Genomic DNA, 72,089 nt, shown 5'->3' with positions numbered 1-72,089 from the left:
ATTTCACACACAGGCATTAAACGCGGTACACGGAGAAACATACATCTTGGTAAAATATACTACGATGGTAACAAGGCTAATACATATATTGCAGTTTTCTTCATATCATTTCATCTTGTTAGACATTACGAACGTTTACAATTAAGTAAGCTTCGTAAAGTAAAATCATTTCCTTGTGATATTAATCTATGAGAGCTAAAACAAGGAGAATTAAAAAGACAGTGGAATCCATTTGCAATAGATGGAGTGTAGCATTGAGGACGTGTTCTGCCGCCACGGGGCATACCACGCCATCTGCCTTTCTCTATCGGAAGGTTATGATTAGGGGATTGAAGTAAATGCATTGACATCCTGTGAGGAAGTAACAACTATATTTTGATTGAAGGGGAATCAATCGATGCAGTAATGTAGAATGTAGTAATCCCTTGGAAAAATGACTGTAGTATACTCTGAACAAAAAGAAAAGAGAAAGCTTAAAAATGTAAAATATCGGACTGGGTTTAGCTGATATTAAAATGTGATTTCCTAATCTATGCATGGGGGTTACTTCTGTGGATAGAATAAAGTACGTCCAAAACAATATAATAAAAGGGGGTGGGGGAGTAGGGTGAAACACAAAAACGCAACTTAGTAGGCGCGTGGCAGCCAAAGACACCAACATGAAATGAATATGCAACGTGAATTGTTGAGCTTCATAAGCAATGGATTTTCATGTTTTCATTATCACAATTGTACAGCAAGTGAAAAGAAAAACATGCTACGACTGACAGAAGCTCTAAGCAACAATGCCATCTGCTGACTGTAGGACAGGCGCCTCGCCAAGCACGAACAAACAAACGGACTCCGTTTGATGAAATAGTGTAAGTAAGATAAGTGAGTTTGTTTATGGAGAAATGAACCGTTGCCGACGTATTAAATTTGAATGAGGAACTGCAATATTTTGGAACACTCGGCAACGATAATACTTCGAGCATGTGCATTAAGAAGATCTTTATATGGGTTCATAGTCTGAAGATGTCTCTGTGTAAATGAGTTTTTTTCCTGGCATACCTATGCACCTGATGGCCCTGTTTATCTGGGTTGGTAGCCAGAGTTGTACTTGTCTGTGTGCGTAGGCTTGCAGTAAACAGAGGCTCTTAGTCCAGTTTCTGTGGATTGGAGGGACACGACTAGAAAGGGAAGGTACTGGCTTATTTATGTCTCCTTGGTGAACTGGATGCTCTGGTGATGGGCATTTAGGTATTTAAGTAGTTCTGTGGGGTCGTCCTTTGGGGCTATGGTGGTGAATGTGTCGTCTACTTTGCGTTACCAACATAGAGGTTTTATTGGTGCTGTGGCGAGGGCTGACTCCTAAATCATAGACATTTCAGTGATGAGTGGAGACAGATGGGACAACTTTATCAAGATCAGATCACTTTATTCAGAATTGAAGGCAATGTGACCAAGAGTACAACAGGTAATACCACATTGTCATGGTGTGTAGAGTTGAAATAAAGTTGATAATACAAATATGTTAACGTAGGTTTTGCTTCAGGAATATATCTATTCCTTTGAGAACAGTGACATTTTGTATCTGCATAAGGGCTTGAAATTTGACAATCGAAGGTGGGCTGTAGAAATAGGCTGGAATCCATTGGGATCTGCATCGATTATAAAATGGACATATTAGCAACATGTGATATTCGTCTTCAAGGACGTTTAAAGTACATTTGTTACAAACTACTTTTTATATGGGACAATTATCTTTGAAAAACATTGTTTTTGTATATTCAAGTTATGTAGGTGGACCAAAGGCAGCCTGCGTACAATGTATTTGCTTGTAGATCTTGTGGAAGGTGAAGTATGAGCTGTCCCTTATCGTTATCTCATCACTGTTCTTGTTTCACATGTACTTACATAGCTAACCGTTTCCTAGTTTGTCATTCGCCTGATGAGAAGTAAGAATATACTCTGAAACATCATGTTCCTCAAAATAAAGACGTTGACATCCATAAATTCTCGCCTTCACGTGTACCACTTCAAAATGCCGTTTAAAGCCTCGAAACTGACAATAATGAGACATGTGTAAGACATACATTAATCACTGATCATTCACTTGCTAAGTCCCCCTGACACTCTTCCAGTCTACCAGTTAGAAAGGAAAACTTTGACCGTTGTCAGACAAACCAGTCTGTGTCTCTGTCTGGCTATCCGAAATCAGGCTAAACATCACTAACAGTTCCTTCAGTCATCTTGTGTTGACAGCTGAGATGCGGGCGTGGGGCAGTGGAGCCGACAATACTTTCGATGGGGATGGTGAGTGGAAAAGTGTTCTCCTCATCGATGAGTCATGTTGAACATATCTTATATATTATTTCATTTTTTTATCATTCCTTGTTTTCTTCTTCTTTTCATTTCATGTTAGATTTGTGGTTAAAGAACTAACAAAATTAAGTCTTCCATTTTATATCTGAATTTGTTGATAACTTCAGTTTATATATTTTATTTATGTTTTTGGTTTTACTTAAGTCCCAAAACATTCGAGGTAAATATAGTTAGAGCAAACTTTTAATGATAGTACATGTATATTTGTTGTGTTAAATCATGGCTAATGGTGCAATCGCCAGCGGCTGAAGGGATGGTGTAAACCCAGCTAGGGTCCATGCAGGTAGTAAAAGTACTGTAAGTCCCCATGGACCCTAGTATGGTGATCTACCTTCAGTTGTTGGCGATCTAAGGTCTGTTTTTATATTTTATATTGTCCACATAATGCTATTAGTTTTAACTTTACATGCTAGTTAATAATTCTAACAGTGAAAGTCTAGTTGTTTTACTGTCCCTTGACGACAGGTTTATTAAATCCATTCATATTCTTTATAAACGTCACGATATGGCTGAAATATTGCCGATGTGACGTTAGATATTCACTCACTCACTCACCCACCCACAGACCCACCCACTCACTATGGTTTTGGTTAATCAATGACATGTTTACAGGCGTTTGCATGTTAGCGTTTGTTTGGTATTTTTTAGTCTTTTCCAGATTTTGTTTTTTCACCAAGTAATACATTAACTGTTTTCTTTGGCACATGTGCGAGAAGGGCTTGCGCTAACGCTAGATGTGCACGTGCAACACCTATCGCCACATGCAACTATTTGCCATCTGTTTTCTATACATACATCTTCTTCGTCTTCCTGATATTGCCGAGGTGACGTTAAATTTTAACTCACTCATTCCTCGTCTTCCTAAACGGATTCGGAAACTGGGCCAAATGTTTAATTTTCTCTCCATGATTGATTCTTCAGAATCGGCTATATCTGGTAATACGCAAGTGCCAGTTCCATGACAGAGCGAAAGGGTTTTTAATGTAGACAGAGCAAAACTACTGACATCAAAATATGAATTATTGCATTTCCAAACGTTTGAATTATTCACAGTGAATATAGTGTGGTAAGTGTCATATCATAATCACTTATACTCTTATTCTGATGGGTTGTTTTGCCAATATGTTTGTCTTCCCCTTTTGCCTATCCAAACGTGTTACTTCTGCAAGTATCTTGATTTTTTTCCACCCCGTAAATATAAATTGTTACGGTTAATAATTTGCTGTGACAAAAGGTTTAAGAGTCCCCTTTGAACCAGCAAAATAGAACACAGACAATCCTAAAATATTCAATAATATATTGAACAAACAATGAGCAAACTGCAATGAATGACAATACAGATTTCTAGTATTGTTTTGTGTAGAAATCTAAAGAAACTCGATGAAAATGCTTTCAATGAGGATCAGTTGAATAGAAAAGCACGGTCGGTCTTACTTTACGATGGCAGACAGATGTGTATAAATCCAGTCATGTGAAAAGATCCGGTGTCGCACAACTCATCAATCAGCCTTTATATAGCTCTTACACAGTTCTCGAGCATTCTAGCAAAGCTAGGCAGCATCATTACCCACTCATAATGTTATCGAAATCTGTGGAAAACTCCACGGCATGACGAGTCAATAAGTTGCCAAGGGAGGCAACTCTGAGGCGCTAACAAAAAGGCGTGTCACTAAGAATATTATTGCCATTGAACATATATGATGCGACATGCGAGCCACAACCCCAACTCAAAACATTGTGACCCATAATAACTATCACTTAATCAATGTGGCATTACAAATGACAAAAAAATACACACTCTCGTAACAAAATTACTGAAACATAATCTTGGTCTTATTCAGTATTAATTTCTTCCACATTGACATCGAATTCACATGTTTATGACGTGTGTAATAGTGAAGATATGTACTCTTTTTATCATTAAAATCTTGAAGTAAACATTGCGTTTAAACATCAAAATAGCATTTGAATTACAAATGTCTCAAAGTAATTGCATAAAATATTCTCAGTGATAGCATGTGGTATATCAACGTTCATACACATACTGGCTCAGAAGTTTTGTTTTTATTACAGGTGGCAGTAAGCTGTCGATAGGCAAGCCGAGGATCCTCAGCAATATTGAGGAGCGTCATTTGGCTAAGTTGCGTGATCACGGACACAATATTCCAGGCCAACAGTACAGCGTTTATGGAGCACAGGTGGAGTCAAATTCAGTAATTTGACTTTATATCATAACTTCAAGCATTTTGTGCTGATGAACAATTTACTTGCGTTTGCGTGCAACTTATGACGGGTCGGCGGTGATGCGCTCACCTTTTCGCGAACATGTTCACGTCATTTTACTATTGATCAAGATGCAAATATTGTTTAAATTAGCAAAAACGTGGTTAGTTTGACATGGTGGCGAGAAGTTTTTGAAAGTTCCGTCGCAAGACAAAGTGTTGACAAAGGCTGAGGGTGGATACCAAGAGGCTTACATTCTTTCTTTGGACCATTACAAAGGACAGCAGCCTTTGGGATGGATCCATTCATGTATGTATCTACCAGAATGAATGCTGGGTGGGCATATCAGAAAAAAAGAACAACTGTTGACTTCTATCATCCTCTTGGGAAGGGTCAAATTAAAAAGTCAGGATCAATAATCACTAATAGAGACAACAGGAAATACTTATTCGTTCTGTTGGTATCCAGTAGACTTCAGTGTTTCTTTACGGCAGACACCTTGTTGAGCTAGTCACCAAAGCACAATCCTTCCAGAATGCAGGATCACCAACTGAATCATCCGGCTTGTCTCCCAGACTCTCATTTAATAGGATCTCTAACCAATCTTTGACTTGGTTGACATCACAGATTTTACTTGTGAAGATCCGGCTTAGAGGGAATATTGTTGAATTGGTCTTCAGACGTATCTCTGGAAAAGGTAAAACTGTTATATCCAGATCGTAAGAGGCGACTAACGGGATCGAGTGGTCAGGCTCGCTGACTTGGTTGACACAAGCCATCTTATCCCAATTGCGTAGATCGATGCTCATGATGTTGATCACTGCATTGTCTGGTCCAGACTCGATTATTTACAGACCGGCGTCAGATAGAGGGAATATTGTTGAGTGCGGCGTTAAACAACAACCAGACCAAGTCAAAGATTTGACGTTTCTCTGTAAAAGGTAGGAAACTGTTATATCCAGATTTTGTTTTAATACCATAAGGACAGATGTTTTAGGTTTTGGAGGAACACCACGAAACGCCTTTAGAAATTGTACCTATGTGAAAACTTGAAACAGGATGTCACATGTGTCTATAGAACACTTCCACCGTCTGGCTACCAATTCCGTCTAATTGTGTTCAACGTTTGTTTACCATTATCGATGAAATGTCGTCGTTCAATAAGCACTCATGTACATGCACATGACGTCAACATCTAACGGATGATTACGTTCCGGATGTACCTACTATTGACATCAGTAAGCAAACTACTTTGTGATGACACTGTTCTTTAACTTGTGCGTTGCAGGATGGAAATAGGTTGTACCGTCATTAGACAATGTGAAGGTTCGTCAATTCATCGCCTACGGGGAATGGTACCAGAAGCAGAACCATGCCACTGGAACAGGTCGCAAGAGACGTGCTACGCTCTGTATAGAAGATGAATTAATAGCACTCACATACCTTTACACTTCAGTGGTAGTTTGTAATAAGACTGGACTCGACCGACGCCACGTTGAAAAAAGCTCGTATCTTTCAATTTTCTCAACATCATATGTTTTCTGTCATGTTAAGAGAAAAGGAAGAAGAAATAGGTATGTCCACCACTACTGTCTCCATATTACATAGCTAAACAACACATATATACACTTCATGAAGACGTTTTCAACGTGAAATTCAAACATTGTAAACTATTTTCATCGAAAGTGAAAATGACATTAATACGCATATCCTCGAAAAGGTTTGACGTTCTCCCGCTTTTTACGATACTAGAAATGTCAGAGTATTTCTTCATTCTAATCCTCAGATAATAATCTGGTCTAGATAAATACAAATCAAAGCTATTTTGACATGTATATATATCCTTTGTAGACCTTGCATTTAAGAATTCATATTACTATTCCATTAAAATGAAACAAGATACACAAAATAATTTTAAATATGTACATCCATGAACACTTTCAATTTTTGCATCTGAACAACCATTCTGTTCCTTTACATATCCGGAAATAGTGAGTGAGTGACTTTCGTTTTACGCCGCATTCAGCAATATTCCAGCGATATGGCGGCGGTCTGTAAATAATCGAGTCTGGACCACACAATCCAGTGATCAACAGCATGATCATCAATCTACGCAGCTGGGATACGACTACATGTGTAAACCAAGTCCACCCGATCCCGTTAGTCACCTCTTACGACACGCATGGATTACTGAAAATCGGATCATATCCGGAAATATACCTATATGCTTCTACAAGTGACATTGAATCCCATGCTACTGAATTATATCCGAACTGGCACTGTGACATTACAAGCTTTGAAATCTGTAATGAAATGTTGATAAGACCGATTGTTATGTGTTGATTCCCTGGATAAAACTACACAGTTAACTGGGAATCAGTCCGCAAAAGACCTAGGTGTGAAACCAAGAAACAACAAAGAAATGTGCTGAAATTACATTGTATTCTAAATTCTAAAACCAACGAAGTTCACAAATCAATGTCAATCAAAACAAAGGTATCATTATCTCAGTACAAAATTATGCGGAAGTGCACATTCAGATAATATAATACAAAAATATAATACAAGAGCAGTGATTATGATAATAAAGACAATGATGATAATATTTACCTCTCAGCAACACTTATCCGACTTTTAACTGTAGCCCTAGACAGATTATATGATCATATCATACACAATGCTGGACTTCTGGTAACTTGAGATGTAATGTGAAATGAGAGATAATAGCTAGCTCTGCTTATATCCACATAAATACGTGGTTAGAAAAATTCGTGAATATTCTGTGGGTCAGAATACGGTGGAAGCCTCTAGAACACTAAAAATAGAACAACGTTGCCCTTTCTGAATCCACAGGTACAATGTACAACATTTAAAACACTGTTGCACAACGTATAACACTGCCTCATAACACAATGTAGTGTTCTAGTTTATGTACCCTGCATAGAACATTCTTCCTCCTTTATAAACTGGGTCGGCGCCCCTTCCAAAACGCATGTAGACAGTGTAGTCTTTATTTCTCATGATTCAATCATCTATTTCCGATATATCAGCGACTGCTTGAAGTAATATTGATATATGTAATAGCCTGACAGAAAAATAGGAAGTGTGGCGCCGGCTGACACGAGCAGTCACTTTCTGAATTATCATCATCAAAATAGTTAATCTGGAATAAAGTACAAATGAGACCTAATTTCACCTGTCTTCTTCGACCAGAATGTGTTGTGTATTTATGCACAGAAAAAGCCAATTTACGACAATTATGCGCCAGGAAGCTAGATCTATAACACCATCAATTTAGTGTCTAATACTTGAGGTGCATGGGCATGCAACTGTCTAATCATATAAGTAAAGCTACTTAATGTAAGTAAATAGGTTCAAGTATGTATATCTTACATGAAGAAAGGTTTGCTCGCGTGTACATTGGTTCTGATTAGCCAGAGTATATTTACAAATAAGGACATTAGGTTTTGATAATTTGTTGCATATATTAGAGTGTCAGCTTCAAGTTATATATTGTTTCAACTAACTGTTATATTTAAAAACGTCACTGCTTCTATACTTCAGTGACATTTAATAACCGTAGTAGACTTTTCAACCACTTGTAAATCTTGTCTACCAAAGAAAAGCTGAAGCATTAGTTCAGAGCTGAACGCCCGCAACAAAGTCAGATTCAGGTTACTGACACGAAGAATCTTGTCAGACAGTCGTCCCATGACCTTCGTTCTTCCCACTGTCGCTCACATATTTACAAGTCAATATTGGAAGGCGTGGCGTGGAGGCACATGCACTTTTGAACACATTTACTTGCCCAATGATCCTCTTGGGAAACATGTCAAAACGTTAACAAGGATTTAAGATAAACTGTCGCTGTTTTGTTGATGGGTCTGTACTACTGTCTGTACGGTACAAAAAATGTCAACTAAGCGAAGTCCCCTATCATATCAGGACGGGTATAAATCAAAATGATGACTTAATAATTCTTTGGAGTAGGCCAGTATACAGCATAGACGTAACCAAGCCAACATTCTTACTTTGTTCTTTGTGATAATTCGAAAAAATCATCTGTATCATTGCATTTTCTGTCCTCTTGCAATTAGCAGGATGCAAGGGGACAAATCGCAGATACGAAATATCACATTTGCATCCCCAGTACCAAGTTGCCCAACTCCGTACATAAGTAATGGTATTGACTGATAATGGTAGTGTACCCTGGTATACTGCCATGACCATACCAATTCTGACGCAGGGGGATGCAGAAGACTGCAGCACTGTGAAGCCTTCACATTCTCAGAAAATCTCTGGTTGGGTTCTACTAGGCAGCGCGTCCTATTGACAAAGTCTCATTCGCTGTCTGGGCTAAAGGTAGTAGGGATCTGAGATAATGAAGAACGTACCCAACCTGACTAGGAATGTCACCGCTTTGCTGCATTGATATATAGCGACAAGTATGTGACCCAAGCATTGATCATTTTCTTGATAAAGGCACTTTCTCATTTTCGTCGAAATCGCATTGAAAGAACAAGGATCTTGCAATCCTTAGTTCAGAATGAATCTGTGCTTTGGCAATGTGGTTCCTCCAAAAACCTTATATCTCTAACTACCCTCTTAAACCTTTTGCTCCCAGTTTCTCAAAACGTTTCCATTATTCCCCAATTATTTTAGTGTTTGTACGATTTCCAGTTGTAGAGATATATGTTTGACCTGTGTTCCACTTTCATTTGTTTTGTTTTCGCTTCCTCGAGATATTCTGGGCGTTTGATTCCTCGGGATCCTTGAAAACATTTAAGATTTATCCAAGACTCCTAATATCTACCGAATTGCCTTGCTGCAAACTTGAACAGCGTAGAGAACGACTTTTCCATGACGTTTTCAATTTGGTCAACTGTGTATGGAAATACATGTAGAAGGCCTCGTGGAATTACTATGAGTATTGCTATAACCCGTGTATATCCGGGTTAGAATTCGTCTTCAGTGAAAAAGGCTTGTAAGAGGCGACTAACGGGATCTGGTGGTTTGGCTCCCTGATTTGGTTGACAACATGGCATCGTATCCCAATTGCGTAGATCGATGCACATGATGTTGATCACTGGATTGTTTGGTTGAGACTCGATTATTTACAGACTGCCGCCATATAGCTTGAATATTGCTTAGTGCGACGTTAAACCGACGTTATTGCTATAACTACTCTCTTATATCAAATAGGCGCTCTGTTTGTACTGCCATTGTACTGGCGTTTGTACTGATCTGAAAAGATTTGTAAATTAGATAATAAATACAATTTTTGATTATATCACAATTGCTGTTGCTTTGTTTTCTTTCACACCAAGTTCGTTCAAGAACAGATTTCTAGATTAAGCTTCAGTTGGAAAATCTACAGGTTAGACACTTCTGAGTGAGTATGTGAGTGATATTCAAAGCTTTTAAGCCGTGTAGTCTCGGGAACAAAGTCTTCATTATATCATGACTGGAATTTGCGAAAAGTATAAAGTGCTTCGAATGTTGGCAATATTATATCCTGTTCTAATCAATCAAGTGAAATTCCTATAATAACGATAAAGCTAAACATATATTACCTGTAGTGAGCTTGACCTCCAATAGATAGTAAACAAGTTCAAGGTTGTTGCATAAGGGGAAGTCAGGACTTTTTAGTAATGTCGTTGAACTTGTATTTAGATCTAATATTTTGAATGACTTTTGATGACTTTTAAAGTCGTACAAATTTTGTTCTTAACTAAATACATCTCACTCAATAATTTGGTGGTAATAGTGGAAGGGTATGTACTTGTAGTTATGTTTCTCAAGCAATGATACCCAAGTAATCAGGAACTTAACCGTTTTTTCACACTTTTCGACTAGTGTTTTATTTTATAGATTTAATATAATTTTCTACCTTTCAATAATGCACATGATTGAATGTTTTAACAAATCCACAAATGTCTTCCCTCCGCTCAGGAAATGCTAGTTTTGCGAATTATGATCGCGGATTCAGCAATACTAGAATTGTCAAATGTGACATTTCAATTCTAAAGATCATGGCAATTTGGACATACTCCTGTTCCTTTTCACATCAACAGTAATTTTATCGCACAGTAGCCGGACGTCAGGCGTGGTATAGATGGGTAAGAAATATATAGAATTTCATCTGTCATTCAAGCTAAAGCTCCTATCCCCACGGAAAGACAGTAAACCCATCAACGTTCCTCGAGATGATCAAGATTTATTCTGTATCATCTATCATCACCGTCCAGCCTCGTAATGTTATCATTAGGTAGATTAATTCCATATTGATCTCCACTGCAATGCTATTTATATCACCATTATAAGTGATGACCTGTACATATTTCGCAGTCCATTTATACTGGCTTGCATCGGATATATATATTAATCGGATTCATTAGTGTCAACTCTGATTTCAATGGTTTGTATCATGTATGCAAGTAAGTCGCTGCCTGGTATGGATGCAATGATGCCATTAAGCGCTGCCACAATACATTGCCTATTTTCAAACAATTAAATTTAAATGCATGACTATTAGATACAGCACCTGTATTATTATCTCTTCCGATTATATTACTTTAAAAAAAACAAGCAAAAATAAAAATAAATAAAAATACAAAACCCCAAAAACATTCACTTTTGCATGATCCATATACTAGTGTCGGTGTTTTGTTAGATGGAATTTGACAAATAGGGATATCGATTATAGAAGGAGATTTTGTTGGACAATACATTCCGCAGAGCACCACGTTATTGAATAACATGTAATATACGTAAGTTATTTTACAAAGACAATTTCCTGATCAAGCTGCTATCACATTTGCTATTTCAGAAGAAATTCAGTAGAGCCAATACATTCCAATAAACGAGAATGATTGCCTTCATACCTCATCACCAACAATGGATACATATTGGTGTATAGCAAGCCGACAGGGCATATACCGTATTTCCTCTAATAAGCGCTCTCGGCGCTTATTTTTTCAACTGACCTCCAGACCCGGCGCTTATTAGAGGCCCTTCGCTTATTAAAATACCCTGTATTTTTAAAAGCGGGGATGAGTACATGAAGTTATGATTTAAGTGACCATTCCTTAATATATTTATTTTTAGACCAAGGGAGAATACACTTGCGAAAAAATGCAAAGGTCCATACCCGCCGCTTATTAGAGGCCCGGCACTTATTTCTTAAAGCACTGCTTTATCCCCGGCGGTTATTAGAGGCCCGGCTCTTAATAGATACCCGGCGCTTAATAGAGGAAATACGGTATAATAACAGACGTTGGTGATTTCCAATGGTGTCCGCCTCTACGATGCAACTTCATGAAACTTCTGGTTCACAAACTATTTGCTCAGATTCCTTGTCCTGCACTAATTAAACATAAAATTAGATGTTGCGTGATAAATGTAAGATGTTACAGTTCTTAGACCTTTAACATTTTAGTGAAATCTAAGAAATGCCTAAAATAAAGTAAAAGTAATTATATCACAGCAAAAAGTGAGTGAGTGAGGTTAGTTTTATGCCGCACTTAGCAGTATTCCATCTCTATGGCGGCGGTTTATAATAGAGTCTGGACTAGACAATCCAGTATTTACAAATAAAGACATTAGGTTTTAATTTGTTTGCATATATTTGTGTGTCAACTTCAAGTTATATACTGTTTCAGTGAGTGAGTGAATTTAGTTTTACGCCCCACTCAACAATATTCCAGCTATATGGCGGTGGTCTGTAAATAATCGAGTCTGGACTAGACAATCCAATAATCAACAGCGCGATCATCGATCTACACAATTGGGATACGATACCATGTGTCTACCAAGTCAGCGAGCCTGGCCAACCGATCCCGTTAGTCGCCTCTTACGACAAGCATGGTTTACTGAAGATAAAAAAGTAAAATCTTCCAGATTAATGTGCATTTCACAAACGTCAAGTTGCTAAAGAAACTGAAGTGAAATATTGTATGTTTTGTGAGTGAGTGAGTGAGTTTAGTTTTACGCCGCACTCAGCAATATTCCAGCTATATGGCGGCGGGTATGTTTTGTTTTGAGACAAAGCCTTAAGGTTGTTTGATATACATAACATATACACGCACTGATTTAGAAATGGTCAATTGTCTTTTGTTGCCGCAACATACACGAAAAAGAGCCATTGACAGAGCTACTACAGTACATCCATACTATGTGTTCAACCTGCAATGTATAACTTGTCAGCTACAATAGAACACGGGCGGTGAGTAGCCTAATTGTGAAAATGTCCGCTAGTCACGCTGAAGACCCGGGTTCGATTCCCCACATGGGTACAATGTGTAAAGCCCATTTCTGCTGTCCCCCGCCATGATATTTCTGGAATATTGCTAAAAGCGGCGTAAAACCATACTCATTCACTCACTCACTACAACATAACACGAAACCCGAACTGCTAAAACATATTCCTCTATCCCTGTATCTACATATTATAAAAGGTGTTTCTCTTAGTTGAACGTCATATAGATATTTTGCCGAAACGGGTTGAAATCTGTCAAGGTGTTGCTGAGATCAGTTCTCGCTGTACTATTTTATCTGATGTTGCGGAAGTCATTGTCATGGTTAGCACTGTCACAGTCTGTGTGGTGATACTAGTGAGTGAGTGAGTTAGAATTTAACGTCACCTCGGCAATATTTCAGCCATATAGTGACGAGAAATGTTTTACATAAACAATAAATTAAAGTTGCTAAATAATCAGTCATTGAAGGACTGTAAAATAACTATAGTATCACAGATAGAGATGTGGTGATACTAAATGTCAGGCAGTAGCTAGTGCTGTCACATGGAATCATGTGTATCGTGTTTATGTTGTTTTGCGCTGGTGACAATTTTTAAATTCAAATAGACAGCACTATAAAGTTATCAGTTTTGTTTATATGCCTAAACAGATTCCATTGTTTGAAAATAAACAGTAGTGATGCACATAATGTAAATTATGCAACACTCTGGGCAGACAATCCAGGAAAAACGTGATGTACGTGGCATTCAACACGTGATACAATTATGTGGCATATTGTCTTTCTTATTATTATTACTATAGGATATTTATATAGCGCACATATCCACACAACTAGTGCATGCTCAAGGCGCTGGTATTTTTTCCCTCCATCATTGTATGTCAATCTCAACAGCACATCGTATTATAAATCTCAACTCCCTGGGGAATATACAACTCTTGCAGCAACAAGGCGCGCCGAGTTATTGTGGCTTTTCTCATCCTCACGAGGTATTCATGTGGCCACCATCTGGTCACATACCAACGGATTCGTGGGTTCTTTTAAATGCAGAGGGTTGAGTACTGTACACTAGGGGTTGTGACATCACGGAAAGAGTCTGCACACAAAGTTGACTCCAAGGTTTTTACTCTCGGTCACAGGTGGGCTCGATCCCGACACCTCAACCTCGCTGGATCACTAGCCTGGCGCCTTAGCCAGCTCGCCAACCGCGCCCCTTTTGCCATGCTTGCTTTCTGGTTACTTCAATTTGAGACCCCTGAGGCATTTACCGTGAGTATTTTCAAACTGACTGACACTTGTTTATCAGCCTGATAAATAATGTAGAGGCAGTTGAATATAAATCTCCGAACAATAAGTGAAAAACAAATTTTTCATGTTATCTCACATTATGATATGTCAAGTTTGAATACGCCTTTTAGTTAGGTTATTGTTGTAATACTTGAATAAATGATTTGAAAACATCTTTGGTCAGGATCCTTTAATTTTCACATGAAGACAAAGAATGTAGTCCTGCTGTCAACTCGGAAAATATACTTCTCCTGAAAACAAATATTGTAAGCCAAAATCAAAACGTGTACCGTGTTGATATCCAAATGTTGAAGTGGTTTGTACAACTGTGTTGATATCCAAATGTTGAAGTGGTTTGTACAACTGTGTTAGTATCCAAATGTTGAAGTGGTTTGTACAACTGTGTTAGTATCCAAATGTTGAAGTGGTTTGTACAACTGTGTTGATATCCAAATGTTGAAGTGGTTTCTACAACTGTGTTTTTGATTGAAGTATAAACACCATCGTCTTTGTTCTGGATTATTAATGAATGTCGGAAGTAAGCAACATCATAATTAAATATATTTTATATTCAGCTGAACTCGTATATATGTTTATCAATGACATGATCGCAGTGAAGATAACTGAAAAAAATAGAGTTCCTTTGAACAAAGATGTTAGCATTATAAAAGATAAATATCTTTGAATACCACACACGACATTAATATTTGTAGTCACACTTTTAGAATAAGACATAATCGTTTTATAAAACAAAATCTTAGCGTTTGATTCTATTTCCATCTCAAAACCAATATATTTGGAAGCACGGCTGCAAACGTCAAGCTGACGCCCGCCCAGGTTCGTACATCAAGAGACATGACATACAATTGATGACAGGTGATACCTTTAATCCAGTGTCGTCTCCCATTATATGATTTAGCTGTAGCCATCACACCAGTTGAAAACCAACCCCGTGTCTATAATTATAAATTTTCACAGTGTAGTAAAATCGACACCCAGATAAAATCACACGTATTATGGAAAATGTTTTATTATCCCCCGCCACGAAGTGAGAGAGGGTATTTGTTTTTTATTTACCATTTTTTTTACTTGTTTATAGGTACAGTACATGTGGTCAACGTATGACATTGATAGGTACAATTGTGCTGATATACAAGATTACAAAAGCAATCAATGATATTTCTATAAAAAAAGTCTGCAAATGGCATCAGATAGGGGGTATTGGTTTGAGCTCCGTCCGTCCGAGATGATGGGGACAGATTTTCTCAAAAACCATTGCAGTTAGGGAAACCAAATTTGGTATGTGTTTTCAGGACATAAATGACTTGATGGAGTTCTATAAAGGAAACCACGTTACTATTTGGTACAGAGTTATGGCCCGTGTCATGCGTTTCTTGACGTAGTGCACGGTATCCCCAATGGGGACAGAGTTTCTCAAAAAAACCGTCATAGACAGGAAAACCAAATCTGATGTGTGTTTTCAGGACATCAATGTCGTGGAGGAGGTAAACAACAGGAGCCAAATAGGAACAGAACAATGTGGCGGGGGCTATTGATGACCATGTCTTCTGCTTGTTCTAGTAATAGACATATTCGTATGTTTTAGAATAACTTATGCAATACAGAGCAATAGTGCGGCACAGACATAGCTCCCACATTACTTATATTTATATGAACTACCCCCAGCCACATGTAACAAGTGTGGTGATCTAATCTACCTGACACTGCTACGTTGGAAACTGAGGCCGCTGCCAATCACTCTCTTGTCCGCTGGACCACCAGACGATGGCGATCTGATGGCGTTAGTCGTTACCTGACTTCCAAATGTGATTTCCAAACGTAACACAAAGGTTAAAGCAGAAACGCAAATGGTGTTGTCGCTTTCATGCATTTTAAAATAGTTTGGGGTTTCCAATAAAAAGATATCACAAAAATGGCAGCAGCAACTAGTACAGTACTGTAAGTGTACTCATGAATGTGCAGATATTTTTTCTTTCTCGATTGTCATCAGAGACAAAAACAGTAATGATGAATGGTGACAGGAATTAGGTGCTATCAAAAAGATCTCATGAAACAATTCGGACATATCAAAGAGATAACTCTGTTGTAAAACTTGTGTTGTCCCCAGAAATAATCAGAATGACTGTCGTAAGAGCCTCCATGTACATGTAAATGTAACCGAAGAACAGATAGTTATACTTGGAGCCATCATGAATACAGTGCTTAGGATTATAGCCAGGTCTTTCAGAATTGATAATGTCTCTTACATTTAATGATGCTTCTTTGCCTGCGGATTCAGCAATATCCTCATCAATGTCTGCAGTGTAAAACCACATTCTACCCGCCTTCCTCAGTGAACTCCCATCGATGCACAAAATCTGAGATGTCAGGAAAAATGTCTCGTCAGAGTGCAAACTTGTACTTTCAGGTAAAGATAATTCCTGTTCGTTGCAGCCTCTCTGTGAAACTCGCGATTTCGTTATTCGAATCTCATCCAAAGACATTCTGTCTCAACATTGTTACAGTTGAACACGCAGAACACACCACCGATAACTTTTGACAAGTTACTGGCCTTTGAACCTTTTGCTGTTAATGGCGATTACAACAGATGCATTCACAACAGTCATCCCGATTACCACGTCAAGACAAAAATAACCCAAACTATCTCACAATCATGCACCATGTCTATAAAAAGTATGAGATAAGAACACTTTTATTTTTTTCTGGCGCCATGTGTTTGATGCTTTTATACTGGAAACATAAAACTGTTTCAAAATAGATATAAGCGACAAAACATTTCCATAATAACATGAAATGAGCCCAATGTACGTTTCCGACTACATTAAAAGCATCACGATTTAGTTATCTACTTACGGTTTCTGAGATAACCTTTGTGTTTAGTTTGGAAATGACATTTGGAAGTCACTCAGCGACTACGGGTCAGATCGCCATCGTCTGTTAGGAACGGAGGACTGCCAAGAGAATGACTGGCAACGGCCTTAGTTTCCAACATCACCATCTGTGTCTGATCACCGGACGTGGTAAATATTCTCAATCGTGTAACAATGTCAGAAAGATTTGGTTTCATATCAATATAGCAGTTAAATGTCATAACGGTGATTGGAGGTAATGAAATGACAATCCGTTTGTCCATGTGCATTGAAAAATATGGTAGCGATCTATCGACAGCTGGATTGCTAGTTTGGTGCTTTTGTGTGTAGTTATGGTGGCTTTCAGTAATGTGGAAGTACTGAGACATATCGGATGATATCAGCAAATAGTAGTATGATGTCTATGTCAAAATTCAATCTGGTTCCTGTTGGAGCTTTCGTAGTGATTGGGAACTGACAAAAGTCTGGCGTTTCCAGATTAGGAAAACGTGTATTGACAGTGTTTGTGGCCATGGCAAGAACTAAACATTTGCTGTTTGACGACTACATCTTGTCGCAGCTTCTCGAGTACGTGCATCAAAATATACTCCGTTTATTGCCCGAACGTTTGAACGTCGGCCATTCACCATGACCCTATGCGTACCAGAACAGCGAGTTCATATTCTTTCCAGGTGACAGTCTTTGGTTTCGTTGGTGTTGGAAATGTAACGGTTTCATATTTGTGATTGTTGTTTTCACGTTGTTCATCATAACATCGGGGACTGTCTGGATCATTTCAGCGTACGTGACAGGCTTTTGAGGAATTGTGGCGTCTTCAAGACATTCCATATCAGTCTTGAACTCTTGAACATATATATCGTTATGAGCGGTTTTGGGGAGAAAGGGTCATTGTCTATATGTACTTGACCACTTAAGTTCGTCATGTTTGGCCGTAATTCATTGGTCACATACTTCAGCTTATTTCAGAACTTTTCTTTGAAACAAATCTGAGAGGAACACGTGATCATCGATGAATACGTTCATTTTATGTCAACAAGAGATTGAGACTCAGAACAAAATATTCAACCCCATTTAAGTTCGTGTAACAATTAGAAACAAAGGAACTATTAATATGTCAAATGTGTTTGGATATAATGTGAAGGTCTTCATTTTCATGTCCAAAAGTGATGAGCACTTAGGTCCTAGTTTAATGGGTACTTATGTCATGTTAAAGATAATTGCACTTACTCTGCAAGGTGCAAATGCGTGTGTGGGTGGCTGTTTTTTACTAGTCCCACTAAATGCCAGTTTTATAAAGCTTTCCCACTGAGATACCATACTTCAGTTTACCAATTGCGCAGATCGATCCACATACTGTTGATCACTGGATTGTCTGGTCCAGACTCGATTATTTACAGACCGTCGCCATATCGCTGGAATATTGCTGAGTGCGGCGTAAAACTAAACTCACTCACTCACTTTAGTGTAACGGGGATACTCCACTCAGGTACCTTATTATGACTTCGAGCTGTCCATTCGTAACTACTCGTCCCTTTCCGTAACCTGAAAGTAGACTTGTACCCCTCTCGTAGCCATGTATATTCAAGTATATTCTAATTATTGCATAGTCCTTCCAGGTTTCCTGAATTTTTATAACCAGGATATATTATCATTATTTCGTAGGAAAGTATTTAAGCATGATAGACATACCCTTTGAGGTAATTTCCTTGGCGTGGATGCCATGTGCGTTTTCCAAGTAAACCAGAGTTGCATGCCCCCGAAAACAGTTTGGCGACTGGATTATTTCTTTCTATCTGCACTTTTGCGTTCAGACAGAGCCACGTTCAATAAAATGGCTACGAGGGGGGTACGAGTCTACTTCCACATGACGGAAAGGGACGAGTAGTAACGAATGCGAGTTGTCCAGTCCTTCTTTTGGCCAGATAATGGTGAATCCCAAATATTGTAACATGCTGCCGTATCATCTTTAAAGTCTTTTGGTGTGACACAGCGGATTTCAGGGCAGTCTCAAAATCCGCTTGATCATGGATGCGGTCTGTTGTGACCAACGTTTGCCAACGTTAATTCAGTAAACCATTGATTTGATGTCTTGCTGTAAATGACCATCCGACATGATGAGTGTTTGGAGTTGCAATTATTTAAACGAGCCGTCTACCATGACCGTCAGATTATGTCATCAGTGACAAACTGACATTTTGATAGTATGCAGTTCGAACACGAGTAGGTAATATGGCGACATGTTTATGCATAATGCATCGTAAACTCCTGAACAGACATGTAGATTGTGAACCTGCTGACACAAAATGTCACACAACTTGATAGGTTTTCAGAAAATATTAGATACAAGTTTTCTGTGCATTTGAAGATCCTTAAATTCAGAACGATCTGGTAAGCTGAACACCACAATTGACAACAATTTGTTTGGGTATGCCCAGAATGCCTAGTGGTGACAAGTTGTCAAATGTCAAGGGCACTGTCAAATGTCAGTTGAAGTTAAGCAAGATATTGATTATTGTATCTCAACTCCATTACGTGTATTTAAGTCGTAAAGAATTATGTGGTAGCTTGAAATGGGATAAGAGGTTTTGGTAAATAACGTTGGTGCATCCAAGCAGCAGAGTTAGTGTAGATCAATCATCAACAGAAGAATTCTTGGAGAAGAACTAGCACAAAAAAGATTACTTCACTTAAGGCATTGGCATTGCAGGGAGATGCTTTAGATGATATTAACCCCTAATTCCTAAACCTTAATGCCTTTATTAGGATAAACTTGCTAAATCAACAGTACACGTGAATGATATTTTTACCATTTAAAGATTATTTTTTAAGGCATGAATGCAGCAAAATGTGACTTCTCTTGCGACGCGCCGCCCAGTCGAAACCCCCAAACCAGTTCCAGAGCATTTGAGACTCTCCAGCACGGCAGCTGCCCGCATGCCCCGGAGTGTCAGAAGAGCTGCGATCTAAACCACAGACATGGCGAAACCGCCAGTAGAGTAAGATAAAGTGCAGCAGGGAGGCGTTGACGTACCATCAGTTCACGTTCCCTTGCTCCGTATAGATGCAAACTCAGACAGCAAATGGGACTTCAGCTCAATTACCATTCCCGGTGACCAGGCAGAAATGCTGGAAACTGGGACCGCTGTCAGTAACTCTCTGGCAGTTTAGTTCGCTTGTTTGTTTCTGTTAATCTTGGTATTTCAGTTTGGAAATCAGATTTGGAAGTCACTTAGCGACTAACGTGTCCCATCACAATCGTCTGGTGTGAGGGGAGGACTGCCAAGAAAGTGAATGGCAACGACAACAGTTTCCAACATCACCACCTGTGCCTGATCACTGAGGATGGTTAAATGACTCAGTTGTGTAACAATGTCAGAAACATTAGATTCAATATCACCACATTCGTTGTATGTGATAACGGCGATCTTTGGTAATTCATATAAATATATGGTATGTCTTTGCCCATACATGCCGCGCTGTTGCCCTTTTTTTTATAAGGAAAACACACGAATATGACTATTATTAGCACAATAGAGCATTTTCTAGAATAATTATGATTTTATTTTGGTTTCGGTTTTATTGCACCGTGGAAAATTACAGATAAAGATGTGGTTTTCAACTGATGTGAGGTCTACAACTAAACATACAATTGGAAATGAAACTGAATTAAGAATACCGCTCTAAACATCAGAATTTAGATGGAAATAGAATCAAACTCTCACATTTGCTTCTAAAGTGATTTATGTCTTAACCTTAATTGAAACAGTTATTGACGTATGTGGTATTTACAAAACGTATGTTGTTGTATAATACTAACATCCTTATTCAAAGGAACTGTAATAATTTCAGTTATCTTCATTGCAAACATGACAGTGATACACAAGTATCCGCGTTAAAGCCATTAAGCCATAAATAAATATACAATATATCATTAAATATATGTTTTTATGATGAACATTTACTGAAAATAAAGAACAAACATGATAATGGTTTGAGTCATCAACCAAAGAACACAGTTCGACAAATCACCTCAACATTTGGATGTCAACCTCTTTAAATTTTCTTTTTTGGCTTACGACAATTTATTTTTCATGTATTGGATATTTTCCGAGATGACAACAGGAATAAATTCTTTGTCTCTATTAGAATGTTAAAGGACGCCCACCAAAGAAGTTTTAAAATCATTTATTCTATTACAACAGTACTGGATTTCTGACAATGACACCAGAATTAAGATGAAAGAATATGAGATATTTGTTGTTCACTTTTTGTGCAGGGATTTAGATTCAACTGCCTCTACATTATTCATTAGGTTGACAAACAAGTGACAGTTTGCAAATACCAACAATAATGGCCCCAGGGTCTTAAAATGAAATAACAAAACATGACATGATAAGAGACATTGTGCCAGATAATTGATTCACTCTTTAAATGTATCTTCAATTTAGATTTATGCCACGTGTAAACATATTGTTACGGGATTGTCTGAGTGAGCGAGTTAAAATTTAACGTAACCTCTGCAATATTTCTGCCATATATCTGGCTTATCTGACCCAGAGTCCACTGCCGCCATTGTAAGGTAGGATGGAGGCGTTAGCTAACAAATAGAAGCGTCAAAGCCCTTTGCGCATCCATAAGAAATCTCTGCTAAAAGCAGAGTCGATTGTAGATTTGTGACAAAGATTGTAGATTTGTAAACACATCTAATTCTATGTTTATTTAGTGGAAGACAAGGCACCTAAGCAAATTGTTCGCGGACCAGGATTTTCAGGAAGTTGCATCATCAAGGCGAGCAACAAAGAAAATCACCAACGTGTGTGTTATAATATACGTCCAGTCGGCTTGCTATACAGCAATATGAATCCATTGAGGTTTGGAGAAAATCATTCTCGGTTATTGGAATGTATTGGCTCTAGTAAATTTCCTCTGAAATGACAAATGTGATAGCAACTTGATCAGTGAATTGTCTTTGTAAAACACAATACGTACGTACTTCATCTCATTTATTTTCAATAACGTGGTGCCCTGGGGAATGTATCATCCAACAAAGTATCCATGGCTAATCAATATCCCTATTTGTCAATATCCATGTAACCAACACTGACACAAGTTTATTGATCAAGGAGGAGTAAAAAGTTTTTGATTTTGAACTCATATAATTATATAACTCAGAAGAGGCAATAAGAAAGGCGTTGTATTTCATAGTTATGCATTTGAAAAAATGTTTGTCAGATTTCAGTTTAACTGTTTGAGAAGTGAGAATGTCTTCATGTGCGATGATAGCTCTTGATAGCATCAATCTAATGCAAGGCAGACATTTACAGGCATAAATGATACTTGTAAACTATTAAAACAAGAGTTGTCACTTATGAAACCGACTGATGTATATATTCAAAGCAAACCAGAATATATCAACTGTAAAAAATCAACAGGTCATCACTTTATGTCATCCATTAAGGGTGATAATAATTTATTTCAGTAAAGATCAATATGGAATTAATCTACCTAATTTTACCATTACGAGGCTGACAATAGTTGGCGCAGAATATAACCTTTGACATCTCGTGGAACGTGGATATGGTAATGGCAGATGACATTCTTAATATTTCAATGAATTTCCATTTCTGAGTACAACTTCGAAAATTCTACTTTTTTATAGAACAGAACACGTTTGGAGATATTGTTTTTGACTATGTTCTTGTGAATGTTCTCATGTGAATTAACGACATATTGGAGGTTTCTTCTACAATGAAGTTATTCTGTCCGTATTCAATGTCCGTGTGCCTGTCTCATATTGCTTCTTGCAAGTGCCACAGGCATGACATCCTTGGTCAGCATGTTCGTTTACTGCCTAATACTAAAATGAAATCAAATGTTTAACCTATTCAGTGTTTCCTTTGAAGATTATCCTCAAGTTGGCATCATCCTCACTTAATATTTCAAGAGGTTCCGTCAAAAATGACAATATTTGATCATTAATTCCAAGAAATCTGTATAAAGACTGTCGCCATATGATATCAAGAGAAACTCATTGCTTTGATACGCTTAGAGTATTCACTGAGGATTGAGGATTATGTAAATTTAATCTTTGTTTTTTCCCCAAAATGTTTTCTTTACAGTTAACTATGACAAGGCATTATGCACCACCTTTGAAGCTGGCTTCCTCTCTTCATCTGTTTAAAAAGATTTTGTGTTGTCTTCGACAGGTTTGGTTTGGTTGTTTAATATTCCAGCTGTATGGCGGTGGTCTGTAAGTAATCGAGTCACGATCAGACAATCCAGTGATCAACGGCATGAGCATCGATGTACTCAAATGCCGTTTGTCGCCTGATACAACAAGCATGGGTTGCTGAAGACCAATTCTACTCCGGATCTTCACAGGTTGTCTTGGGCAGAAACTGACAACAGTTCTTCATACTTTATCCGTACATTGACAACAAATTGTTCTTGAAATATAGGTGTAATGGTTGCAATTAAATAAATGAACCTTGCGACAGGTATTATACATGTATATCCATATGTTATTTCTGCAAAGATAAATAGCTTTAAACATGATGCCTCAACGGGGCAGAATTCCAGTAGATTAATTCAGTATCATAAACAGTACAAAGTCAAATAACATAGCAACAGCTTAATGTTTGCATCGTGGTTCGGGTGATCCTGGCACAGTCACGCTGGTTAAGCTCCTCATCAGCGCATGACCCTTGCGGGCTTCACACGCAGCCCTTCTAGGAGGCGCTTCCAAGTCGAACTCACCAAGAACTTGCGGACAATATGTAGACTGCCCAACACTCAGCCTTTGATTTGAGTTTATTTCGCTGAATGGCCTCATGGCCCAGAGTACAAAAATACATATTTGTTTGTTTGTGCGCATACAATACATATACATATACATATATATAATGCATTAATATATAGCAGTCAGACAGGTAGGTTTCTCTTATGATAGATTGCTAGGCTTTTAATAACATTCATATTTTGTGTGCATAACAACTGCTTAAACTTAAATACAGATGGATTTATATGATAATACCCAGGAATAAGCTGCATCCTACTTGTATGGTAGTAAGGGCATACTAATAGAAAGTGGTATTCATCTTCTACGACATCTAAATGACACTTGTTACATATTGCTATAGTATCGTCTACATTGTCGTTATTGAAACGCAACTGTTGGATACAAAATTTGTGCGATAAGCAACGAGATTTACATAAAATGCGCCTCAAGTCTCTATTAGTGCACAACTGACTTGTACGATGCATAAACTTTCAGAAAGGAACTACTACCAATATCACTGCTCCAAGTTTGGAAACAGATATCCTTGGAGCGTTGCTTAAATGTTGCCTTAACACATCTACGTCGCCAAAGTCCTTTGTAATCTACACAAAAAGAGAATCCAAATTTGAACAATAGTGAACGAACATGAGAGACCCAGTTGACATTTCCGTTTTCATCAAAGACTTTAAGCATTTCATAACAAGCTCGAGGATACCTAGAGCTACTCAGTCTCACTACTCTACACCAGTACCTGATGCAACGACGAAAATAATTAACAGACATTTGATATCTGAGCAACTCCCCTAAAACAGCTTTTGTAGACACACATTTTCCTAAACCTAAATACTTCTTGAAGAACAAACCCTGAAGCTTTTCAGTATCAGCTCTATATGTATATCCCCAAATTTCGGCGCCATAGAGCAAAATAGGTGCTATTTTCGTGTTTGACAGGAAAGCTCGCTTTCATTGCTGTTAACGACAGAGTTTCACAAGCTTTAGACCACACCAGCCTTGAGGAAAATATGACACCCAAATACTTATAATAGCTAACAACGTTAATTTCCTGACCATCATAGAACCATTTCTATGTAGTTCTAAGATAAATCACCATTTCTAAAGACAATGATTTGAGACTTATCTATTCACTTCCAAACCCCATTTCAAACAGAATTTATGTAGGAAATCTAATTTTCGTTGCAGCCCTACGACAGAATCATCTACCAAAATGACATCATCGGAAAAGAGCAACAGTAAAATGTCGTCCCGTTCCGATTGGACAAATATACCCCTTATACCACTGTATTGCATTTCCTCTACTAACAGATTTATAAAAAAATATAAACAATACCGGACTTAACATACACCCCTGTCTGACGCCTTGTGAAGTTGTGAATATATCCAACCTATTACTACCAACTCGGACGCACGCTTTGACCTTATTATACATGTCTCTTAAAAGATCTTACCATGAACACCTTTACTTAACAGTACATACAATACGTTATCTCTATCTACTACTAAGCCGAAAGCCTTGCGAAAATCAATAAATGAGGCATAAAATCAATGACCAGGTTTCCTTAGATACTTTTGAACAAGCGACTGTAGAATGAAAATATTATCAAATGTTGAAAAGTCATTTCTAAAACCTGCCTGTGACTCGTGTAAAGTTTTCTTCAGGCCAAGCCAAACTCGAATATGTGAATCTAGAATACTAGTGAATATTTTACCCATTACACTTAAAAAAGAAATTCCCCTGTAGTCGCGGACCAGGATTTTCAGGAAGAGGCGAGCAACAAAGAAAATCACCAACGTGTGTGTTATAATATACGTCCAGTCGGCTTGCTATACAGCAATATGTATCCTTTGAGGTTTGGAGAAAATCATTCTCGGTTATTGGAATGTATTGGCTCTGGTAAATTTCCTGTGGGTTTTGCATATCACCATTCTTATACGAAGGCACAATGACTCCAACATTCCAACTATCTGAAAAAATCACACTATCTAGCACTGCATTAAATAACATTTCTAAATATAGAACAATCATTGGAAGAAACTTATAAAACTCTGGGGGGATACCATCCATGCCAGGAGCCTTTCCACACTTAAGAGAATCTATTGCCTTCATAATTTCATCCTGATTAATAGGATCTGAGAGAAAATCTGGTTCCCTACAAGCACTAAATTTAAGAAATACAGTTCGGTCTACCACCATGTATAGTGTAATAAAGCACACTTTTACGTTATAATAGTTCAGGGCGAAAGTGATTTAACGTTATAATAGTTCAGGGCGAAAGTGTGCTTTATTACACTATACATGTTGGTAGACCGAACTGTATTTCTTTTCCAAGATGCCAAATTTAATACTTTCTAAGGATAATTACGATTAATTTAAGGCAGAAAACAAACGACGGTGTCGGTGACCTAAATTAAGAATCCTCGCACAGGGCTAACTGGCGCGCTGTTCTATTAATTTGTTTGCCCCCTACGTTAAGAGGAACGTTACCAGAAAAAACTAAATGATAAACAGTTTGATGACGGTTTACGTTCGGATTAAATATCTTCCGTGAATTATTTTAATTACATCTGTCATTAACGTAAACCATTGGGGGCAATATGAACGTCGCATTTCTACTACCAACGTAAGTTTAGATCAGTACATCCAGATGAAGCTGAGTAGTGAAGCGACATTCCACGATTGAATTGTGGGAATGTAAGCATTGCGAACGTTACCGTGTCGCTGAAAACATGTGAGTCGAATTGACACATTTTATCCGTCGTAAAGCATAAACGTAATGTTTCCACCAGTGATGTTATCGTGAAGCAACTGCAAACCAAGAAACTGGATGCAACGGAGTAGTTTACTGTAGGAGTCCGTACGAGGCGATGACAACTGACATGCATCGTGACGTCGCTTACATTGTGACGTATTATAAAATGGTTCGATTACGAGGGGGCACACTAGAATGGCGCAGTGACGGGATAACGTCATTCAATTGTAACGTCACCAAAAACTATACCTTTACTGTCTTTACTATTTTTCAAAATGATAATCGATGTTTCATTCCAGGTAAAAACACAAGATTTTACTCCGTTAAATTACCAATCCTGACTCCCAGAAGCTATGCTATTTTCATTTTTTGTTGTTATCTTTGCTTAACGCTACGCTTAGCAAGATTCCAGCGACACTTCGTTGGTCACCAAGCCTTACTAATTAATCAACTTAGTCTCCCCATTAGTACAAGCATAAATTCCTATGGAGACATTAAAACCACATTCCACATAAATATTCCATTAGGTTCAACAGGAATCTTTCAAGTTTTATGTAAGCTTTTTTGTATGTGTTTTAAACATGAAACGGAATCCACAAATGGATACATTTTTAAATCTATAAGAGTCTTTCATGTTCACGTTGTACTTAAGAATAAATTTGTATTTTCTTACAGATCAGTACAAAAACACGAAGAATATAAGGGAGCAAGAGTACTGTTTAATGCTCTACTAGAAGCACCATGATCATGCATGCTCTATAACAAGCGACATCATACCCATGCACTAATATCTAGTTTAGTAACTACTAAGAAGCGTTTCTTGGAGCCTATGCAAAACTGCAAATAGCTGAGAGTATCTGTCAAAAAATGGGTTTTCAACTTGGACTGAAAATCAGTCAGTTCTGTGATGGATCTGAGAGAACAGGGACTGCTGTGGAGAAGCTGTGGTCGCCAAAGCGTGTTTTCTGGATGTTGGAATACTGGGAAGATGTTGTCCTCCTTACCTCAGGGCTCTGGGTGGCTCATACTTGTTAGTGAGGTCTTGAAGATACGGTGGTGCCAGTCCTTGCTTCGCTTTGAACAGTAGTACCAGAATCTTGTACTTGATTCTCTCTGCGACTCTGAGCCAGTATAGGTTCTTTTAGAATGGACTAATATGCTGGTACTTTCTTATCTTGGTCACGAGTCTGCAGTTTGACATCGCTGAAGCTTGTTGGTGGGGTGTTTCGGGATACCGTGCAGCAATTCATGGCAGTAATCCAGGTATTCGCAAGATTGGACTAGAGAGTGGCATCAGTCTTTGTACTCAGGAATCTTCTTACTTGGCTGATGTTTCTGATGTCATAATGTGCCGTTTTACAGACTTTTGAAATGTGAGATTCTGCACGTAGAGATGTTGCACGCTTTGTCAATTGGGAAATAACACACCCTCCAACCATGAGGTCTGGAAGGGTCAACTTGCTTCTGACAGACTTGAAACAGATATAGAGCAGTTCAGTCTTCTTGCTGTTCAACTTGTTTGTTGTGGTCATCCACACCTTGGTAGTGGTTGTATCCTCAAAGAGGGTAAAGGTATCATAGAAATTATTGTCCTCCTGGGAGAGTGTGTAAGATCACGTCTTTCAAAGTATATATAATCTTGGGATAGGCTCGCTGACTTGGTTGACACATGTCAATGCTCATGCTGGATTGTCTAGTCCAGATGCGATTATTTGCAGACCACAGCCAATCAACCAACTAAGCCTGGACATTAAATCCACATGATAGTATTAATGATAACGTGTTTTCAAAACTGCTGGAAATTAACTTCGTATATCAAATTACCAACCCGACTTGCTCATTAATCATACCACACGAGATGGTAGGACCTATGTTCAACTTGTCACAAATAATATGGTCACAACAGAAATCTTTACAAAAACTTTATTAAGCCAAGAAAACACGTTGGATGAGGAGATTGAGCAATCGGTGTGCGTGGCTTCCCTTCCCAATAAAACGTCTCCAGTAGGGATTCAGCTTCGTACCCCGTGGTGAAGCCCTCTACTATCTGTCACTTCCATTTAGTCCGCCACAAGCAATGTCTAGAAACCAATGTTTTCAACCAAGATTGGATTTTAATGTAATTTTGCTGCAATTGCCTAGAATCTTAAAACTACAGGCTTATACTACTTTTGCCATCACGTTCACGTTGTTCATGTACCAGCTCTCATGAAATTGAAATTAATACTTAGGTTAAAATAATTTGTCATTGAGTACATATATTGACATCAAACTTTCATGAAAAGGAAACAATGTGCATCTTCTACTCATGCTAAAACGGTTGCAGATAATGATAATATGGAATGGATACTTGGTAAGAATAATGTTTAGTTTGTGAAGGATGCACCATGGCAATGTAATCCTCACACAGGAAACAACCCTTCACATCCTTCACAAACATTATCTCACTTCCAAGACTCAGATCATTTACGATTTTCTACGTTTACAAAAGTTTCATTACAGGAAACGGTGCAATTCCTTCCATAATATTTACTCGTATGGCTTCAATGAAATTGGTTAACAATGAACCAGAAATTCCCGTGTACAGTGAAATACAACAAGCAACACGTATTTTTTTTTTTAAAAACCCGCTACTGTCAGGTTCTTCTAAGCTGCGTTTACATGACAATCTGACCATGGACAGGTACAGGCGGCTGTCAAAGAAAAGTAGAAGAAACAGATTTTTGCAAGTTATGGTGTTACGTGTGACATCCACATTACACAGTGAGCGAAGTGTATGGGAACGAGAAAGAAGTCGACACTGGTGGGAAGTGACAGTACAGACATTTGATGATGATCGGTGGAGAGGGAACTTCCGGATGTCAAAGGCAATGTTCAATCTCCTCTGTCAAAAACTGCGACAACATCTTGAAAAACAATCCAGAATTCGCCAAGCTCTTTGTCTTGAACACAGAGTCGCAGTTGCAGTATATTTTCTCGCTACAACAGGAGAATATCGCACCATCGCCAATCTTTTTGGAATACACAAGTCCACTGTGTGCTGCATTGTGCATGAGGTGTGTAATGCCATTTACACACGCATATTCCCAGCTGTGGTCAAGTTCCCTCAAGATGAAGAACTTAAAAGAGTTAATAACTGTTATTTCAGGGTTCCAACAGAAATGGAACTTTCCAAATTGTGGAGGTGCTATAGATGCAACACACATTCCAATTGTGGCCCCGCAGCAGTTCCACTCTGATACTGTGAATAGAAAAGGGTTCTATTCAATTATCATGCAAGCTGTTTGCGATGATAAGTACAGGTTCACTGATGTCTGCATAGGCTGGCCAGGTAGAGTTCACGATGCGCGGGTGTTCTCAAACTCTAAGCTGAGGGCTTTGGCAGATAGTGGTGATATATTACCGCAAACAGCAGAGATGATGGACAGTGTAGGCCCTGCTGATCATAAAGTGGATATGCCCGTTGTCCTCATCGCAGACCCTGCGTACCCTATGTGTCCTTGGCTACTGAAACCATATAGCAACAGAGGGGCTCTGACAGAAGAACAATCTTACTTCAACTACAGACTGAGCAGTGCACGCATGACTATTGAAAACACATTTGGCTGCCTTAAGGGACGATGGAGACGTTTCTCTAAGCGCATGGATGTGAATGTGGAGTTTGTGCCAAGCAGTTTTCAAAAATTCAAACTCAGTGAGCAAGTCATGCTTGCCATGCTTACATTCACCTTTCTGTTTGCCGAAATAAAGGTTTTATTTTATTAAGGACTATCAGTGTGAAACATGTTAATGAAACAATGTCCCTCCAGCGAGTCACGGTTCCCACAACCTGTTAGTGGATGTGTTGTGAAGTACCTGCCTCATGTAGTAACAGACAATCTACGATGAACTACGGAGTACCTCACTCGATAAGACCAGAGCAGTGTAGATTGTGGATGTATTAGATCTCCAGGGTGAGGTAATATCTATATAAACATGACATGTTACTGGTCCTGTTAACACCAGCGATGTGGACTCTACCAAACCAAAGAATCCATTCAATAAATGTCATTGATATTGAACACATTAGATTCACCACAACGGACAATGCAGAAAACAGTTGTGTTACAGTGGAACACAGTTATGTCGAAATTCGATGGGTCGACTTTGGTAACTGCATAATCCTTATTTAGTTATCATACTCGGCAATAATCATTCGTAGCATCTACTTTGGTCCCTTAGACTTCGTACAAACTTGTTTGACTGTATGTGGTGCTGTGGCTTCCAGATACTATGGTTAAAAGCAACAGCGAAAATGCAAGACGTGTGTTGCCTTGGTAAGGTTCCCTCTGAACCGGGAGTACAATCACACAATGGAGTAAGATACAATGGTTTCTTATCATCATTACCCTTCAGTAATATCGTTGCTGACCCCTGACAATTGATCTTGACAGTGGGAGGTAACTAATGGGATGGTCAGGCACGTTTATTGTGACGCATGACATCGTTTCGCACTTGTGTCGGTCAAGCTTCATGATGCCAGTTCATGATGGTCCAGTTTTGCATTTTTAAAGACCGCCGTTGCATGGCTCGATAACTGCCGAGAGAAGCAGCAACAATAAACAAACAAACAAACAGGAGTCTTTCTTGATGACCGGTTTGCTGGTCACACCTGCTATTTACACTACTGGCAAAAACAAATCAGAGTTTGTTGTCCGACGGTTGTTCTCACTCTGCTTGAGCCAAACCCTAAGAAAACTATCAGAGAGATACGTCAATGCATACGAGATACGTCAATGATAATATACTGATGATGCAGTATACGTGTGCATGGTGACACATTTCCGCCTAGTACGCGTAGTGTGAAATGCGTCAATGCATCTTGTAGAAGCACAGTAATGTGTGACTCTAGATAAAAGGGTTGTAAGTCGTAACGAGGCGGCATTTCCAACCGATCTGGTTTTGGGTAGATCCTTTGAAAGGTAACGTTTTGTTCTCTTCATTTAGTAAATTCACTTCATATATTCGATCATTATTCATGCTGTCATTCGGAAAACAAATGTACTAAATGCCGCACTGGAATGGTATTGAAGCTACTAAATATATGCTGTTGATTTTAAATAAGTGAGAGTGACTGTGGCGTGCAAGGTGGTGAAGGAACTCGGGTTCAACGCTGCTCTGAATAGTTAACCGTGTCTGCGTAATGAGGAGTGCAGGACTAAGATGTTGACAGCATTGGTGAATACAACGTGAAGCATAACCTTGCAAACAAACCCACGGTTACAATCAGGACTTGCGGATTCTTGAACCTATGATCCTGGCATACCTAAAGGACATATCGAATAACGGTTAATAGTACCAGATGATGATTTTCAAAGCATACACATGACGAATGTTCACCTCTAACTCATGTAATCTGGCTCTAGCTCAGCATGAGAAACAATGCTTGCAATTTGAGCCATTACGACAATTTACGGCGATCCAGAGCCTTTACGTATTTATTAGTTTGTTGTTTTGTTTCTAGGGACTCCATCAGTTGACATTCAAGAAATGCGTGGCATATTTTCATCGAGTTTTATTCTTTTACTTGGATCTGTTTTGACGTTTGCCGAGGATGCAGGTATGGTGCAATATGCTCAACCGTCTTTGTTTGTGCATAGCCAATAGTTCTTGTAGTAATGAAATTACACAACTAACTTATATTCTATTCAATGTTAATTTCGGTCTGTATTCTGGTTCTATTACATACAAAGTAAATCTTACTATTTACCACTTTGATATATTCCTACTGTGTGCCTTTCTGGTCACTGGTGGTGCAACTTGTTCACTAAAATAACAATTAAATGCTTCGTGAAGCGCTGTGAAATTGAAAGAAGATGAATTTGAATATTTCTTATAGCACCGTGAAATTGAAAGATCATAAAGATGATGATCCGAAGCAGAATGAGTTGATGAGTGGGTGAGTGAATGTGTTTAGATTTACGCCGCACTCAGCAATATTGCAGCTATATGGCGGCGGTCTGTAAATAATCGTGTCATGGCCAGACAATCCTGTGATCAACAGCATGAACATCGATCTGGGCAATAATTGTGTGAACAAATCCAGCGAGCCTGACCACCCGATCTCGTTAGTCGCATCTTACGAGAAGCATGGGTTAGTTAAGGTTCATTCTAACCCGGACCTTTACGGGTAATAAGTTGATGATGATTGACATGTTCATATTGTGCTACGTTTGTTGATAACGCTACGGGAATGACCCGCGCTATCCCTTCTCATTTCTTTTTCTAGAACGACACTTGGTCTGATCGATATATCAAAGTTTTGAATTTAAAAGTCTAAAAAGTCCATTTTCATTCAATATAAACCGTCATCATCAGAAAATATTATCCGACGAAACGTACATTTTTCGGTGAATTCAAACTTCATTCAATTTAACAAAACTGATGTATTTAGTTGATCTATTTTAACGGTCGAAATAAAGAATTAAATAGGGTTGTGTTTAAAGATAAATATTCTCTGTTAAAGTTAGTTTTTTAAATTACCCGACATAACATGAGCCCAACAAACACAATTTTATGCGATCCAATCCAATTCAGTCCCATTAAGGATATTTTCTTGGAATGTTTTTATCTTGAATATGTAATTAGTCTCCATTATGTGGGTAAAGAAGAGATCATTATTCTTGTGTGATCATATTGTGTGTGTATTTACAGCTGCTGCAATATCACGAGGTATTTGTTACGCTAAAGGCTTTTATAATAGAATAAAATTGAAAAATAATATTCTATCAGCCAGAGACATTTAAAATAATGATAATCAAGTTCAAGTAAATACATCAGTTTGATTGGCATAAATTCAGACAGTACTTGAATCAGATCGTTCGTTGGAGCTGACATATTTACAGAAATTTGACCACTGATACCTAGAGACACTAAAATATGGTACTTTTTCTTTCCCTATGTGGTGCTCGAGGTTGATATGAAAAACATAGTGTCCGTGTATTGTTTATGAACACGCATAGTCACACACACACACGCACATTCTTACACGTCGATAATTTAACCACAATAATATTAAAAGTGACGTTAAACCCCATTGTAACTGGGGTCTAAACTTAATGTTGTTCATAGTTGATGGTTCTGTTTGGTCTGACTGCAACTTTTCACCATCCAGGTGCCGACTCTCCGGCAGTGCATGATTCTGGCCTGCTCTCGCTACCGCCGCCGCCGCCGCATCTGCTGCGCTGCAACAAGGGGATGTAGTCAACCCTCAACCGCAGGATGCTTACATGTTGTCGGGTGACCAGGGCCTAGAGCGCCTGATCAGCAGTGATTCCTCTAAAGCGGACTCAAGCCCGCTTTTTACAAATCCTCTTAGCGATCTTCTACAGAGAATTAAGCAATTGGTTCAACAGGAACACAAAAGACCAACATGGTATAGGAAATCATATGCCCCAATGTTTGTTGGGGAAAAGTCAGCGCCTTTATTTATAGGAAAGAAATCAGCACCTTATTTTGTTGGGAAGAAGTCTACTCCTTATGTTGTCGACAAAAGAGCTTCTCCTTACTTTGTTGGACAGGAATCGGCTCCATACTCGGTCTACGAAAAGGCCGCTCCTTATTTTGTTGGTAAAAAGGGTACCTCTTACTTCGTGGGAAACCAATCTGTGAGACAGAAATCTGTTTCGATGTTTGTTGGGAAGATATCAGAACCTATGTTTGTTGGTAAAAAGGCTGCCCCGATGTTCGTTGGCAAGCGGCGTTCAGCGGATATTCTCGACAACCTATCCGGTCCCAATTTGCAAGAACTGTCTGTAAGTCGTTTAGCCCGCATCCCTTCCAAAGAGGATTCTTACCTCGCAATTCCCGTAAAACGGTCCTCTGATTTCCCCCAAAATGCAGAAAATGAATTCTTGAAACGAAACATGTACCCTACCCCCTACTTCATCGGCAAACGGTATAATAGCCCCCTTTTCATCGGCAAAAGAGAGCAGGAAACGATGAAAATACGCGCTGCCATTATAGAATTCTTCAAGGCACTTAAAATTACTTTCCCCGTAAGAGAGTCCCAATTGCTTTTCCCTTAAGAGAGTCCCAATTACTTTCCCCATAAGAGAGTTCCAATGTATTTTCAAAAGTTCATTGCTCTGTTAATATCTATATTGTGAGCTTGATCAACACAAAGCAAACTGTGAAAGCAATCTGGTTCCCATGAGCTTCTCGGGATGTAAATCATCTACCATAAATGATCATTATTGCTCAAATATGGACAAAGGTAGCACGATGTGTAGGAAACCTCTGTCCTAGATAACGCCTTACACTATGGTTTGTGAAATGAACAACTTCTGAAGTATATGTTTCATCAAATTTGTTGACTCGACCGTTTTTGCAATGTACCAGAAAGATATTGCCCCTGTCGTCGGACGGTCGAAGATTTTACAGAGCATCCTCATGCATATTGTGTATCATATCAATAAAATACTGTCTAGCAGATATCATTGTTTGGCTTCTTTACCTCAGAAATGTAGCAGAGGAGTCTATCCATCTAGTACTCAGGGATACATGACAGACAATATTGTGAAATGTAGGAGAACATAGTTTAAAGATAACACATGCTATAACCAATGACGTTGATGCATTTTACAGGGAAGATGCTAGTTTAGAAAACTGATGCACATAAAGCAGCCCTCGTGAGTGAGTTGAAATTTAAAGTCACTTTGGCAATAGTTCAGCCATATCCTGACTAAAACAACATATAGATTAACAATAATTAAAGATAGAGTATAAAATCCTGTCAACGAAGGACAGTAAAACAACTAGAATATCACAGATACAAATGTAAAACTAGTAATTAAATCTAAAACATTTTAACTATAGAAGACAACATAATATTAACATAGGCTATGGATCACCAACAACTGAAGGTAGATCACCATACCAGGGACCATGGGGACTTACAGTACCTTTGCTAACTGCATAGCAGCCCCCGTGGAGGAGACCATATCATACGTTACATCACAACACTCTCAGCAGAATTCGTCAAGAGTCGTGTTCACGACTTCTCGGCATTGCCCGAGGTTGTAGGATCTGGTTGGTTGGTCTGCTAGACGTAGCGCTCAGCAATATCCAGATTTATGGCGGCAGTCTGGACCAGACAATCCAGGGATCAACATCATCGATTTACGCAAATGGGATACAATGACTAGTGTTAACCAGGTCAGCGAGCCTGACCATGTGATCCCGTTAGTCGCCTCTTACGACAAACATGGGTTACTGAAAACCAATTCTAACCCGGATCGTCACTGGTCTTACAGGTTCTGTAATCATGTCTATATATATGCATACTGTACATGGAGCTTTATTGCAAAGTACACTCTACTGAAACACAACAGTTCCCTTAATTCGTCATGTCATGTAATGGCATATTTGTTATGGATATACTGCTGTTTTATATTGTATGGGCGACGTTTCGACATAGATTCTAATGTTCTTGTCACGCATATGACATCAACAAGGCAGAACATTTGCACATAATTTAAACCACCGGGAGACCCATATATAGCAGAACATTTGCCGGTATAACACCAAACAGAACTTCGACGAAGACCCCAAAATATTCAAACGAAGTGCATATTACATTCTCAAGCATTAATTCTCGTTTCCTGATCAGGAATTTTAAACAGATAATTGATGAAAGAAACAATAGTCAAGGTGTAGATGTAGCAGTAAATACAGCTCCGTTGGACATCAGGTACAATGAGCTGATAGGTATTTATGGTTAAACGGGAAAACGATTTTGCTGTTGGGTCCTTTGTAATGTTTGGTCAGACCACATAGGTGGATTCCTGTATTCAGAATGGCATCCCCAGAGAAATGAAGGGACTTTTGAATGTCTTTTCCTGAAACTCATTATTATGTTCACAGACTGAAATAGTATGCAGCAGAAAGGGTTCGGGTGATCCTAGCAGTCAGGCTGGTAATGCTCATCATCAGTTCGGGGCTCTTATCCCCTCTACACGCAGCTCATACAGCGACTGCCTAGTCGAACACACCAAGAACTTTCCGGAGAATATGAAGGATCTCCAACACTGCAGCTTTCTACATCAGACGGGCTGTGTTCCCGGTGGAGAACCCGGGCACTCTCCTGATCTGCGCGAAGAGATCAGGAGGTACCAATCCACAGGCACCGAGAACAATGGGGTGCCTGACGACAGTATACTTGGGATGCAAGCAAGACATTTCAAAGCCGAGGTCCGCATATTTAGCCTACTTTTCCTGAATCTTAGAAATCACGTTGCTGTCGAAAGGGACAGAAAATTCAATGGTATAAATAAATTCATTGGCTTTATCAAAAAGGATCAGGTTTGTTGGCTAAAATCTTCTGAGACTGCACATGGTCCTATTCCTAAGAAATTAAAAGCTGTTATTTTCCATGACGCCTGGACATGTTCAGGGTCGTACTATGGATGGACCTCGGAATCAACGCCACAAACAAGGCGAGGACGGTAGTCGAATGAGCCATCCCATCATGTCGTTTAAGATATGCTGTTTGTGCCAAGGAAGGGCACCCCTGACAAGATGTTGAACAGTTTCTGTAAATTCATTGCATAATCGACATTTCATGTTGCTATTTTGTTTAAGAATCATATTTTGGCGATTGCAAATGGGAGCAAATAGAAAGCCCTTTGTTTCACTTTTAAGACCAGCCGACTTCATCCAGGCGAATGATTTGGTTGGATTACTGTTCTGTTCCACACACTGCATATATACACGATGCAATGGTTTCTCAGAAGCGTACCCCACAAATGACCGACTCTAGGCAGACTTGGTGAATAACTTCACCTGGTTGTCCAGCAGTTCATCGCCATCAATAAAAGCAACCTCAAATTTCAGATTCTGTTCAACAACCTTGGCACCTATAAAATAGCTGTGAAATTCTTACTTCCATTAAAAGTCTCGATAAGCATCACCAGAGGATCACCCGATAAATAAATCTGTGCAAAAGTACACAATAAAATTCTATCATGAAGAACTTCCACATTAGTCAAACCCCGACCTCCAGAACTGATTGGCATATATAAACGATTAAGAGAGGACCGAGGGTTGTGGGCTCTATTATCAGACATGATCCTTCTGGTCAGGCGTTCAAGACTCTGGATGTCTTGTTTTGTCCAATCAACTACTCCAAAGGAATAAGAAGGGACTGATGCAGCAAATGTATTGGTGGATTTGACGTTGTTTCGCGAATTTAGCTCTGAGCTTCAGATTTTCTTTAAGTGAGTTTTATACTCGGCCCGAAGTTTTTGTCGTAGATGTTGGCATTCTGGAGCTTGTCGCGAACTTACACTCTAAGATAGGTGGAGCGCTGATCTTCCACAAGATGCTCAATAACTCCTCCCCCCTGTAACTTGACCGATCCATCATTTAGTACCTTGCCACGTTTCAAATGAAGAGTATTACATTTGTCGAGTCCAAATGCCATGCCAATATCATCAGAAAGAGACTTGACAAGGAGAACCTGTTCTTTCAAATTGGTATCTCCTTTGGCAAGGAGCTCGATATCATCCATGTAAAGGAGATGAGTAAGCGCAGTTGGGGACCTGCACTGGTCCGGGATGGTAAACCTCCTCTTTATTGAGCAGAAAGCTCAGAGAATTTAAGGACTTAATAATAAATATTATTGTTATTATTGCATAAAGTTCTTTATGACATGATAGATATGACGTACCAACAATTATGTTTTTATGTTACAAAGAAACACAAGTCAGAAACACTAATACTGACCCCTGTTGTGCAAAACAAATCTGTTTAGGCATAATGTCGGAACATCTCCACAGTTCTCGCCCATGGCAGAATTGTTATGTGGCGTCGAGGAGAAAATATACACAGAGAAAAAGGTATCGCAACACCCCATAGTTTTCATGTAGCCATTGTAAGGAAACTTATCCAAACCCCAATCAACTTACTATCTGGATAAACGGACCCTCAAGGAATAACAAAATGTCAGATCTAAATGCAAAAGTACGAAAAGCTGTAATTTATGCAGATAGCAAACCTGACAAAAATGACTCAGTTTGTAGTGTTGATAACTATGGTCGTATGACATTAACAAGTGCGGTCATTTTCAAGATAATGGCATTCCTCATTGACGGTATCAGACAGTGAATTTGACGTTGAAGTATTGTTTTCCATTCTTGGTGGAGGGCCTGTTCAAGTTTATCATAAATGTGTACTGGAAGCACTTTCTGGTGTCCATAACCTCCCAAACAAGTTCTCTGGGCAAAGGCAGAATTAGCTAAGCATTGCTGTCCATGGAGACTTGAGGTGTTCAGAGGGTGATCATCGAAATGTGGCACAACATCCCTGTCTAGGGTGTCAGTGAGGTACTGTTACCCATCCGGATTTTGAATGATCGTCAAATGGTAAACTTTACAGCCATGTAAGAAAGACGGCCTCAGAAACCAATGAACCCCCACCAAAATGTACTTGTTCCAAGATATTGCGGCCCCACACACGAACTCGGCTATCAAACAAAACCTCGAGTTTTGTCCCACAAGTGGACAGTTTCCCAATGACGTCTAGTTTCGGTGACGTTTAGCTTTACAACAAGATAGTCGCGCTGTTTTATGATCTGGTGACAACAGCGGATAGGTCGTCTGGCACTTTACGGGGCCGATTTTATGCGATTTTGGGTCATTGTTTGGACAAACAACGATGTGGAAACCACCTAATCGCTGACGGTCCTTAATTGGCTGAGGTTATCAGTCGGCTGATAGTCAACACATGACAATCTCTTGCAATGGCCTTGAATGGCAAGCCAGCATTCCACATTCCCAAAACGTTGAACAGTTGTCGTCCCCATGGTCCATAGCATGGTGATCTACCTTCAGATGCTGGCGATCTACAGTCGTAGGTCTTCTTGTCATCTATAGTTAAAATGTTTTAGATTTAGTTACTTGTTTCCAATGTATAACAGTTTACTAATACACATGCACGTGCACAGTAGCACGTGCATCTAATGACAATGTATGGTGCGCCCAAGCAAAAGCATAGGTGTTGCGATACTCATGTTCATACGTAAACTACATCTTCTCTTGTGTGGATGGCCGATGCTACCGAAGGGACAGGACATACGTACGCCTTTCGCGAACACCTGGTGTCATCACTGATTCTCAGTTGTCCATTCATATTTCACATCTCTTTTGAACTTTACACCAAATGGTAGATTTACCAGGACAATCAAGATAAAGTATTATTTGGCATTAACATTAGAAATACTGAATGTTAAAATCACTAATTATTTGCTCGAGATCATCGCCACCCTCGTCATAAATAATATGGAAACACATTTTTGGCAACGTCAATTGAATAAGATAAATACTTGAAAATGCAAAACACAAGAAGAGCGACTGGTTAAAAACATTTTCGCAGTAATCTACGTAGAAAGCTACATGTGTCTAACAGACGACGTCGGGTGCATCATACAACTGCGGCCGATGGCATCATCAGATAATAAGTATCTCACTGATGCGTACTCTCCTCTAAGTGACTTCAACATATTACTCAGACACATTGCTTTTACGCCCATATAATTCTAATTTTGGGACTTCCTTATGTTCAGAGAATCAATTATGTCTGTCTAATGTCATATTTGAACCACGGTACCTGCAACCTTCACCTACACATCAGATGGGAGTGACATCAGTTCGACTTAGAGGACAGGTAATTAGCCCAGTGCCCTAGAAATGTGTTGCTTAGGCTTTAAACCAGTGTTTGAGTGAGAACATCGTGGTAAAACCCATTGTCACCCCCTCTTACTTTTATATTGAGGACTTAAAAGCAGAACGATCTTGCAGTTGTCGTGTTTTCCTGTAGATATGGGAAAACGAAAATGTGAAAGTTGACCGTCGGTGGAACATTGGCTGGACAGAACTTGAACAAAAGTTTACAATACGGGACTAATATATACTTGAATACTATAATTACATTCATATTACACCTGAAAACAGGTGGGGTGATCAGAGCGTGCAAGACCTTCAATATAAACTGTTTTTTTGTTCAGGTAATTGTGTGAGGTAACTGCATGAAAAAACTCTGAAAAACAAAAGTATCAACATGATCAAAATTGCAATGGGTGACCATATGTTATACTGACTGACAAATGTCCCGTTGCGCTTCAAAACTACGTGCCATCAAAAACACGTGTCCCTGATTTCATGTGCGGGTCATGTAGCATCTCACATTCCCAACACAACCATCATCAATGGTACAAAGGTCCTATACCAACCTCCGCACACTAGCGCCCCGAATACTAGTAGCTCACCAATAACCGGACGGTAGACAACGTCTCATACAACATAATGTCAGTGACACATAGTTCATTACATAACCCACACTCTCACAGAGGCAGCCTCTGTGTGTCTACCACCGTCTGTGTGTTATCTGTATCTGTTCCGGTAATGCCTCAATTATAGAATTCATAACATCCCTATGGATAGTCCATAGGGTCCAAATGAGGTAATTGAATGATCATGTGCACTAGGTCCCAAACAACCGCGACTGCAGGAAGTGTCAGTGAGCCAGGGCACCGTGACATTCACAAAATGCAGAATGGGTATTGTAGGCATCAGCAGTAATGAACACTATAGTTTATAAATACGTGTGAAAAGAGGCGTATGTCACACTATGATAAAGAAACCTATCTGATATCATCCATCAACTTTGACCAGTAATAGTAAAGATTGCACCACTTTGTAGAATCCCATCCGGGATTAGAATCACCAGTCGCAGAATCAGGCAACCAATCGCCAGCACAGAGAAGTGAGCGACTTAGTGCACTCAGCCCACCAGTATTATAGACTTTCAATATAGATTTCTACAAGGTATTATTTACACAAAACAGGAATTGGTCAAAATGAAAAAAATTGACAACAGCTTGTGTTGTTTTTGCAAAGATGTAAATGAGAGTGTGTTTTATTTGTACTGGGCATGTCAGGAGACTCAAACATTTTGGATAAACCTACAAATTTGGCTTAACAATTATTATCCACATCCATTTAAATTATCAAAAAACATGATTTGGTTTGGTACTCAACATGAAAATAGATTACTAAATCACATCATCACATATTCACTTATGCAGTATTAAAAATATACTTCCAAATCTAACTTTCTATATAAAAACTCTAAAAGAAATATTCTTTGTGGAAAAACATATATCAGCAAAAAAAAATTTTAACAAATAATTTCCATCATAAATGGAGCCTTCTCTCCCCAGTACTTAGATGACTCAAAATGTATTGACTTGTACCTGACATTATCTGTACATTATCTATTTAATGAATTATGCATGTTTATAAATATATTAATACAGAAATATCTCACCAGTACATTATCTAGTTAATGAATTATGCATGTTTATAAATATATTAATACAAAAATATCTCACCTGTACATCATGTAGCCATATTACTTTAAGCCGTACGTATCACCGCTTGGTATATCTGCAATATTGTAATCTTGGGAACCAATAAAAAGAACCAAAAAAAACTTCAACAGTATTGTAGTGATGACTACGGTAATAAAGATAACATTCAGCTGAAACGAGAGCTTGGATAGCTGGTGGATGGTGGCAACTAACTAAATACAATCCATAGACTTTACCAATCAGCGATATAGGCCCAATTGTCTGATCTTTATACCGGTATCTGCTGACAGTGGTTTACCTATCAACACATATAATGAATTCACAACAGTTCACGTTACTAGACCTAAATGCCACACAGAATGGGAAGTGTCAGTCTCAAAATGTCTTGATGTTCGGTTCACCAAGATTGGGAACACCAAATTCAGTTCGTTTTGTTTGTTCTTTGCGAACAAACTGAAGCAGCATTCTTATTGAGAACACTATCTGCTTGATGTTTACAGGTAGATTAGAAACACTAAACCCGGCAGGGAGTCTGCAATGTGGACTGTTTTGGCCTGGCAGTTATCAGCGAGGCTTACCCGGCTTACACAGACATTAACGCACTGTTGGTCGATGTTAATACATTAACAGAACTGACACTCAGGGATTTTGGGAGAGAGTTTTATCGTTGAAGGTCGAATGTCGAGCATGTGGGAATCTCGGACATTGTTGATGTGTTAGTATTACATAGTAAAGGTGACAGTAGAAATGCTTCATTACCAGTCTTGTTTCTAGTGTCTAGTGTCTGAACGGTACATGTACTTGTCTGTACAATATTCGACATCAGCTAATGTGCCAACAATGCTTAATTTGTATAGGATTTATGGGCCTTGGTATGAAACAAAATGTAAATAATCACACTGTGAGTTGAGTTTAACGGCGATTCTATATTAGCTCTATGAAAGAGTAAAGTTCGAACTCCACCATGCCTTGTTCGAAAGTTCGAACTCCACCATGCCTCGTTCGAAAGTTCGAACTGCACCATGCCTCGTTCGAAAGTTCGAACTCCACCATGCCTCGTTCGAAAGTTCGAACTCCACCATGCCTTACACGTGGGTGAAACCAAACAAAAAGCACAGGCAAGTACTGGCGAGTCTCCACCTTAGGCACCTGATGTGCCTAAGAGAACTAACTAATAGATAGATAGATAGATAGATAGATAGATAGATAGATAGAGACAATACAAAGAAAACATGGATATATATATATAGATATAGATAGATAGATAGAGACACTACAAAGAAAACATGGATATATATATAGAGAGAGATAGATAGATAGATAGATAGATAATAGATAGAAAGAGGCACTACAAAGAAAGCATGGTTAACAATGTTTAGCAATGTTGGGGAAATCGAATCACTGGGAGATAAGATATAGAGAATACTACACGAGGTCTCATCACATACAAATTATACGAAACGAGTGTCCTTCCTATGGTATCTGACCGAGCGAAACATAGGAAGGTCACGAGTTTCGTATAAATCGTATGTAATGAGACCGAGTGTGGTATTTTATTTATTACCCACGTCTTACATGCATTAAATTGACAGAATAGCGTATTTTTGTTATTTTTTGGTTTCAAACCGAAACCGGTTTCATAAAGAGGTAGAGGAAGAGTTTTGTACTGTAGTACAATATTTTTATGACGTCACACTGTTATGACATCACTGCCTTGGTAACCAACGCCACGATGCATGTCAGTTGTCATCGCCTCGTACAGCCTCCTACAGTAAACTACTCCGTAGCACCCCTTTTCTTGGTTTCCAGTTGCTTCATTCGGCTAACATCACTGGTGGAAACATTGCGTTTATGTTTTTTCGAAGGATATATTGTCTCAGTTCGACTCACAATTAAACAGCGACACGGCAACGTTCGCAATGTTTACATTCCCACAATGCATTTAAGTTGTAGAATGAATGAATTCACGTGTTTGTTATGAATGAAAAAATAGTTACGTCAGAATGTGACCTAATTGAGAGGTCATCGGTTATCCAATCAAATCGTTAGAATCTCAGGTCAAGTCGATAAAACACAGGTCAACGCGATACGACACTCGTGTGACGTACGAGATTAGTATGCAACTACCAATACGTTGACCTCGTGGGTAATAAACAGGAATATGAGGCAAGTGATGCACTAAAACAGCATGGTAATAGATCTGATTATATATAGAATACAAACACGAGTTGACATCCATAAATCTTGCTTTACATATGCATTCCACTTCTAAATGTCCTTCAAAGATTTAAGTGCGATTGAATATCCGTGCCTAAAGCTCCACGCGGCAGAGTTTCAAATATCTAATTAGGGAGCACACAAACCAGTGATTGATATTGTGATGTGTGATTAGCGACCACCTGATCCGTTACGCCACGTCGTACGACCATCATAGTTTGCTCCGGATCAGTTCTAACCTTGACTCCCCGTAAAGGCATTTGAGGTATGTGAGAAAGTGTCTGTGACCACATTGCAGGGATTGAAATACACATTTTACATGCAGTGAAGCTGAAATGTCCAGCCACTTAATAATGCCTTTACTCCTCAATGAACAGGAACATTATACCCGTCAAGATACGGGTTAGAGTTGATCTTCAGTAACCCATGCTTGGCGAGGCGACTAACGGGATCGGGTGGTCAGTCTCGCTGACTTGGTTCACACATGTCATCGTATCCCAGTTGGGTAGATAGATGCTCATGCTCTTGATCACTGGACTTTAGGAAAACTGCCTTAACCTTTTTCATGCCAATGTTCCCATATGGGAACATGTTATTAAAGGCTTTATAACTTTTTTTATGCGTGAAGATACATTAATGTTTTTGGACCATATGGATCTTAAGATAATTGCCAATGTTCTAACATTTCAAGATTATACTTTGAATTTCTTTTAAGTATTGTCGAGGGTCCCAAAACGTTCTATACAAAAATGACAAATATAACTGCATTATTTTACAACTTTTTCAAATGTCCTTATAAACAACTGATGTAGGTATAACATAGCAAAATAAATTGTATCATGGTAGAAGGAATCAAGGTCATAATTTATATTTGATATATGGGAACTTTGGCAGGATCATCGTTAAAATCAATATATTCACATAAACTGCATTAATAGATAAGAAAAACAACGAATGATCTGTTCAATTCTTATTCCTTATGATATATCTTGTGCTTTTGGATAAAGCCAATGAATTTATTTATGTTATTGAATTTTCTGTCCCTTTTGACAGCAATGTGATTGACAAGATTCAGGAAAAGCATGCTAAATATGCGGACCTCGCCTTTGAAAAGTCTCGCTTTCATCCCAACAAAGTACACTGCCGTCAGGCTCCCCATTGTTCTCGGTCCCCGTGGTTTGGTACTCAGGTTCTCCACCGGGAACACAGCCCTCCTGACACTATGGGTAATGCTGAAGGCTGCAGTGTTGGGGAGTCTACGTTTTCTCCGGAAAGGTCTTGGTGGGTTCGACTAGGCAGTGTTTCCTGGGAGAGTCCCGTTCGCTGTCTGGGCTGCGTGTAGAGAGGGCAAGGGCCCTGAGCTGATGAAGAGCCTTATCAGCCTGACTGTGCCAGGATCACCCGAACCCTTTCTGCTGCATACTATTTTTAATCTGTAAAACATAATAATAATATATTTCTGTAGCGACTAACTTCCATCCATACAGGTGGGGCTTTGTACAGGAGATATAAGAAAAAGTCGTCCAGAATAGCTAGTCAAAGGCTTGCTTGAAGATGTATGTATTTAAGAGTCTTTAAGTGAGGTTTGTCAGAGACTGTCCTTATAGAAAGAGGTAGATCGTTCCACAATACAGGAGCTGAGGCAGAGAAGTCTCGATCACCAATTGATGATTTCGTGATTGGGACTGACAGGCGAAGATGGTTGACAGAACGGAAAGTATTGGTTGGTTTGTATATGCTGACAATGCTTCTGAGATGGTGACACAATGATTCGTCATAGACACAGTTTTGGTCAAGATGAAGTATCTTGTACTGAATCCTGAAATTCATGGGCAGCCGGTGGAGTGCCTTCAGGATAGGTGTTATCTCAGTTGTGCACTTTACAACACGGCTTGCTGCTGCATTCTGGATTCGCAGTAAGTTTGTGATCAGAGATAAAGAAATATGGAAGACAAAGGGAGTTATAATAATCCACTCGTGATGTGATGAGAGTCTGCATAAGAAGTTTTGTTGTTTCATGGCCAAGAAGATGTCGGATTTTACTGATGTTGTGAATGTAGAAGAAAGAGGTTTTGCTTAAGTTCTTAACATTTTTGTCAAGGAACATGTTGGATTGAAATATGATTCCAAGATTTCTTGCAGATGGAGTGGTTCTGACATTGCTGTTGCCAATGTTAAGTGACAGACCTGCAGGCACTTTCAAAAGCTGCTGTTTACAATCAAGTAGTAGAAATTCTGTTTTACTGTCATTTAATTTGAGAAAATTCACAGTCATCTAACCTCGCTCACACAGGCTTCAATGTGACTGATTCCAGTAGCGGTTTCAGATGGCTCTATAGATATGTAGATCCGATTGTTGTCAGCATAAAGATGAAACATCAAACCGGGTTTCCTGATTATATCACCTATTGCTGCGTTTTAACAAGGTCCATACAAATGCTCGTTTGGCTGATGCTAAATATTTATTGACATTATTCCTGGCAGTTTTGAAGAGCTGGTGATGAATATCCAATTTTGATCGACGCCATTGTTTTTCAGCTGTTTCTGCTTGCGGATGCTATCGATATACCAGCCACAGTGAGGACGAATGACTTCAGATAAGCATGCTTATCCAATATTCGTGATAAGCAAGTAGTTAACATATCAGTCTTATCATCAACTCCACAAGAATCAGAGATTTAGAAGATTCGATGTCATTAGAAAACTTCTAATGTCTATACTTCAAGACTTCCTGCAGCTACTTTCTTTCCTCACTTGCTTAGGTATAGTGAGTTTGACAGAGCACTGAATAAGTGAATGATCAGATACCCGTTTGTCACTAACATCAACGACATCCAGAATATCACAACTATCCTTGGTTATGACTAGTTCTGGTGTATGACCTGATCGACGAGTTGGACCAGACACGCACTGTAGGAGATTGAAAGATGCTAGCATGTCACAGAAAGATTTAGCAAGGGTGTCAGACACAGAATTAACATGGATATTGAAATCCCCTATTAGAACTAGATGACGGCAGTGTTGACAAGGCCGGGCTAACATTCAGGAAAACTTGCCACATGATTTTGGTCGCTGAAATTTTGCGAAGAAAATCCATTACAGCTGCGTTCGTGGAGGTAGCAATCAATAACAATCTACTGTAAGTTATATACCACCTCATCACCACGTGTACGATCAGGATTACAACATCCAAAGCCCCAGTGAAGCGTTCAAAATGTAATATGCTGGGCACAAAGAGCACATTTCCAAATTTAACGCCTAAGTGACAAACATAACGTCAGATGCAATTCCCTAATTTGAAATGCACCTGGATATTCTGGATCTTAGCATGATCACAGCTGATTGATTGCACCCATGTGAGGAAACAGACCATACACTGATTATAAAATTGTTAAAGACAGCACACTCCAGGCAACGAATGACTTTGGAAAGTACTGTACGGCCAATGAAACTTTCACAACCTGGCGAAGTTACAACATGTAATTACTGCTTCAATATAATAATGGCCATGTGACGAGGTCAAGCGTTGCGTTATGTCTGCGATTGAATGCATCGATAGTTCTCCATACAAGGCGGGATTACATGCTATAGGATATTCTGATAAAGACACTATGCCTCAAGCAGCTATACAATATCTGTTTCCATTTCTTTGGATATGGCCGTGTCGTTTTATCACTTCAGCATGAACCATGCAGTGTTTGATAGACAACCGTAATCATTTACTTTGACCCATGTTTCAAAATATATCTGTTGCAACACCAGGCCCATGTGGTTAAAGATACACAAAGTGGACTGATATGCAGTTGACACCGATGTGACAATGCATATTCTATCGTCGAACTGGTTTGTATTTGGAAGTGACCGTACATGTAGCATACACTGCTTAAAATGGAGTCTAATACCATGAACAATAAACATTTGGCTTCTTACACACATGAAACAAAACTAGATTGCTGATCAACATTTCAAATATGTCAAATTTGATGTGTCGGCGATATGACTTGAACATTGTACCCTAAGGAGGCAACTCTTCCCCTGTCATCTGAACTGAACTTAAGAGACCACCTACGTGGTGTAGTGGTTAGAGCGTCCGCCCGGAGAGTGGAAGGTCGCCGGTTCGATCCCAGGCCGCGTCATACCAAACGACGTTATAAATAATGAAAATACGGTACTTGTTGGTCCCTGCCTGGCGCTCGGCATTAATGGGTATAACAAGGACTCGTCGGCTATAATCTGAGTCAGTATAATCTGTCTGAGTGGGGCATTCATGTTTAACTGCATCATGGCATCGCAGTGAGCTCGCACTATAAAACCAGCTTAAATCTGGGCTAGTAAAAGTAGCCACACACATGCACGTAGTCATAAGAGCGAAATATTCTTACATGTAAGTACAACGTAAAAGCCCATTTCACCTCACCTCACCTGAACTGAAGAAATAGTGAAATGCTGAACATCCACATTGATAACAAGTATGTGACATTTGGGGACAGGGCATGTAGACAAGAAAGCATCAAGAGGGCGGTTATTATGCTCCTGACATTGCTCATTTGATTTTTCATGCGTGTGAATCAGTAAGAGAATTTGTTTAAGCGGGAACAACTTCGTATAATCGTGTTCATAGTTAGATCTGAGCTTGAGGAATCAGAGTGACAAAGTACCCAACCTCTCAGAGTATATGACATTGTATGGCAAAAGGAATGACTTCAATTTTACAGTCGTCAACTTTTCCTTTATGTTAAGCAATATTCCTACAAGTCAAGCCTTTGGTTTTTAGGATTGCAGCATTCAAGGCATGATTGAATACTTCAATAACTGTTTTGTAGATATGTGTAGGACATTTAATATTTCGAAATATCAGAGACGAAATATAATTTCCTCTTTTCATTTTAACTATATTTTTGTGTGTGTTGTTTTTTAAAATGTTTTTGGGGCAGAAAGTGGTCACCCGTATCACCTAGTATCATAGCTACATTTACATTTTCTAAATGGCATTGTGTATTTCATATTTCCACATGCACAAGAAATTTGTACTAAAAGCAGATTCGATCTTAGCCTCCGACTTTATCATGGGGATGAATACACAATGGCATTAAGAAAGTGTTCAAATGTAACACGTTATATTTGGGATTACACTTTCTCAGTAGAGTACAGATTCTAGTACTATTGTTGGCTTGAGTAACACACCCTCAGAGTTAGGCACCGAAACGCAAGCACACAAAGTCATCCTTCTAACCCACTCAGTCACCGAGGCTTACACAAAGTCCGTGGTCTAGACTACCACTTGTCTGACTTCCATTTTGTGGAAGCCACGGTGGCTGGCACATAGAGGTGGCTATCTGCAACTACTGTTGTTACGGACAGCACATATCAGTGATGCACTGGAACGACTGCTGTTACGGACAACACATATCAGTGGAACACTGGAACCAATTCTGAGTCTTCGACTCATATGAGCAGAAGACTGCAATGACTGGTTTGTGGTGTTTGTTGTCTGATTTGATTCTTTGGGTGAGGGCATCATGAACAATAGCCTGAATTTCTTGTCTCCACAATTTCTGACGTCTACATTTGTTTTCTGCCTATGTCCTTTATATGGGCCTTCTGGATTTTGTCTGTAACTTGCAGTCTGTGAGGGTGTGTGCCTGACCATCCAAGTGAACCAACTTGTTCCTTGAACGCTTTAGATGAAGAATGCTGCGTTTGTGGAGCCCCAATATGATGACAATGTCTTGCAAAAGTACAAATAGAATTTGTCTTTTTCATAGCGATTTCCCTGGTGGCAAGAAGTTGAAGGTGATCTACATGTGTATGCTAAGGAGTAAGTGGTTTGGGGATATGGGGGGATTCAGGATGATAACCTTCTGCCTTGTTAAGAAAACGACTGAAATGTATTGTTATGTTTTGTTATATGATGTCCGTCCTGTAATGGTCTGTTATGTCGTAAAAAAATATGCACCACGAGGGATGGCTGAAAGGTTCTGAGCTCTGATCTATTTACCCACGATGTAGGAATTTTGTTTTAATAATAATCCTCTCCAAATCCACATACCGAAACTATACTGGCGTGCCTTGATTCCACTGGTGTAGAATGCTTCCTCCTGGTGGATAGATCATTAATTTATCTACATTTGCTAATGACTGTTATAAAGTTGCTTCGTGAACTGAGAGTGGGGTGGAAATCTGACGGTGACAATTTTGATGAATACAGAGCATGTTGATAGAGCTGAAAGCCACAGACATGCAACGAGGCAATAACAACAACATATTAATGTGTACATGAATGGATGTAATTACCTACGCACCTGTCTATCTGTATGTACCTGCCTACCTGTGTGTGTGTAATACACCTGCTGAAAGGGAATCTAAATAATGAATTTCAGAAAGGGTGAAAACAAATGGAATTCTATTTGCCACAGAAACACACTGATAAATACGTCACAGGCATCTCCAGATCTTCCATAGCGTTGATCATGTTGCTAGATAGAGAGGCATCACCCACACAGCAACAGTCCAGACAGAGGTATCAAACAGTCCGTGCGCTTGAGCCTAGATTTAAGCTGTGTGCGTGTGGTACATAGTGATCACCAACTCTGTGAAGCACCTCAAATACCAAACTGATACAGTGAGACAGAGTAGTGGAGCTTAGCACAGTTCCACGAAAGTGATCTCCGACGTTTTAGTCACTTAACTACTAATGTGCGAGATCCCCTTCCTGTCTGTTGTCAACCGTCGGCTGAAAACCGCAAAATGTCGGGTTATCATGCGATACATATACACAGGAAAACCTTGGTAATATGACAAAAAATTGCACACGTGGTGATTGCACTTCGATTAACAAAATGTTCTATACGTTTGGATTTCAGATTGGAGTTCATGACAACGTGCACTTACTATTTCCTTTGAATGATTGAGTGACATTGTGAATCGACAGCATCAGTCGTTGATCATATGAGGGGCCATGCACTGGCTTGTCCTTCTCTAGATGTGATCATTGACATGGTATAACTAGAATAGCTCTGCATATTACAACTCGTCACACTAATATGCTTCACTATATTAGCTGTCGATCCTAGTTAGGATATACTGTGTTATCTGTTTAGTCTGGACACCCTTTAGTCCAGAAACCTGTTAGTTCGATGATCTCGAGTGAAACATCCATATTATTACACGCAACAATAACTATTCCGATAAATATACAGTAACTACAAAAAGACGATTGTTTAATTCCAACTTAATTCGGTCTCACTAGGAAATGATGGATGAAGAACAGAAATTATTTTTTCGCTTTAAGGTTATTCAATTTAAGAGTGCTTATACCAAACATAAATGAAGTCCTTTGAAAACTGCACGGCGTAGTTATTGATTTTCAAGCCCTACTACTTTCTGAGCCGTCAACATTGATATACCTTCAGGACAGATGAACCTCATTTCCCTCTCCGAAAGAAACTTAGGAGATGTCTCAATGTTAAAATATCATCATCATAAAGTATAGTTAACAGAAGAAACTAAGAGGCAATATTTTCTGTCGTTGGACCCAACACAGCCTCTGGGCAAACAGTTTAGGATTATGTTCAAATTGACGCAGTAAAAATACATGTATTGTTGCACTGACGATCACCTCGTAAACAAGAATAGAAACTCAGTAGATTCCCCGAAGGACCGATAATAAAATAAACCCGTTTTTTTACAACATAATACGTTTCCTAAACACACGGTGCAATGAAACTTCAGGCTTTTAAATTATATACGTTTCAACGCGGACGTCGAAGTAGACAACATCCGCTTGGGAAGTCCTGTTACCACGCAACCATCCATGACAAAGTGCATCGTTTACACTTTGATAAGATATTGTATTTTAAAAAATCGAACGGGTTATTTATTTGTTGCCTTAAAGGTAACTTAAAACTTAGGCTTTTTAACGTTTAATACTGCATAAACGACAGAAATAGAGGAGTCAGTAAATAATTTTGGAACATTTTCACAGTGAAGGTCTCCCATTGCACACTTGGCGTGACGTCCTATCAGTGCTATCAAAATGTAACTGAGTGTTATATGTCAATTTATTATTATCGTTCTATCATCGCTTGGGCTGAAGTTCAGTACTCAGTTCCAGTTTTCCATGTTTCGGACATACCACGTGATTCAGAGAAAGTTTTATTATAGAGCATCTCATTTCGTAACTAAATCATAATGCGTTGGTCTGTGTAATATGCTAATGCTTGGAAGAGAAAGAGTGAGTGATTTTACTGTACTTTCAGCAATATTAGATCAATATGACGTCGGGGACACCAGCAATGTGCTGCACACATTGTACCCACGTGGGAAATCGAATCCGGGTCTTCGTCGCAACGAGCCAACACTTTAACCACTAGGCTACCCAACGGCCCTGCAAGTCAAAGAGCATCGAATACTGATTCCAGTTCAGATCAAAGGTCAATATTATTTTAATCTTTAGCCAATTCTTCATGGAACATTTCTCGATGGTTGCAGGTAATCAGATACTCTCCCCTATGTATATCATTAAATACATTTATTTTGGTTGTTAGCTGCCCCTTTCCTGAATCGATGTTCCCACAATAATTTAGCTATTTGTGGGTGGGGCCGATCCTGAAAAACAGATTTTGCGACCTGTCCTGTGTACCTACTGAAACTTGGTATGATCACTGGACGTCGTCGCTCAGGTACCCCCACACGGTGCCATTGAAGGATGTGTCTTAACTCCCTTGTGAGACGTATGGTAGAACCTAAGTGACCCCTGATTCCATGCTGTTGACTATAGTAAGTCTGGTGTGCACAGGGCCAATAGACTTTACAGATTGTCTCCACTGCATTTCTGATATCGAAGTTGTTATGCGTAGTGTCCTGTAGGAATGGCAAATAACTGAAGGAAGACGTGTCTGAACAATTCCTGCCTGTGCTTGTCAGATATGTACACCTGTTTTATAGAGGGCTCTCGGGAAACAAGCGCAGTGACACTATCTACTCTGATGAACAGGCGGTAAGTCTATTTATTTAATAACTGCGCCAATAAGATAAGTAACGTTCCAGTCTGTATATAGATACACGTTCCCCGAGCATCTTAATGTAATCGTCCAGCTTGGAGGATGTTGTGTGTAACCACTAACATGCCTCACGTTGTATCTTCAAGGTCAACAAGCGCGTCTTGGCGTCCTACGTGAGGGTCTCTTTGGCTTTTAGTTGTTTTTTTTTAATAAAGTTTGTTTGTCAAACTGCACCTTCTGCACCTTAATCACATGGATTTATATATCTATCTTAGACTTGTCAGCAACATTCTTCATAGCTAGCAGTCGCTTTGTTCAGTATCAACTACACGCAGTTCAGCGTATCCAATCATTCACCCCAAGCACTAGCCTTATATAATTACTTTTTACATTGCTCTTTACCACTGCAACATGATTCACAATTTATTAATTTGTTGTAAGTACACCCTGGTGTCATTTTACACATCCGAGGTGAATTCAGCGATGGCATTGGGAAGTGATCAGTATCCAGAACCTATTTTAGTTCTTGACTGTCGATGATGTTGTTTTTTTGCTCTGATGGATGTCACCTGAAGTCGTGTCAGAGTCTTTCGTCCATGATGAATACTTCCCATTTCTGTGTTACTTACTGTTTGCAGCGTCTTGTTCAGTGGTCATTAGGTATTCAGTTCAGTGGTATATCTCAAGCCAAAGGACACTATTGAGGCTGCTCAGAAGCAAAGAATAACTGGCAGCTCTTCAGAGAGCATACTTTCCTCCTCCATATAGACAGATCTAAGCCAACGCTTGTTCTGGGTTGTCCACAGCATTTGCAGGATATAGCGATGATGCAGAATACCAACAGAGTCTTATGAGTAATAACAATTAAGTGTTTTAGGCATGATCGTGTCATGACGTGTTTCAACTTTATCTTCAGGGAGTGATTACGGTTACAAATTATACTGTGACGTAACTTCATTACGATGTCACATTGTAACGTTCACAACACTGCACGATGCAGCGTTGCCATGACGTCACATCAGCGGCTTACAACGACAGTGGTAAATACAATGTTCAAATACATGTTTTCGTTAATAGGTTCACATGTATTTGGCAAGTGAATTGTCCATTCATGGTAATTTTGAAAGTGGGTACACATTAAATATGATCACTGACGTTGGGAAGTGTGTTTGTCTGTTAACATGTGAGATAAATCTAAGTAAATTTTCTCATTCTTGGGTGCATCGTAATTTGGGCTGGGACAAATGTGCATCACCGATGTCATATATTGAAAATTTAAATCTGGTGAATTATTAAACACATTTCGTTCTTTTAATGGAACATAAATGTGTAATGACTTGCCCTCAGTATTCATATATGCTTCTCCTTGTCATTGTCTCAATAACAGTCACGAATTCGCCAACTTTGGAAGAATATTACTTAAACTCTGATATAGTGTATGTTCGCTACCTACTTTTAGTTTTACTACACTCGGTAACAAGTGTTGCTGTCTGTTCCAGAAACTGCATTGTGACAGGCATCTGTGGCCGTCAGAAGAGTGAAGGACCCCCATCCCAAAATACAACCATCACAAGATTTACAATTGAGAGACATCTTTGTGTTACATCAACATCCACATAGATTCGCATTCGTATGTATGTACATGTAGGTCATATGACTCGAGTAAACATGGATTGACCGCCCCTATCTGGCCTACAAATCATCATCTGCGGACAGTCGAAACGCAATTTTCTTTCAGACAGACTTAAACCGATATACGCTACCTACTTTTTCAGTGTTAAATCATCCAATTTTCTATGTCCGGAAACAGTTCCTGGGAACATCAACGGGTCAATAATGGTAAAATAGTCAGATACATAATATTTTGTTGTATTAATATACATATAACAGTGGTTCATTGTGTACGTCTGTGCATGTTACAGTATTAACAGTGCCGCACCGCCTATATTCTTCATGAATTAAACGCATATGACCTAATATGTATTGATTTGTTAAATAACTATTCCTACGCTAGCTACCTCTCATGTCTGTTGTGTCCTCCCGTAGTGGGGGCGGTGGGGTAGCCTAATGGTTAAAGCGTTGGCTCGTCACGCCGAAGACCCGGGTTCGAATCCCCACATGGGTACAATGTGTGAAGCCCATTTCTGGTGTCCCCCGCCGTGATGTTGCTGGAATATTGCTAAAAGCGGCGTAAAACCAAACTCAGTCAGTCCTCCCGTAGTGTCCAGAAAAAAACGGTTAAATTTTTTTGAGAATCTTTAAGACTTAATCGCCTTTACATATTTCACTTCTATTATGAGAGCAATGTCCTCGTGATGAGCGCTGGGTAATTTTAATAGTTCCTCCCCCGTATGGACCATGGGTAGAGTTTGACAATAGCACCCCATTAGTGGTCCATAAAGGTGTGACCAAATTGGGCAACCTGCTTCACTCGAAAAAAATCCACATTTACAAGCTTGGAAATGTCCTGGAAAGATGATGTTTCCAAGACATTTCCAATTTTGGAAAGATGATGTTTCCAAAAATTTTCAATTTTGGAAATATGAGATTTCCAATTTTGGAAATATCCGCAAGGGGAGATAACTTTTATGGCATGTAATACACTCAGTCAGTGGGTCTGGTACACTGTTATATAGTCCATATAGCGTAGGTGTATGGAATTTGTATTCATACGAACATTGAGAGGGGAAAAAAATTAAACATATTTGCGCTTTTGTGGATAACAACTAAAACATACACTTGAAACTGACTTTTGAAAATGCTCGCCATACTAGCGGTAAATAGAACAGTCAATATCAATTTTTGACATATAGAACAAGAAGAATGCAGATGAGTGAAGTTAAACTTATATATAGAATTGGTTCCTAGTTGGTCGCATAGGACGGCGAATAGTAAACACTTACTCTAAACATAATCCCAACTTTAAAAAATGTATCACTTTACGCGTGAGACGCAGTTGCATTGATATCAAGCACAAAGGGATAATATGAAAATATGGCTTATTCCTGCAGTTTTCATGAATAAATATGTCACATGCAAGATACATTATGCATATCAACAATAAGAACTCTAGCAGATCAAAAGATTCGTGAAATAGTTCAGTCTTTTTCCTTGGGAAAAAGGAGAAATTGAAAGAAGAATTTCCAAAAATTTCCAAACCTTGGAAACATCATCTTTCCAATTTTGGAATTTTTTTGAAATATGATATTTCCAAATTGGAATTTTTTGGAAATCACCACTTTTTTTTCTTGTGCTTGCCGTGGGTTGCGCCCCTGTTTACGCTGGAGGACGGGATTCAGGTAGTTGAGGGCGTTGGTTCGAGTAATAGAGTTCTTTTGAACAATACACCTCTTCCATCCTTACTTCCCCAAGACGGGTGGTAGAACGGGCCCGGTTCTGTCAATGCTGGTCATGCTAAACCCTATGCTATGCTACTTCCATATGAGTTTTCACAAAATCTGTTGATGTTTTTTCAGTCTTGGCAAAAAAATCCATAATTGTTCGTTTGATTTATAACACTTGTATTAAAACACCTGTCAGCGAAGCACAGTATAACGACAATTAAACTAGTTTTAGTTCACTGAAAAAATGTTAAATCATTTCCAAACAACACATGCACAATATAACATCAGGCTATAGATCGCCAGCAGGGGTCGTTACTTTTAACACATCGGCTGAAGGACAATACTATCAAATCACTATGTAGCGATGAGCCATTGGTCCCTAAGGTGAAGCAGACAGACCTTGTTATGGAAACAATTTGAGGCATTATGACATATATTCTAACGATTATTCTGGTTAATGGTATCAACATTATTTAATTACTTTCTATCAAATATTTGTCTTGGCTTTCACTTTTACCAGCTGTTTGTGGGAAGTGGGGAAGTAAAGGCAGGATTTATGGAACTCTACATTGGAAACAATCCGATTTATAACTCTGGTAATACGAAAACAAGAACTACATGCATTCGTTTTATGATTATAAACAATTTATATATGTATATTGCTGAATAACCAGCGCATAAATGTCGAGTGATTGTTTGATATGAAGTTCAATAGTCAAATACCAGCGCCAGTTTGTAACATATGTTATATTTGGGATTACACTTTCTTTGTAAAGTACAGATTCTAGTACTTTTGTTAGGTCGAGTCCCATCCGGAATTCGAACCCACACCCTCAGTGTCAGGCACCTAATCGCCAGAAAACAAAGTCAGACACCTAGACCGCTCAGCCACCGCGGCTTCCACCGCAGTGGAAATAGTACAAGTGTGTTCACAATGGGAAATAGTACAAGTGTGTTGTACATGTGTTTCAGAATGATCAGTATCAGTGGAATTGTGTCTTTATTTGTTTTCCTTTAGCTGCAAAAATTACATTACGCTCTCTAGATTATAATCAAGGTAATTAGTAACGAAGCTGAACATGAGTACAAACAGATCCATGCAACAGGGTAGTCTTGCAACACTTTCATAAGGTTTAGGGCGTACGTTTGTCGCAATATTAACGTGCAGATTATGAACATCCCGGACGTCCACAGCACAGATCCCCAACACTGCTTATTCATCTCCTTAACATGGATAACATCAAGCTCCTTGCTACACGGGACGTCAATGTGAAAGATCCCCTTTGCCATGACCTTTCTAATGGTGTAGGTATGCCATTTAGATTTGACAACTGCAATGTGAAATGTGAAAGGTAATGACAGATGGATCGTCACGGTACAAGTGGGAGGAGTAATTCAGCATCTTGTGGAATATCAGGGGTACACTTATCTAACCTCTGTCCACCACCATGTGAAATATTGTTTGTACCTCATATTCCGATGCTCTCGGCCGGAGAAATAAAGGGCTGCTTTGTGACCTTGCATGCAGAGACCCACTGTATCCTGTTACGGTTTAGAAATTACTGAGATACAAGGCTTGTGAGTCCCCTTTTAACCAGCAAAACCGAACACAGACAAGTCTATTATATTCAATAATATATTGAAGCAATATGAGCAACACCTTCATAATGTGAATTAGGAGTCCTACATTAAAATGTCATGTATTCTCTTTATTATATAAATACATATTTTCCACACAAGTACTCTTTTCACGTTTAAATTTCATATCTACTGATAACACATGGCTTGCCCCTTATCTCTTTTAATAAATAGCTTGTGCTTATTTTGTTTAATAAAATATTCATGTCCGATTCAATTAATGGTAGTATTTCAGAGAATGCGATTTGAGATTTAGAAGTTATAGTCATGTAGCCAATGTTGGCAGTACTTTAGAACACCCATGGTTATAGTTGCGGTCACAGTATGATGCATACAATTGCTCACTCCTCTGAGAGTTGCCTCCACTATGGCAATTTGATAAAGGTAATTACAAAGGAGTGATTAAATCCCTCCTGAACGAGGTGTCTGCAGAGGAGCCTCATTGCTCGGGCTTCTTATCAGTTATAAGCTGCGCTGAATCCTGCAGGCTCAATAACGTTTTTCCTCAAATATGATTACTTCAGTCTCCTATGACCTCAAGTAACAGGCAAACATGCCCATATCACCTACTTAAGGAAAGACGTGTTACACCTGCAGCTTTACCGATGACATACCATTAAAAGCTAGGTGCAAACAATTTGTTGAGAATTTAATTCAGTCTTATTGAATAATTCAGTCTTATTTGAATGGTGGTCGTATACAGTAACAGGAAAACTAATTGCTCAGTGGACGGATCCGACAGCAGTCTCTAGTGCCAGAAGTTTGAATACACTTGATATATACAGCTCATTCCTTTATTTTCTTAGTCTGCCGCGATAGGTGTTGAATATTGCTTTACAGCGGCGTAAAACAAACTCACTTACCATTTTATAGTTATGTTTATATATACATGGCACATCATATACTCAATTACAAAAGGCTGTTGGAGAATTTATTTTATAGTGTATGATAATCTCAACCAAGAAGTTTTGGAACTTTAATGGTTTGTCATTAGCAATGACTCTCCCTTGCAAAAGTATATAATGATGTCTCCCTGCTATGCAGAGCGCGGAGTTTTCATGTAGCCGACACAGACGGCATGGTCTACCCTGTACTCAGCTCGTGATATGAGCAATCTGGTGTAAAGACACCACTTTTCAGGTATTTTATTCCATTCTATGTCAAGAAATAAGTTTAATACAGTAAAGTAGCAAAAGTTGTGAACATTAAATGTAAATTAATGTAGTTGTAGTGTTAGTTTTATACAGTGTTCTTCAGTTTCTCGTGCACTTTGATGTGCGAGGTATACCTTCATGTGAGTTTGTTAGTTTCACATTAGCAAAGTGATAATCATACTGTATGTTAGAGCAGCGTCACGGTCAAGAATTATTCCATTATATTTTGCTAGTATTTTTCACAAAAGAGTTAATTTTACTTATTTTGTGAAAGGTGTAAAGAGCAGGATATTGTGCATCAGTGTCAGTGTATCCACCGTCTTCTAGGTATTATTTTCAGCATTCAGTAATAGTGTGGATGTTTGGATATTTACGTCAAGTACATGATAATTGGATAGTTTATAACTTTAAGTATATTTTCATGTAAACGTAGGGCATGTGTATTATTAGCAGTTTGACTGTTAATATCAAAACACACAAGATATTCATCTGCTCAACTAGTTCTTGCTAAAAGGGCAGAAACTATGATGGTGAATACAGTTGAAGATTACACTACAAATTTGCTGACGTGTTTGTCCTCTTTGCCTTATGCACCCAAATATTTCTGCAGAGTGATCATTTGAAGCATTGGACCCTCATTTTCTGTGCCGAACCCAGCAGGCAACTAGGAGGCTTCAGTGTTTGGACTAAGGTTAAAGTGTGAAAGAATGAATCTGGACAGGTAGACAGCGCTATTCAGGATGGGATAAGAGAGAAGAGGGTTCATAGATAGTCAGGAGATTTTCAGGGCTTGGTAGTTGGCGTGGGCCACTAATTAGCCTGAGTTCCTTCAAATAACAGAAGAGAGAATAACTTTTGTTGTATATAAGAAAAGGCTTTGAAGGCAGATCATAAGAAGTATTAACAGAGTAAGAGGATCGTATTCTGTGAGAAAGTGGATACAAATCAGGAGAGAAGATTTCTAGAGAGAATTAGAGGCAAATTCAGGTCAGACTCATGGTCTGGCATGTGACTTCTTATGAAAGAACTCTATTCATAGGTTTCGATGAATCTCAAGTGCAGAAGCTGGGATCAGTGGTATGGTAGTCTGATTTGAAGCCATGCATGCATGCATAGAGGAGGAGGAGAGCATTTATTTGATGTCTCGGTAGATAGAGAGAATACACAGAGCCCCTCAGCAGGGAAATCAGGATCAAATAGAACTAGAGCTACAAGAAAGAAAAGATGAACACTCACTCTAAAGGTGGAATGATACAGAGAGCTCGGAGCACGACACTAAAGCATTCAGAGACTAAATAGAACTGAGACAGAAAAATATGTGGAACCCATTCCATCAACTTTTAGTGAATCTGGATCGAAACAGTTTTGCTTTCGATTCACATGGATACAAACAATCTTAAGCTGGAATTTCAAGAGACCAACCTGCCATTCGCCGTGAGTAACATGTCTGTGGCTGACGCACTTTTAAAGCTTGAGGCAAGTAGCAGGCATTCCCCCAGTAAAACTAAAGGAAATATGATGGTAACCCACTAGATTATGTTGGATTTTATTGAACGGTTCAAGATTCACATTCGCTTGAGACAAACCCCATTTTGTCAGACGATTCTGAGGATGGTATTGTAATCTGACAGGTGATGCAGAGCGTGCTTTGTGTGCGGTTTAGGATCCAGTGAAGCTTAATATGCGGCGGCAATCAAGATGTTGCAAGAATCAGCAGCCATCTAATTGCTCGTGCTATTGTGAACAAAGCCGACTTATGGAGCAAAGATTCCACCTAACAACAGAAATGCTCTTTTCGTGGGAATTTGCCGCTTGGATTCCGATTACTGCGCATAGCAACTTTGAAGAGGCTGAATCATGTTTGCGGATATCCAGTCAATGCTAATGACACCCCAGAAAGATAGTGTGGTTGCTGCGCTATCTCATAGTGGAAGAAAGCTCTAAATCTGAGAGAAGAGGTTACACCTTCAGTGAATATAAAAGTGACTTTGAGAGTTCGTCACGAAGTCGTTTTCTGATGGTTATCTTGAGTGAAACCTGATCACCGGTCACTACTCTCAACAGATAGTAAAAAGAGCTGATGCATCTTTGTGCAGAAGATCAATTGCATCCAGCGATGTCCAAAGAACAAGATGAGGTTAGTGGTAGGTCTAAAAAGAGCTCCACACATATGGCAAATCCACCTGTAGCGAGTTTGATCGCGATGGGATTTCCTGCCAGTTATTAGGAGGTAATTTAGAGGAAGAAACGGAAAACAAGGAGGAAATATTCTTTGCTGACGCGGAGCTCTAACCTCAGTTATTAAGAAGAGACCTAGAGCATTTAGGTTTGCGAGGGAAAACATGAAAGGTTAGATGTGTCCTGTCGGAGAGGAAGTCCTGCAAAATGCAAACAGTCTGACGAAGCTCCGCTCTTTAGCCGTCATCCTGGATGGAGAGAGAAGAATGCACCATGAGATATGAACTTGGAGAAAACAGCATTGCGGTCCTGCTGATAGCCGAAAAGCCAGTGGTTTAGTCATTTCGATTTGAGCTTTAATCTTTGATATTGTGATACAATATTCTCACTTACATGCGGAAAACAGAATCGATAAGGTTTCATCGTGCCCCATTCTCGCGAAAGTCAGTGCTTGATGGCACGTCCAGCCTGATAAATTACCAAAGAGAACCGCCGCAAACAGTTTGTTCAGTCAATTTCAACGTTTTATCTCAAAGCTGTCCCCAAGAATCTATTTCTAGCGATGATAAGACGATGGGAGATGTTCAAGGCATCCTGCAAGAAAGCCCTTTGGAAGATGACATTTTACACCTCCTCGCCCAGAGAGACTTTGTAACAGAATGAAAACAAAGATGCGCCATGTATGTGAAAGTACAATGGGCACCTAGTGAGGAACTGCTTTGACGCAAAGTTCCTACCATCTTCCACACCATGGAGCATATCGAAAGAAATAAGACGTTGATTGTATTTGACCCAGCCTGTATCCATAAAGGACATCTACTCAATTCATTCTGCAGCTTTTGATAGGCAACCTACCTTTGGTGGTGGTGACATTTCCATGTATCTCCAGATTCTGCCAGCAGTGATATCCCAGGTTCATTAGGTTTCCGGATGCCTAAGCAGGAAATCACAAAATCTATCGTCTGCTTCGAGTGACATTCGGCGATACTTCCCCGTCTCCGGATATGGGTGGCAAGTTGCATGCCATCCTTCATATTGCTGAAGAAAACAAGGAAAGAGTTCCCTGAAGCAGCAGTTGTGCTTCAAAGGGTAGATAGATGGATGACCTGATCTATTCTCGTTCATCACCAAGAGTTAAAGCAGTACGAGAAGATCAAGATCTGGACAAAAACTCTTGTCTACTGGAAGCTTCTACATAAGGAGTGGTACTGTTCTTCAGAGACTGTACGTGAAAAATATCAAAGAAAGAAGGGGAGTTCTACAGGCAGCATGCATCGGTGATCGGTCTTGATAGCTGAAGACGTCAAAACCCTAGGTGTAGTATGGAACCCTATGAAGGACACTATTCAGTTTCGAGTTGCAAATTTGTGTGTTGAGACATTTACAAAGAGAAACGTCTTGTCACATCATCAAGAATCTATGACCCGCTCGGCTTGGCATCGGCTGTGACAATTACAGCCAGGATGGCGATGCAAGATGTGTGGCGGAAAAGAGTTAGGATGGGCATTTATCCCTCCCAGATACTATGTGTTTCCCTATGGAAGAGCATTTGGGAAATCTGAGAACAGCTTCGATGCAGTGTCCTATCCAAGATGTTTGAAAACCAAATAGAGGTGACTGGACAGTCTGAGTTACATGCGTTTGGGACACGCAAGTGCCCAAGCCTACGGTGCGGTTGCGTATATGTCATGGCCTACCCCAGAGGGACACATGTGCAGCCAGTTTCAGCAAAGGCAAGAAGTTGCTCCATTACAGCAGACCACAGTCCCCAGGTTGGGCTGATAGAGCAAGGAGTTGTGTCAAGACTCGCAACGACGTGGTAGTTCAAGAGTTCAAAGAAAAACCATCAAAGAGTAATCCTGTGGAGCGATTCACAGATTGTTCTCCATTGGATAAGAGCTGACTCTCTAAACTTCAAAGCATTTGTTGAGCCAGAATAGGAGAAATACAGTACTAATGGAAAGCTGATCACTTTGGAGATATGTTCCGACATCACTAAATGTTGCTGACGATCTTAGTCGCGGAATATCAGTATGTGAGTTAGGAGGAAGATGGCTTCATGGACAAATCTTTCCTTCATGGTCCAAGTCAGTGGCCAGAGAAGCCATTGTAAAGAGCCGCAGTGTCCAGTGAATTACTAGAGCGGAAGAAGCCAAAGATCATCGGCACAAAGTCTACCGTGGCAAATGTGATTGTTTCCAGAGAGATTCTCAGAAGTTGGAAGAAGCTACTGAGAGGACAGCCTATTGTTTCAGATTCTTACTTAGATTGAAACAGAAGGTGATAAGAAAAGACAGCTCAAATTAGGAGTGACTGAAGACAGTCTATGTTCTAGAAGCAATTAGACGCAGAGAGGTACTGGGTGAAAACAGTTCAGCTTTCACTGCTGGACTGGGTAACACAGCACTTGGATCTCGCGCCATTCATGAAAAATGGAATCATCAGAGTTGGCGGCCGGTTGCGTCATACAACCGAAGTTACAATATGACGAGAAACATCCCATCTCTACTACCCAGGGAAATCATGTGTCAAAGCTTATCATGGAAGATGTTCATGTGAAAGCGGCTCATGCAGGCCAAGAGAGAACACTAGGTGAATGTCAGAGAAAGGTTCTGGATATTGCGGGGTAGAAACCTTGCAAGGTATGTTGTGCACGAAATCAGGTTGTGTACCGAAAGTTGCGACAACTCCGCACATACTACTGTGATGATGCAGATTCTCCCACCTGAGAGATTTCCTGTCCACTCGCCACCATTCTCGGTCACAGGTGTTGACCTATTTGGACCATTCTACTATAAATATGGGCTAAATTAAAACCAAAGGCATGCAAGCTTTATTTACCTGCTAAGCTAATGTGAGAGCTATTCATCACCAGGAAATAGTGGATGGGTTGCTCAACCCAGGTTTTCTCCACGCCTCTACGTCGCTTTGTGTCGCATCACGGGTGGCTGGATACCATTATATCAAGACCGGCGGGACCTCCTTTGTAGGAGCACAGAAGGACCTGGGGATATTTAGTAGTGGAAGGAAGGAAGGACATTGAGAACTTTGCAGCATTGCATAAAGTCAAGTGGAAATTTTACGCATAACTCCACTGAGCCCACTCTAAGGGGATTCCCAAGGAAAGCTTGACTCCAAGTAGACGAAGCGTGCACTGAGTGTTGCTATAGGGACAAGTGTTGTCTTGGAACGAGATGTCTACTGCATTGCCGCTGAAGCTGAGTGTTTGTCCAAATAGTAGACCCTTGTGATATACATGTGAACTCTAAGCACCCTCTGCGCCATTGACAAATCACTTCTTACTTGGAAGAGCGACTATGGACACTCTGCACGAGGGGCCATATCAAGAAGACAAAGAATCTTCACAAGAGATTCGAGTTTGTGCAGATGTTGGTACAACAGTTTTGGAACGTTTTATCAGAGAATAAGCATGCCAACATTTCGATGCGGCGTGCAAAATTGTGGCGCATTAAGGAGACTTTCAACCGCAGGTTGGTGATGTTGTACTCCTGGTTGACGGCAATTCTTCAGAGGAAGTGGGATCTTGCCAGGATTGTAGAAGTGTCTTACCTGGACATTTTAGGTCGTGCGGAATGTCAAAGCCGGGTGACTCAAAGAATGGATACAATCAGCGCTCGATTCAGAGAGTGCTGCCTGATCCTTAGACTGCATTATAACTCCTGAGCATGCCAGTCTTTGCCCCGGGGAGGATTTGTTGAGATTAATTCAGTCTTATTGAATATTCAGTCTTATTGAATGGGAATATATACAGTAACAGAAAACCATTACTCCAAGTGGACGTGTATCCACAGCAGTCTCTAGTGCCAGTTGAAATGGCCGATATAACAGAAAACATCTTTATTTTCTCAGTCTGCCGCGATAGTGCTGGAATATTGCTGACAGCAGCGTAAACAAATTCACTTAGTATTTTATAGTTATGTTTATATATACACTCTTGTCGCATGACCTAAAGCTAGCTCATCTTTATTTCTCTGGCCCAGGATAGTGCAAACAATTATTACTTCTTGGGTGATAGAAAGGTATATAATGCTCCCCATATTTCGGTACCTTTGGTTAAGTATTATTGCTTATGACACATTAATGGATCTCATGGAAACAATAGTAAAGAAGCAACAGTTAAATGTAAATTAATGTTCCGTGGGTACTTATGCAATCTTCGATTTTGTGGTGCTGAATTTTACCTCCTAGGAATTATCATTGTTCTTCAAAATTAAAGAATCAAATACACATGTTTGAAACTGTCTAGTCAATATATTTTATATCAAGTAATGATATATGAGGTCATTTCAAAAACGGGGTTACTTCTTGATAACATTATAAACAACGCAGTTGTAACCTGTAAATATACTTTAGTTATGCAACTACAATTATTACTTCTTGGTGAAACGATTTGATTGTGGGTCAGAGAAAGGATATTTTATGATTATGCGACCTTTTTCCCTCCTAGCATGGTTTTCAAAAGAATCATCACTGTGACGTTGGTGTTAGAAGGATCTTTGAAGATTTGGTTGTGTGAATAAGACACAGCACCGAATGTATGGGCTTTGGTTGGTGACGTAACACCGAATTGTTTAGGGAAAGCGGTTTTGAACATGTCAAGGCTGAAAATGAAAGGTTAAATTTAGTCCGGAATCGTATTTTCCAACCTCTTACACTGATGTCAATATTTGTATACCGATTTAAATTTTGCATTTCTCAAGGACATTTGTATCCTATCAGATTTCGTCCTTACCTTTTATCCGCAACGACACAAATCTCAAGACCAACCATTTATGTTGACTTATGGTAAATGTGGTAGGTTTCCTTATTTATAGAATCATTAATGTAAGCAAAAACATGTTAGGAATAGTGAATATGCCAACCTACAGATAACCGAAGAAATGTTAAAACATGATCATGATTTATGATAACAATGGAAAACATAACTGGGTGACAGATGTAAAAACTTTACTATTCTCTAACGGGTTTGCTAGTGTATGGTATGAGCAGCATATGGAGTTACACCCACACTGTTACCAAATAAAACGTCGACTGACTGATTTGTGTACTCAGAATAGGACCGAACACGTATCTCAACGAGGTATCATCATCGATGTACCAGAAGCCTAAGTTAAACTACTTCTTGGCCAAATTGTCTTTATTTGATTTTGAAAAACTAAAGCAGAAATTCTGATTTATATGCATAAAGAAATATATCCGCAAGAAGGGGAGCACAATTGGTGTCCATGGGGATGCTTATCTCCTGTCGAAATGTTTTACCCTCAAACTTGACAAAGATGTTATCAATGAGAAAATCCAGCATTTCACATATTGTTTGCTCGGTAAACTTCAAATGACATTTGCTTTCATTTTGACAAAATGTCCTTAACCTCTAAAGATAGATATTTACGTATATCTGTGTTCACCACATTTATTTACAAAAGCCATATACGGAATGAAGTTTTTCTCATCTTTGTATATTGGGACAGCGGTATACAATGTAACTGCACAGACTACATAATACATTCAATTTCTCGATTTTGACAAACACATTAGACACTAATACATCACAGGTGTGTTTAGGAAACTAAATTCAGATTAGAATAGGTATCAGTGAATTTAGTTTTACGCCACACTCAGCAATATCCCAGCTATATGGCGGGGAATAGGTATCAACTCGCACGGCGACTGAAGCTGCTCATTGAATCAATCAAATGTTCAATATCAATATCAGAAAGTAACCTACAAAATATTCTACATTTTTATAGAACAAACCTAGTTCTTTTGGAGATATTATTCCTGACAAACCGTATGGTCCTCTGAATTTTGTCATGTTAATTAACAACATACTCGAGGTTTCTTCTACACACAAAGAAGTTATTTTGTCCGTATTCAATGTTCTTGTGCCTGTCTCAAATTGCTTCTTGCAAGTGCCACACGCTTGTCATACTTGGTTATTCCTCTACTGCCTAATGCTCAGGAGAAATCAAATATTTAACCCATTCAGTGTTTCCTTTGAAGATTATCTTCAAATTGGCATCATCCTCACTTAATATTTCAAGCGCTTCCGTCAAGAACGACAATATTTGATCATTAATTTAAGGAAATCTGTATAAAGACTGTCACCATATGATCTCAAGAGAAACGCATTGCTTTGATACGATTAGAGTAATCACTTGAGACTGACGATTACGTAAATTAAAGAAGTTTTCTTTACAGTAAACTATGATGAGACATTATGCAAAGACAAGTACTGATTTTCCACCTTTAAAGCCGGGCTTCCTCTCTTCCTTTGTAGGGGCGGTGGGGTAGCCTTGTGGTTAATGCGTTCGCTCATCACACCGAAGACCCGGGCTGTATCCTCAAATCTCAGTGAAATCTCAAATACCAATAATAAAACATTGATCTATTTACAAAACATATTTAAAAACTTATACAACAATTCTATTTCTTTTAAAAACTTAATACCTAAATGATAATTTACATTAGTAAAAAGATCTTTGACCGTTTTAACACTAAAGCATTTATCCCTTGTGATAGAAAAATCAACACAGTCAAGCAGGACATGCTTGACCGTGATTCTCTCATCACAAGGGATACAAAAAAAATCCCGGAGGATCCTCACCTTTATGTACATATTAGTGTGTATATCTAGAGAGGCCAATGCGACATCGTCGCATAATGACCTCTTCAAATCTGGACTGACAGCCCAAGTAGGTGTAACCGATAATAGGCTTGATTCGATGTAATTTATTGATATCTACTTGGGTGTCCCACGTTTTATGCATCAGATCATGGATATAACATCTAATGGTAGCTTTATAATCTGAGTATGGAATGAGAAGTGGTGTCATAGATTGGTTGAGTGCTGCCTTAGCAGCTAAATGGGCCATTGTGTTACCAGAAATGCCAACATGGCTGGGTAACCAACAGAGAACGATGTCGCATTGGCCAGTTGCAAGGAGTTCACCCATTAACCTACTGTCAACAAATAATGTTGTCGTCTTTTTATAGAAAATGTTTACGGACATTTAAAACGTAATAATAGTTATGTTGCGTGTTTCATGAAAAAAGAAAGAAAACATTGTATCACTTGAATACAGAATGTAAGATCGCTTGACATTAAATGTCACATAACATAATAATATTGGTGATAATTTGGTTTCACAAAACTCGTGGAAACGAAACTTGTAATTTCAAATTGCCTAGACGATTTGCACTTCAATCCAACTCTTGTAAACCAGACGAGATGGTAGGACCTATGACCATTGTTCACATTGTCACATACAACATGGGCGCCACAGATATCTTCACAAATACTTTAATAAGACCAAGAAAACAGGTTGGAGGAGGAGATTGAGCAATCCGTGTGCGTGGCTTCCCATCCCAAATAAAACGTCTCCAGGAGGGATTCAGCTTCGCACCCCGTGGTGAAGCCCTCCTCTATCTGTCACTTCCAATTAGTCAGCCACAAGCAATCTCTGAAAACCAATGTTTTCAACAAAGACTGGATTTAAATGTCATATTATTTGCAATCGTCCATACGTGGCCCCAAAGCGGAGACCCGTGAAGATCCTGGTTAGAATTGATCTTCAGTAACCCATGCTTGTCGTAAGAGGCGACTAACGGGATTGGATGGTCAGGCTCGCTGAATTGGTTGACACATGTCGTCGAATCCCTGCATTCCCATTGATCACAGGTTTGTCTGGTCCAAACTCGATTATTTACAGACCGCTTCTATATAGCTGGAATATTGCTGAGTGCGCCGTAAAATTCAACTCACTCACTCACCCAAATCGGAATTATAATATGTTTGTCTTATGCTATTAGTGCCGTCATGTTCACATTGTCCATGAAATAGCTCTCGAAGGAATATTCATTCTCAACAAAATGAAATTAATACTAAAGTGTTACACAATGTGTAAATGAGTACATATACTATCATCAAACTTTACTGGAGTGAGTGAGTGAGTGAGTTAAGATTTTAAGTCACATCGGCAGTATTGCAGCCATATCGTGACTAAATCAAGTTACAAATATGTTAACAATTAAAGGTAAATTATAAAATTCTGTCAACGAAGGGCAGTAAGACAACTAGATGATCACAGATATAAATTTAAAACTAGTACTTAAATCTAAAATATTTTAACTATACATGACAATACAATATAAAAACAGGCTATAGATTGCTAACAATAGAAGGTAGATCACCATACTAGGATATGGGGACTTACAGTACATTTGCTTCCTGCATGGACCCTAGCTAGATTTACACCATCCCTTCAGCCGTTAGCAATTTAGCAAATCTAGCCATACATTAAAAGAACACGTATTCTACGATTAAAAAAGTGGAACGTTTTAATTTACTTCGAATGTTTTGGGACTTACGTACCCTCTCAGGGGGACAATAATTTTACAGTACTTTAACCCCCCTCGAGGATACAGCCACTAACAATCTGAGTTACTAATTCAAACTTCCAATCATAAAATATTTATGTATTTACAAATCATTTAACAAATCTAATTCTTTTAAAAATGCAATAATAATTGATATTAGTAAAAAGATCCTTCATAGTTCTTGATTTGAAATAGATATCCTTTGCGATGGAATATTCAACACAGTCAAGCAAGACATGCTTGACCGTGATTCTTTCATCACAAGGGATACAAAAAGGAGGATCCTCACCTTTCAATAGGTATTCATGAGTATATCTTGTGTGGCCAATACGACATCGTCGTATGATGACCTCTTCAAATCTGGACTGACAACCCAAGTAGGTGAACTTTCCCATAACGGATTATGTCCATTTAGGTCGCCCATGATGATAAATGGTTTGGGGAGCTGGTCGCATAATTTTTGAAGTTCCAGTTTCTGAATATTTGAAGAAGGAGGAAGGTATATGGAGCAAAGTGTGAAGGTAATTTGCAGTGTAAGACGAACTGCTACAGCTTGGAGGTTTGTGGTCAAAACTGTCAATAACACCCTGTCGTACCAGAACAGAAGCACCACTGGTAGCTTTATCACCCTGTGGAGAAAAAGATTGAAAAGAATTATAGCGTCTTACATCACAATTATCGGTATGTTTAAGGTACGTTTCCTGTAAACAAATAGCTGATGGATTTATATCTGTTGTTAATAACGGCAGTTCATGGAAATTATGTTTAAGTCCTCTGCAGTTCCAGTGAAGAAGATTGGAATGGCTCATGGTGGTTCTATCGTTGATCGCTCATGTGAACGTGAAGAGTAGTTACTACTACTAGTACGATCTGAAAATGGAGCAAAATCCATCTCGACAGGGTCAAAAAAGTTTTGTAGATCTACTGATGTTTCAGTAGGACTGGGGATCTTGGATTTAATTTTCTTGTGTTGTTTTTTATTTTCTTGTTTGGACACTTCGGTTGAGGAATTTTTTGAAACTTTTGTTTCAGGAGCAGGTGTAGATTGAGGTGCACAGCCTTCACTGTCTGAGAAACTCGTCTGGCTGATAGATGATTGAGTTAAAGGCTTTGGGTTTTCCGATTTTGCCCATGTCAGATCAGTCTGACGTGCAATCGAGCTATTGGATATAGAGCAGGAGAGAGCTGCTGCATAGGTTTATGTTGAGGGAGGTAAGCGGCCAGCAACAACCTTTTTCGCTTCTTGAAAGGAAATGATGTTTTGACTTTTGACTGTCAACACATCATTTTCAAATATCCAAGAAGGGCACGTTTTGGACGACGCTTCATGTTGACCCTTACAATTTACGCAGTGGAGGTCTGCTCTACAACCAGAGCTTTCATGACTCCCTCCAACACACAGACGGACGATTGCATGATTTGGAACCATGTCCACATTTCTGAAAGTTGTAACACCGGAGTGGATTTGGGATGTACACCTCCACTCCGATGTTAAAATAGCCTGCTTTTATTGATCTAGGTATAAAAGTCAAAGAAAATGTAAACAAATATGTATTTGTTGGGATAGTGACATCTCCATCTCTTCTCGTAAAGCGTTTCACTGATGTGACATGCTGTCCTTTAAGTTCTGTTAGTATTTCTTCCTCAGTCATTTCTGCTAAGCAACGTGCTCTGTCATGGATGATCCCTCGACTGGAATTTAAGGTTCTGTGCACAGAGACAGTAACTTCAATGTTTGCAAAAATTGAACATTTCAAAAGATTAGTTGATTGCTGCTGTCGTGCGCACTCTACTAAAAGAGCACCACTCCAGAGCCGTGAAACATTTGATACCTCGCCACAAATACCTTCAACTGCTTTGGATATCGCAAAAGTGAAGTCCATTATTAGATTCTACAACAATATATCTTGCCCAAGAATTTGAATTTGGAGGTAGAGAAATATCATCATCAGACGACAATATCTCAGTCTCCAAACGTCTCTTTTTTCATTTCGGTTAGAACCAGAATGATTGTGAGCCGTGAAAGAGATTCGACAACCCTGCTCCCCACCCACCATGGGGTGTCAACAAGGACGGTGTCTAACTGCATTGGGTCTCCAGCATGTAAACACCAGGGATACAGGGGTGCTTTACTCCAGCAAATATGACATGAATAGCTATATCTGTTTACTAGGTTTATCGTCAGG

General features: G+C 39.2%; 1 long non-coding RNA gene across 1 annotated transcript; it reads right to left on the bottom strand.

Moving 5' to 3' along the window:
* Positions 1 to 46,454: 46,454 nt before the first annotated feature.
* On the bottom strand, positions 46,455 to 54,256 carry LOC124258678. Its single transcript, XR_006893647.1, has 3 exons — positions 54,186 to 54,256; positions 53,167 to 53,169; positions 46,455 to 46,465 (listed from the first exon to the last, which is right to left on the bottom strand). It is a non-coding gene; the product is annotated as an uncharacterized LOC124258678 (long non-coding RNA).
* Positions 54,257 to 72,089: the final 17,833 nt, after the last annotated feature.

This window comes from Haliotis rubra, unplaced genomic scaffold (genome assembly GCF_003918875.1).
Source record: "Haliotis rubra isolate DU_JTF1 unplaced genomic scaffold, ASM391887v1 Scf7, whole genome shotgun sequence".
NCBI lineage: Eukaryota > Metazoa > Mollusca > Gastropoda > Lepetellida > Haliotidae > Haliotis > Haliotis rubra.
Note: the sequence above shows the minus strand (reverse complement) of the source record. Positions and strands in the feature narration are given on the sequence as shown.